This window comes from Zea mays, chromosome 8 (assembly GCF_902167145.1).
Source record: "Zea mays cultivar B73 chromosome 8, Zm-B73-REFERENCE-NAM-5.0, whole genome shotgun sequence".
Taxonomy (NCBI): Eukaryota; Viridiplantae; Streptophyta; class Magnoliopsida; order Poales; family Poaceae; genus Zea; species Zea mays.
In genome coordinates this window covers 133740920-133813008 of record NC_050103.1, presented here as the reverse complement: position 1 = coordinate 133813008, position 72089 = coordinate 133740920, and the positions used below count along the sequence as shown (strand labels likewise).

Here is a 72089-nt window from a genome sequence, read left to right as displayed (position 1 = left end):
AATCTGTTCTGCGCCTGCGCGGACCGTCCGGCCCACAGGCGCGGACTGTCCGGACCGCGGACCGTCCGGCCCTAGGGCCGGACTGTCCGGCCTTCTCATTTTGGTGCCCAACATTCTTCATCATTTCCAGCGCGATAAGACGCAATTCGTCGTGCGACGCCATGTCATCCATAGAATGTGGCAGGTCGTCACACCACGCGGTGAAGTGGTTTTGGACGCGAGTGCACCGGTCGTTATCATTGCTCCAACCCATCACATCTACCTTGAATCTTCTTCGCCAGTCGAACTTCCATCGGCGGGCGAGATAGTCTTTGGTCTTTCTCCCGTGGCTATGGTGGTACCGGGGCCTTCCGCTCCTTTCTTCTAAGTGATCCGAGCCCACACCGAGGTGGATGATGTGGACATTGTAGTCCGATCACCAAGGGTGTTGCATCGGTTGGCTGGGTCACAGGTGCCTGGGCCTAGCCGATGCGAGTGTGATCCTTTGTGGGGTACAGACTGGTTGAGGTCTTCATGCTTTAGAGTTCATCATAGTAGTCCTTGCTAAGGTTATGTGGGGCGAGCCTGCGTCCGCGATAGGATCCATCGGAGGATATTGCTCCTCGGCTGGATCCGCGATGCGGTGCAGAACTCCCTTCTGGTCTGCGATGCAGGAGACGGATCCAGAGTGGAAAACCTCCCCGGTGTTGAAGGTGATTGTGGTGTTGAAGACGACTACCATGGAGTCGTTGTGAATCTATGTCGCGCCTCCTACCTGGGTTGCCAGCTATCGGTGTTTATGTTCTGACTCACACTACGGGGTAACCCACATAGTGATTTTGGGGAGGACGGCACCGTTGATTGTGACTTGATGATACGTGCAACTCTGGAACACAAGGCAATTATACGGGTTTAGGCTGCTTGAATGCGTAATACCCTATGTCATGTTTGGTGCTGAGTATTAAATTTGTGGGTAGAGTACAAATTACAGTTGAGTTGCGGGTGGTGATGGATGAGATCTCCTATCAATCTAGTGGTGGCATGGTTGCGATGAGAGGAATGTCCAGAGAGAGTTTTTTAGGGGTTCCCCCTCAGCCTTATATAACTAGCTAGGGAGACATGCCTTTACAGATCATAACAGCTTGTCTAATCATATTTGAGTCTATCTACGTTCGCTTCTATTCGCACGTTGATTCTTGCAGAGTCTAGTCACCTGAATTATCCTCCACGTATCTCGGCGTCCTATTGTGTGCAAAGTATGCCTTCAGCGATCCTTTCTTTGACGGGTACGCACAGACAGCTGCCTTGCGCCACATTTCTTCGGGATTGCCTCTAACTCTGAGCGTCATCTTCTTTGGTGAAATCTGTTCTACCTAGATGCGACCCAATAGTATGCCCGGCTGGCCGACTTATCATGGGCTCACCAGCAGCCCATGGGCCATATCCATGGTGTGAGGACCCAGGGGATATCTATCTCCCACACACTGAGGACCATGACATAAGGACATGACTTGAAGCCATTGATGTAATTCCTATAGCTTATGGTTCAAGTCATAAGGCACAAGTAAGCTTATGGTCACAAGAACAAGTAGAAGTTTCAAAGGCAGAACCTAGAAGGGCTCAAAGAGCTAAGTTTACTTTGATTGGAAGTTTGGGTCACTCCTGTGTTTGGAAAAATTCTTAGTAACCATTGGAAGTTGTTGGAACTCAAAATATGGCTAGAGTGATCAAATTATGTGACTTGGAGTTTTGGAGTCCAACATTGAGCTCAAGCAAGGCCAAAAAGAACATCATGATGAAAAAGGTTAAGTATGACAAGTTTGAGCATTTGAATATATTGCATACACCTTTTAAAATGTTATTGTCACTTTGGTTTGCACTCTAACTTGGTTTCTAGTAAAAGTGTCATTATTGGCCTGTGTTTGAGGTGAAACAGGAAAGCTGCGAAGGAGAAGCGAGAAAGTTGTGTACCTATGACTTAGTCAATTGGATTATACTATAATTATGGTTGGCTAAGTCATAGGGAAGTCCTTAAAGTTGCCCAAGTTGATTGGAAGAAGAACCAAAGAAAAAGGATTTAGGATCTACAATCTGGAGCACCGGACCACAACAATGAACTGGTCGATCTTGGGATTTTACCTAAAAATCACCGGACTGCCTACAATAATTGGTCCAGTGGTGCACTGGACCATAGGGTCCAACACTAACTAGCGGGCAACACTCGACTAACAGCTAGCTGACGTGGCACCCAAGCCGGTGGTGCACCGGACTGGTTCGGTGCCACTAAAAGTTGGAAGGTACGAGTCAGGATTCCGGAGGACCCACTATAGAGCTCGGTCCAGTGGTGCACCGAACCGGTGCCCCCTAGATAGTGCAGTTACATGATTTGTAGCAACAACTATTTTAGCTTTTAGGGCTATAAATAGTCCTCCCTACGCCCTCAACCATAATACCAAGGCATCAAGCAAGTAGTATATAAGTGTAGAATAATATTTTTGTCCTTCTATTGTGTGTTTCTCTTGTAGATCGAGTATTTGGCATGTGTTTTAGCCTAAAGAGAAAGGTGTAGTGCTACTATGAGAAAGAGCTAGTGAGCAAGATCTTCAGCAAGATTTGTGTTGCGTTCATCTACTGTTGAGCTACCAAGTTGTGCTAGCCTCGATTTTGCTACACTGCAACCCCATCAATACAATGGAAGTCCAGTTTATCACCTTGGTGATAAACTTGAGCAAACGGAGGAAGGGGATGAAATAGACTTGAAGCCAGGTTGGCTAACTCCAACATGGACTAGGCATACATTTTAGGTTTGGCTGAACCATGGGAAAATCATTGCACGTCCCTACTTATCTATGGTATTAGATTTCTGTGAAGTGTGGGTTCTATTTGAGACAAAGTCTTTATTCCATTGCAATCTACACTTTGAGTAGAATAAGGAAGTTATATTGTGTTAAGATTTTTAAATAACCTATTCACCCCACTCTATACGACATCCAGATCCTTAGTACCACCAAAGGGTAATTTCACTTTCGACGGCTTAAAGGGCTGTCGTCGGACGTTAAGGCAATGTCCGACGGCCACCTATGGCCCTTAGACGTAAGGTAAAATCTGACGGCATATCTGACAGGCATCGGACGTAAACCTTATCTTCGACGTCTGTCAAACGGGCCATCGGGCATAAACCAGTTTTATGTAACGGCGCCTTGGCCACTGTTTTTATGTAAAAGCGTGTGCTCGTGCGTAATTTCAGAAGCATAACCCCTATGTTCTCCATTGCACCATTTTTATGAGTGCAAATAGAGAATATCAGGGTTTTGCTATCGAAATTTTGCTCGAGCTCATGCCTTGTCATAAATAGGGGTCCTATCGGTCACTCTTGGGTGTGTATAGGACATATGCTTTCCTTTAGATATAGGGGCATGATTTCTTCGTAATAATATGTGGTTCATGCATTACTTAACTAAGTTAATGTTTCATATCTATTATGGTGGAGGATCGTCGATAGATGTACGGAGGTTGGAAGAAGAGAGGGAAGAAAGTCGCTTAGAGGAAGGTGAATAGACGAAACCTAAAATTTATCACTTAAAACGTAAACTCAACCCGGTTAGGCACTAGAATGAGAATAAGAACAATGCGACACTAGCAGCCAAGGGGCATAATGCAACTAACGAAGGCCCCAACGGCCGGCCGTCAAATTTCATCGCCTGCATCGATTGGACCTTGAATTCCACCACCACCGATCGATCACATGGCGCACAGGCGCAGCCCTGCACATCACTGATCACAGTAGGAGCAGTCACTCTCAGCGTTGGGCAGCTAGGCAGGCACGCATGTTCAGAGAATGCATGCATGTCTGGCTGGCTCATGTTGTGGCAGGCAGAAAGACAGCTGCAGCCTGCAGGGTGAGCCTCAATCGAGGCATGCAGCTGATGCAGCCATCAGAGACATAGCGCGCGCACATGCACCTCTCTGAATTTGTATACTTTGTTGCATCATGCACGCACGCACCCTCTCTGAATTTTGCTGCTCTGTATTGGTAAGGATGACTGGGAGTAAATGCACAGCGCTGAACTTAGTATATATACATGCGGCTGAGAGGCAAAATAAACTAGCAATTGGTGAAATCAGTAAAAACGGTTTCGTCCAACTTCTCGGTGCAGCAGCTACGGTGTAACTACGTACAACGCAGGTGCGAATCGGCACCAAACAGCCTAAGCTACATGCATGCTCATGCTCTCCCATTCCCAAGGTCCCAGCCTCCGAGGAGAACGAAGACTGTAGAGCTGGAGAAAGAGAGAGAGAGTCCCAGTATGGGCAGTCCGAGCTGCTGACCGGAGCCGCATGGACATGAAGACGACGACGACGCCGGCCTGCTTCAACTCTCTATATATCATATCTATCCCGCTAGAAACTGGGATCTCATCGACGTACGTGCATGGCATCATATCATATGGCTTCAGAGTTTGGAGCGCTAGAGCTCCCAGTTCGACGTACGGGCACTAAACTACTCCGGGTTTCATCTCAAGTCTCATGAGAGTTCGTGTGGGATCTGACATCTGACGACGCGCACTTTGATTACTAATTTCAAGAACATTTTTCGCGCAGATCTTTACTGAAACGGTCAGATCTCAGATGTGATAGTAAGATATATTCTTGTGTTACCATACCATCAGCGGAGTAACTGCATTTTGAGCTCGACCAAGACAAAAGGAGAGGGGAGGAGAAAGGACAGAGATTCTCCTCTCCTGGCCTCCTCATGTGAGAACCAGAGCCAGAGAGGCTAAAAGGCTTGGGACTTGGGAGCCACTGCCCGCTTGTCCGTTAGTTGCTGCTCCCAGTTCAGTAGGCCCTCTCCATACCACAGCGCAGCGTCAGAGATCCCACTACTTCTTGTTTCTAGTCTAGTATAAATAAATGTGCATCCAAGTCACTGATCAGGAGCACCAAGCCAGCTAGCAACTCAAAGGAGGAAGACTAGAAGATATATAGCCTTCTCCTTGTGTGACACTCATAAATAAACTGTTAGCAGCTTGCGAGCACTGCAAGATCTTTCTGCTGGCATCTGAATAGTCAGCTGCTGGCATCTATCCGGGCACCTCTCGACCAGCCAGAGGCAGGTGATTTTCATTTCCCATGCATCTATCCGGTCACTCTGCATAGTAGTGCTCCTCTCTGTCCTTCTCATATCTAACTTACTCTCCATGTATGTGGCTCTCTATTGAATCTATCTGTAAGTTCTCAAGCTATTCCTTACTCCTGACATGTTGTATCTGTCTGGTTTTTTTTTTTTTGGAAACGGGTATTTTTTTTCATTGCCTTTCTGCAGATACCTGATCCCAAACTAGCTGGCCAACATGGCGAACGATGACCCTGTGGACGACGAAAACCCCAGATCCAACACCACTAATAACAGCATCAATGTAAGTGTGTTGATTAGCATCATTCGTTTGAAGAGTGGACGAGTGGACAGATAGATAGGGCAAAGAAATGCAGTCCGTGCATGTATATATATGCAACTTCTTTAAATTTAACATCGATCTTTATTTCTAGGACAAGTTGGCTGAAGTGTTCGACATGGTCTCAGTCCACAAACATCAGTATAAAATGCCGACGTTCGCCTTCCACACCAACAAGACGATCACCGAAGCTTTACATCGGCCTCTACTGCGAGCACAAGCTAGCATGGTCACAACCTCCTAGCCTATATATGAACTGGTGTTATCCCGACTGAACTTTTCTTTTTGTTGACACCTTTCGTCAGGCCTCTCCACCAGAGGTTGACTCGTATGTCTGTTTTCTGGTTTCTCATACCAGAATTAACGTTCTTGACCTTGTAAGGCCTCTTCTTGACCTTGTAAGGCTCTCACTCTGTGTCTGCATCCTTCTCGCATCCCTTGTTTCCTTCTTTCCCACTACATGCAGGATCAGTCCCGATATTGCCGTGTTTGCCAGCCTTCTGCATCCACCTACTTTCTGTTCCCTTCTATCCCTCCTGAGCTAATTGTTGCTCCTATGTAATCCGTGTTTATTATTTCGGTACCATGATGATGAAATTAGTTTTAATTTATTGTAAGACTAGTTCAGTTAATGTTTTCACCCTGTGGATGCTCTGCAATACATGAACATACATATGCAAACACTCATTCATCCATTTATTTTTTATTAAACACCATCAAGTTTTTAAAAAGAGAGACATGTACAGTACAATCACCCAAGGACAATTTTAGCAACTAGCCCCAATACATTTTAGATAATTGAAAAAGGGTCTCTAGCTCAGATGACCTTATCACAACTCAACGCATCGAAGCAAAAGAGTTTTTGAAGACAAAGATAATCGAAGTCCTGATTCTAAATAATGAAAGTCATGCATAGGATGCAAAGAGTTGCATTGTTGTGATCTCTAGAGCCTAGCAAGGCCCAACCATGAGCACTTGTTGACCTTCACACGATTGCAATTGCCAACTAGGCATAGAACCGACTCTAGTGGGTATGTCTGAATATAACCCCCCAAAGATATTTGTGACGATAAACAAAGCAGCCCCTACTTTTGATTTGTGTCTCCTACTTGTTAGTACTCTGTTTTTAGGATAACTGTAATATATAGGATTCCAAAATCATGACCCCTATTTTTATTGGACTCATTTGGTAGTCACATATATTTCATTTATTTTTATTCCCATATTCTATTTTAGGATAATTGTAATATATAGGATGGAGGACATGGAGGCTATGCTCGGGATAAGGGCTAGTAGCGAGACTTAGCCAGGGAAGGACGGTGTCGTGTGGATGGCAAGTTCATGGTAGGATAATCAATTGGAAGGTTGAACTCAAATGGATGGCCACCTAGGAACACCTAAGCGTTGGAGGCGAGGATGATGACAACAAATGCCACATCCCAATGTTCATTCCAACTTGAATTTTTCAATAACATCTCTTTGAAGCTTGCAATCTCACCAATTTCTTCCTGAAAATCTAACTAAAATACTCGATACATTACACTATATGTTTGTCTCACTAGCTTTGTTGTTTGAAGGTTCTTTGTCATTTGTAGTTTGACTCTCAGTGCCCATCTATTTGGTAGGTTTTGGTCATGTTTATTTAGCAGGTCTTGGTCAGGTGAAGCCTTTTTGGACCTTCACCACTATGGAACCCGATGCCTTAGAGTTGGACATGTCTTTGTCTAATAAAGGCCTTTGGACCTTTGTCATTATGTAACTTGATGCTTGAGAGTTAGATAGTTTTCATCGAGCGAAGGTTTTGTACATGCGAACACAAGGTTGACCTGACCCTTGTGGTTCGTGTTGATGATGAGTGATTGTCAATGGGTAGTGTCTTAGGTCGAGTCAAGGACTGACCCATAAGATTATGTATGTGCAACCATGTCGGTCGGCTTCTGGTATGCAAGTGTGGAGCACAGGGATGGTGGTCGATGGCTAAGGTAAAGGTCATGTGGGCTTGTGCTGATGGACAGGGAGCGGTGAAGAACGAGTGATGGGTCTTGGCTCCTGGGACACACACTTGCGCGAGGATGTGGCAAAGCAGTCCATGTTTCTTACGCGATCGAGGACTAGCAGCACACGTGTCTAGGATGTGGAGTACGTGCACGTGGTGCGATACTTATGTCGGTTTAGTGGTTGAGCCTCAAAACCACCCAACACTACAGACATCGAGTTTTTAACTGGGTTTAGCCTCAAACCCGGTGGTGGCAGTTTCGGTGGAAACTGGAGGTAACACATGGCATGATCATGGAGGGTGCATCAAGGCAAAGCAACCTCGTGTGAAGGATATGGCCGTCAGATTGAAAACTCCAGGAGTTGGTCCATTTTGCCCCGGTGGAGTGGATAGGCTCTATGTAAATAGGGGTAGTTTAGGAAATGGAAATAACCCTATATAAATAGAGTGGAGGGCTGGTTAGTTCAAAATCTCTTTCGATGCCATTTGTTTTGATCACTTGTTTTAGAACTCCTAGTTTTCCTCTCTAGGTAGTCACCAGTTTAGCTGGGAGATCCACAACAATTTTGTTCTATCAACTATGCCTATAATCTGCAACGATTAATCCGAGGAAGGGTCGCTAGTTTGGCCCACATGTTTTGGTTGGCTTCAATCTCAGTTTTGTTCCCTTGCTGAATTTTTGAAGTCGTGTGTTCTTGAGTTCTTCCCTTCCCTTCTATTGAGGATTTGTGGAGAACCTTCGAGTTCTTGTGATATGGGTGTTGTTAGGGATTGATTTGTTAGGAGATAGACTCTTTGGATCACTGCGTACTCCCACACAGTGCAGTTCTTGGTCGTGATTTGAGTTCATTCCTCTTTCAGCTCATTTTTAGAAAACCTGAACAACACCCCCATCACTCTCGGTATTTTGAATCCGCGCATGGATTTTTGAGTTGCTCATGTTCAAACTTCACCAGTAGACATATTTCCCTCTGCGCAAACTGTCTATAAAATTTAAGGACATTCTTTAAAGTTTTGCCTCCACGGCACTGCCGGGCAAAGATTTTTTATCCTTTTCTTCTTAAACTTCATGGTTCACCTTTTCTCCCTCGTATCTTGCTGCCTGCAAAATTTGAGAGTGTTCTGGAAAAATTTTGTAGTTCGGCACTGCTGCACCTACGAGCGGCACTACTGCTCGACGTTTTTCTCAGACTTTGACCTAGAACTTTTACTGGACCTTTGGGTTCTCTTTCGAATTTCATGTAAAAGTTTGGGTTCAAATCAAGTCTTTTTGTCCCTATTGAGCTCTGATTGTCCTCTGGAACTTGGTAGGAGCAGTCAATCGATTCATGGTTGATCTGTTCTTTTGTGAAGTGTTTTTGTTGTCCCTGGAGGTTGGATTGGGTCAAGGAATCAAGTAACAAGTACTGTTCTCGCAGTTCTAGAATTTTGTAGTGGCTCTCATTCAACCCTCTCTGGTCACCTCACTGGTCCTTTAGTACATTTGTTAAGCAACTTAGTGTCTGAGAGTTGAACAAGTCTTCATCGTGTGACAAATTTTGGATCTTTGTCGATGGTGGCACCGATGAGTACGATAGAAGAAGTAAGGAAGTCACTAGACAAGTATATTGATGTAATAATATGGGGATGATAATTGATAGCACTATTGAAACACGAAGATAGCGTGATGGTTCAATTTCTTCTACATGCATTTGCAATGGTTGGCGAGGAATTGATGCAAAACTAAATTCATTTGTTGTGTAATCATCCGTGAGGAGTCGAAGACATGATGACACCAATTGTCATTTGATAGTTAGGGATATAGACAAGTGCACCCATTTAAGTTTGGTAAGTGTTGGGGACCTTCGGCGTCCGAAGGTCCTCAAAAACAGGATTTAACAGTATTTCTGTAGTACAATGTGTGAACAGGTACCCTCGGACTAAAGTCGGCATTGCAGTAGACCGGAATAATACGAAGCTTGATACAGAGCCGAAGGTGTTGAGCAGGAAAGCTTCGGCGTAACAGCAAAGAGTGGAACCGACTTAAAGATGAAAAGGCTATTCAGACCTCGATAGACTACTATAGAGTTATTATCAAATGTAAAGGGCATGAATGTAATTTTGTAAGGGCTGTGTCCCGTGTCTATAAATAGGTGAACAGTATCCCCGTACTGTTCACGCTGACTTGGCATTCACTTTTTGCGTCACGCTTGTACTGTCATTTCCTTCCGATTGAAGGTACACTTGTAGTTCAATAATATTTTTGTTTATGCTCAATAATAATAAATGATTGTTCATGTTTTCTTTTACATTCTTTATATTTCATCCTTCGTCATTGTTTGAATTTATGAAGGTATGACCTTCATAACCTTCGTCCGTAAATCATTATATCCTAGGGGAAATAATGCTTCGGAGGACGAAGGGCGTTAACGATTAACATTTTCTATGTTGCCTTGTTCTTAACTCTTAGCACTTGAGAACAAGTCCCCAACATTGGCGCCCACCTCCGGTGAACTCACTTCCATTTCTTGAGTTTTTCAACACCTTCGGCAAGCATCACCTTCGTCATGCCGCCGAAGAAGGCTTCAGCACCAGGGGCTGGCACGCTGCAGCCGCTGGACCCCAATCAAGACGTCCTTTCTCTTAGAGAGGCACGAAACCAGAAGAGGAAGGCTACCAGTCCAACACCTCCGGAGGATGATCTAGATCAGGAGATTCAAAATCTGGAAATCATTCAGCAGCAGGTTCAACGCAAGAAGGAGAAGATGGCCAGGCTAGCTGAACTGCAGAGGCAGATAGATGAAGCCTCTGAAGAAGTTCGTCATCTTGCTCAGGATGAGCAACACCGAAGGCCTCAGCATCAAGACCTTCATCAGGAGGGCTTTCCCAACGAAGATGACTGGTATGACAATTTCCATCATGGGAATTTTGTTTTTGATGATGCTTCTCCCCTGTCCGCTGAGTTACAGGCTACACCTTGGCCTCCGTCCTACAAGCCGCCTCAGCTCCCCGTATTTGATGGCCACTCAGACCCGAAGCAGTTTTTGATGAGCTACGAAGCAACAGTGTCTTCATACGGTGGCAATGCTTCAGTCATGGCCAAATCTTTCGTTATGGCTGTCAGAAGTGTTGCTCAAACCTGGTATTCCTCCCTTCGACCAGGAACGATCACTTCATGGCAGAAGCTGAAGGATTTGTTGTTAACCAGCTTTCAAGGATTTCAGACGAAGCCGGTCACTGCTCAGGCTCTGTTCCAGTGCACTCAGGACCACGAAGAATACCTTCAGGCATATGTCCGAAGGTTCTTGCGTCTGAGGGCACAGGCACCAACGGTGCCCAATGAAATTGTCATCGAGGCCATGATCAAGGGGCTTCGGCCAGGTCCGTCAGCTCAGTACTTCGCCAGGAAGCCTCCTCAAACTTTGGAGAAGCTTCTCCAGAAAATGGATGAATACATTCGGGCCGACAATGATTTTCGCCAAAGAAGGGAGGAGGCTTTCAGGTTTTCTGAAATGACCAGGGGCTTCGGAGGGAGGTTTTACCCGAGGCATGTGAGATCAATTCACAATTCTACACAAAATGATGACAGAGGAAGCCAACAGCAAAGGCCACAATGCTCCTCACAGGCTTCTGGACAACAGCAAAGCTCCTTCCGGCCACCAGCTCCAAGAGGCAGAGGCGCCAGGGGCTTCGGAGGAAGATTTGGCGATCAACCGAGAAGAATCTTTTGCTTATTCTGCGGTGAGAACAAAGGCCATACTACCAGGATGTGCCATGTTACTATACAGAAGCAAAAGGAAATAGCTGAAGCAGCAGCACAACAAGCCCAGCCGAAGCAGGTCATGCATACAGCTTCGTATCATTCGCCCTACATCCCAGAATATGTGGGCAACCATCCTGCAGTCTCTGCTGCTTCGGCGAGTCAGCCTCAAGCTTCCTGGCAACAGCCTCCACCTCCACCTCCGTTGCAACAAGGCCAGCAGCCAGAAGGGAGCCAATATGCTCTGCATCAAAGGGACTTCAGAGAACAGTCCGAAGCTCGCACGGTCAATAGCACTGTGCCAGAATCAAAGCACATCTATTGACAAATATCCTACCTTAATAGCAATATTTTTCATTCAGTTTTATTTTCTGTAATAAAGGACATTGTTTAGGTTTCATGTAATTAGTTTCGTTGATTCCTACAAGAGAAATATGTTTTCTTCACAGGCTTGTGATAATAAAAAGGACCTTCGGACTATCGAAAATTCTTCGAAGCAACAAAAAGTCGTTCTAAGGAACGCAGAGTAAGTTTGACGAAGTCACAAAAAGTCGTTCCGAAGGGAGCGCAGTGTAAGTTTTCTGCTCCAAAGTCGTTCCAAAAGGAATGCAGAGCATACAGCGAAAAGTCAACGCTGATACCGCCTAAGTAAAAGGCGAAGAAGCTCCAAAGACGTTCCTAAGGGAATGCAGAGCTTACAGCGAAAAGTCAACGCTGATACCGCCTAAGTAAAAGGCGAAGAAGCTCCAAAGACGTTCCTAAGGGAATGCAGAGCTTACAGCAAAAAGTCAACGCTGATTCCGCTAAAGTAAAAGGAGAAGAAGCTCCTAAGGGAGGCTTATAGCGAAAAGTCAATGCTGATTCACAAAAAGATTATGTGTTTTATCGCGCAAATATGCGTGTATCTTCGGAATATCACCTTACATAGCATAGCATCATCACATCATCTTTGCATAACATAAGCATCATACATCATACTGCATGTGGCATAAGGAAATATGATATCAATCTTCGGAAAAACGCTTTGAAAAAGGGGCAAATCATGCCAAGTAACAAGGAGAAACAATATTGATCTCTGAAGTATAGCCTTGAAGAATGTTTCTACGAAGCTTCAAAACTTTCCAGGATACTTCGGATATTGTTGTGATAAATGGTAATTCTTCTTCACGAAGCATGAAAAGAAGGGAAGGTGTTTTTTCGCCAAAGACTCAAAAAAGGTACGTATGTAAAGTTTCATGCATCGTAAAGAATCGAACCATAAAGAAAAATAAAACAAATATGTTACATACAGGATTACAAGATATTACACATGTTACATTTAAAATGTTTTTACAATAGCATCTAGTCTTCCCTAAGTACCACTTCTGCAGCTTCGTTCAACAGTCGATCGACAACTTCATCCATAATAGCTTCAGCCATCTTTTTAATCTCATCGTCACCCTTAGGCCGTGCACCCGGAGATACTTCAGTAGGATCTGAGGAAGGACAGGACACGGCTACTTTGCTATTACAAATCATAAACAAATCTTAAAGCCTAAGATTACAACACGATAAAAACTATTAGTTGATACCTAATTGACCTTCGGCCTCTGCGCTCTTTTTAGCAGCCTCAGCTACTTCTCTAGCATCGTGAATACCCTTTTCACTTCTTCGAATAATTTCTCCGGCCATCTCTCGGCCACCATTATCCCAGATATCAGTAAAAAACTTTCCACCAATTATACTAGCTTCGGTCGAAGGATCTTTTGTATCTTCAAAGGACAAAGCAGCTTCGGACTGTGCTAAAATTTTTACATGTTCACAGCCCTCCTTCTCTAAGAGAGTGGCAATCCCTCTGGCGCCAGAGAAGGCACATATATCTCCTCGGCTATTTAAAATTTCTTCAAAGGCTTCGGCTTCGTGGTTAATCCATTTGATGACACCTTCGGGATTGCCTCTTGAAAAGTTTTCCTCACTTGAGAATGCGCCGACCTTGGCAAAGCTAGCCTTTAATTTCTTGACACAATCTATAGATTTATTGTAGCATCTCTTTTTGGACGAACGAAGCTCTTCAACAGTCACTTCTAGGTGATCTGCCCATTGATCGCTGAGTTCACGCTTTGTTTCTTCAAGTATGCGTTCTTCCTTGGCTCTGGCCAGTTGTTTCCGAAGGTCTTCAATTTCGCGTTTCTGAGCTTCAGCTTGAATTTTAAAAGCAGCTTCGTCCTCTTTTATTTTATTTATCAATGAGTATAATATTTTGTCTTTTTCGAGACCTTCGTTCCTCAGTTCAATTACTTCGGAACGAAGGTTGCTCAGGGCTATTGTACACCCTTCGTCTTCAGCATCTTTCTGTGCTCTAAGAGCATTGCTAAGTATCAAGCCCTGCAAAAAGAAATATGTGTGTGTGTCAGTGGGTTTAAACGAACGGAAAAATACAAGGATCTCATATATCGTACCTTTAAGCTATTATAAGCCAGGCTGTCGGCCAGATCGTTCTTCGACAGCACTGAGAGCCCGTCTTCTAAAGTCGGGAATCCGAAGCTCTTGCTCATCTCCCGGCAGACAGAAATTTCCTTGCTGTCGGGAAGACAATACAAGAAGTCTTCTTCTCCACTGCCATTAAATATTAACGCCCCCTTTGGATATTTCAGTTTTTGGGCATAATGCTGGGCCTCTTGTTCTTCTTTTTCTGATAATTTTTTCCCCGAAGCATGACGGAAAATATAATCACGAATTTTGGGGGATGCTTCGGGGGCAACAATACCGGTTTCTTCAACAAAAGTTGGCTTTGTTATTTTTTCTGCCTCACTTTCCAAAGGTTTTCCCTTTACGGGCTCTGAGGGTCCAGCTTCGGCTTCAGCCCCTTGCTCTGGGATTGTAGAACCAGAAGTTTCAACTGTTGTTTCAGGAGTAACAGCAGCCTTCTTCGGAGGTGTGCTCGAAGATTTGATCGTTTCTAGTACATCTAGCACATTAGCCATTCTCTTTCTCTTCGGAGTTATGGCTGGCACTTTTTCATTTTTTGCTGTCCCAATGATTGCTGTAGGACTCAAAACTTCTGATGTTTTGGAGCCCTCAGTTGTTTCCTTTATTTTTTCCATTTTTTCTGTGAATGGCGCTTCGGCCTTCTCTTTCGTTTCTGGTAACAAAATCTTTGATTGCTCCAATTTTGTCTTTGTTGGCACTTCGGCCGTTTCTGCGACTTCTGACAGCAAAGTTGGCTCGGCTGGTTTTTTAGCTTCGGTGGCCGAAGAAGTTTCTCCGGAAAACTCAGGCACCGAAGCTGGTTCAATATAGCGCGGCCGATGCGTGAGAACCTTTATCTTCTTCCTTTTCGGTTCTGGCTCGCTAGGAACAGCTGCAGTTTCTTCTTTTGCAGAGGTTGTGTTTTTTCTTTTCTGTCTTCGGGTGGGATAGCAATAGTCAGGGTAGACAAACCCAATAGCATCAAATACCCGATTCAGCCTCTTCTTTTTTCGGCCTCCGAAGGCTGCTGACATTGCACTATCTTCGGCCTTCGAGTAGGTACCAAGCAGCTCATCACTTAAATTATCAATGCTTTTCAACCACTCATCATCTGGTTCAATAAATTTATCTCCAAACTTAAAAGTGTACTTAAACCTGACAAGTCCACCTTCGTCGGCCTCTTTAATGGTTTCTTGTGGCATTTCCCATTTTTCTGCAAGCGTCCACACCCTGAAAGCGATGTGCTCTTGTACTAAGTCCCTTGTTCCTATAAAAGAACAGACAATGCCGAAGGCTCTCTGGCATTCTTCGGCAGCTTCATTCATTTCAACCTTCGGCCTGCGAAGGCCGAAGCTTTGCCAAATAGGGCGCATAATTATACCCTTGATATCTTCTCGTGCTTTCAGATCATTTTTTACATAGAACCATTCTGTCATCCAGCCGCTGGGCCATCTTTTCCGAAAAGTTGGCACGGGGCAGCTTGAACCAGAACGAGAAACAAAATTGTAGCAGCCAAAGTTATTGTGATACTGTTCCTTACCCCAAGGTATTGTCTCGTATGATAATTCGTGCATATTGCAGAAACTTTTTGCATCAGGCTTCAGACCTTGGCTTCGCACGGCCCACACAAAGATATTCAGCCTTATGATTGCCTCGGGGGTAAGTTGGTGAAGATAGACTTCAAAAATCTTCAGCACCTCCACAACGAAGCTGCTCAAGGGCAATCGCAGCCCAGCCTTCAAAAAGCTTCGGAACACTACGACTTCATTCTCTTCGGGGTGTGGACAAGTCTTCTCCCCATCGTCGGCCCTCACAACGGACAAATCCCGGAAATACCTTCCTCTCATGTTAACAAGATGATTCTCTTTGATAGTTGATTTACCATAAACTGAATGGCTTGGTCGCCAGGGGCGATCTTCGGAGTCTTCGCCACCGCTGTCCACATCATAACTTTCACTGTCACCAGTATCTTCAGACAGCCCTTCCAGAATCTCCTTGGTGATTTTTTCTGTGTTGGTCTTCGACATCGCTATAAGAAATCCTAAGTTCTTCTCTTCATCAAGACTCAGCTTCATCTCAGCAGCAGCCTTCTTAGCAGCTTCAGACATCTTCGGAAACACTAAAAAACTGTTTTCAAAGCCGAAGCTTCAAAGCTGAAAGCTTAGCAAATCACAGCGCACAAGAGCTAAAAATTGAGTGAGCGGGAGTGGTTGGCCAGAAAGCGTGCAAAATGAGTTTGCGGTATGGCCGTATTTATACGCTCGGTGCGTTGAAAGTTGAAAGACCCCACTTGTCATTGAATGTTGCTATTCTAGCAAAGGGAAGGTGTTTTTTCGGACCTTCGGCGTAAAGCCTTCGTCCATATCGCAATCTAAATTTATTATTTCAAACAAATTAATATTGCGAGGGGCTACTGTTGGGGACCTTCGGCGTCCGAAGGTCCTCAAAAACAGGATTTAACAGTATTTCTGTAGTACAATGTGTGAACAGGTACCCTCGGACTAAAGTCGGCATTGCAGTAGACCGGAATAATACGAAGCTTGATACAGAGCCGAAGGTGTTGAGCAGGAAAGCTTCGGCGTAACAGCAAAGAGTGGAACCGACTTAAAGATGAAAAGGCTATTCAGACCTCGATAGACTACTATAGAGTTATTATCAAATGTAAAGGGCATGAATGTAATTTTGTAAGGGCTGTGTCCCGTGTCTATAAATAGGTGAACAGTATCCCCGTACTGTTCACGCTGACTTGGCATTCACTTTTTGCGTCACGCTTGTACTGTCATTTCCTTCCGATTGAAGGTACACTTGTAGTTCAATAATATTTTTGTTTATGCTCAATAATAATAAATGATTGTTCATGTTTTCTTTTACATTCTTTATATTTCATCCTTCGTCATTGTTTGAATTTATGAAGGTATGACCTTCATAACCTTCGTCCGTAAATCATTATATCCTAGGGGAAATAATGCTTCGGAGGACGAAGGGCGTTAACGATTAACATTTTCTATGTTGCCTTGTTCTTAACTCTTAGCACTTGAGAACAAGTCCCCAACAGTAAGGGTTAGGCATCACCACAATATCAACACAGATGGCCTGTTGGGCCCTGCCTAGGTAACTCGAGAGAGAACGCTGAAAGGGACGAGGAAGCCTAAGAGGGGGTGAATTAGGATTTCTATTTCTCATGCTCTAAACTAGGCCAATAATAAATCTCCTAAACTAAAGCTATGTAAATAACTAAACAAGATGTGCAACTAAGGTTTTGTTTAAGTGTTGTTATCTATACCACAAAAGGAGTTTTGCAACTTAAGTTCCAATCCTACGAACTAGCCTATGAGCTAAGCTAACAATGGTAAATCAACAACTTAAGTAAATAACAAATGTGAAAGCTTAAATAGAAATAGAGAATGCAAACTCCCGTATACGCGCTGGTATTTTTATCGAGGTATCTAGAATCGCGCAAGGTTCTAACTAATCCTTGTTGGTGCCCCTACGCAAAGGGAAGCCCACGAGAGGGCCAAGCACCTTGGATAGGTAACTCCATAGAGAGTCGTGGGTTCTCCAAGTGCAAGTGGTGCTCCGCTTCCGGCTTCTCTAGGATGCTCCCCGACGTCTTCAATATTGAGCTTCCGGGCGAAACGCTGCAAGCCTCGTTCTCTCCAGTACACGGTGGTGGCCATAACACAAACACGGTTGGTGTGGTCTCACAAGACTTGCCCCACTCGGCACAAGTTATAATGATTCGCGTAAGAGCCGAGGGGTTTGTGGGTTGTCTAACCTCACTCAATCAACTATGAACTAACCTAGAGCAAGCACACTTAAGCGATCTAACTTAACCTAAGCACTTCGCAAAGCACCTACGCTAATCACTGAGTGATTCTATTACCACTTGGATGTATGGAGCTCAAGAAAATGTGTCTCAACAATCTAGCTATGTTTCTCAGCTATCCACGTCTTCAAGTGGCCGGTCAGGGTGGAATTTGTATCCCCAAAGCCCAAAAGAGTCGTTGCCAGAAAGCTATTGCAGTTGGCAATACACCGGACCTTCCACGTGTACTAGCCGTTGAAAACTAACCATTGGAGCCTCTGCTACCCTATGGTGCATTGAACCATGGTCCTATATGCACTAGACCTTCCATGTGTACTAGCCATTGAAAAAGCCTCTATTGCCTTGTGGCGCACCAGACCTTGGTCCTATGCATCAGACCTCCTGTGTAGAGCACTCATATTTTTAGCATAACTTTTAGCTCCGAACTTCGATTTTGATGATCTTAGAGTTTTTGGAAAGCTAATGAAAAGCTCTACATCCTATAGTTGAAGCCATGTCAGTTTGAGTAGATCAAAAATCGTGACACACTTCTAATTCAGTCACCCCTTTGTCTCAACTTGGTAACTTCACTTCTGTTTGTGGCTTTGCATCCCACTTCTACTTCTTGGTGTATTTGACTCTTAGGGCTGGTAGTAAGGATTATCTAAGGAAGAGACAATGTCATGTGGATGTCAAGTTCATGGTGTGCAATGAATGGGAGGGTTGAACTCAGATGGAGGACCAGCTAGGAACACCTAAGCGCTAGAGGTGGGGATGATGACATCGAATACCACAACCTTACGATCATTCCAACTTGAACTTTTCAAAAACATATCTTTGAAGCTTGGAATCTCACCAATCCCTCCCTGAACCCTAACTCAAATACACTATATGGTTGTCTCACTAGCTTTCTTGGTGAAAGAGGTTTGTCCTTTGTAGTTTTACTCTTGGTTCCCATATATTTGGCAGGTCTTGGTCATGTCTATTTGGTAGGTCTTGGTCAGGTGAAGGCTTTTTGGACCTTCACCATTATGGATCATAATGCCTCAAAGTTGGACAAATCTTTATCTAATAAAGGCCTTTGGACCTTAATCATTATGCAACTCAATGCTTGAGAGTTAGATAGGTTTTTGTGGAGTGAAGGTTGTTGTAAATTTGTTGTTATGCAACTTAATGTTAGAGAGTTGAACAAGTCTTCATCGAGTGACAACTTTTGAATCTTTGTCAATGGTGGCATCAATGAGTATAGTAGAAGAGTTAAGGACGTGAAAAGATAAGTATATTAGTGTTACAGTATGGAGATGATAATTGATAGCACTACTTAACATGAAGGTAGCGTGATGGTTCAATTTCTTCCACGGGCATTTGTATGGTGTGCGAGACAGGAATATAGTAAAGTGCTCTTGTTTAGGTTTCGTAGGGGTTAGGCTTCGCCATGATATCAACACTTATGGTCGGTTGGGCCCTGCCCGGGTAACTCAAGAAAAAAACGCAGCAAAAATGTGGACACCATCAGAAAAACACCGATGTATGGAGGTTTAAGACGCCTAAGCATAATACCCTACATCCTCTTTATGGGTGATTTGTATTACTTGAAAATGGTTAAGTGCCGAGTGAAAAGATGATTGGTGAGAGTCTAGAAAGAGGAGACCTGAAAAGGGACTCAAAGGGGTCCCCTTGCATAGGGGCACCCTCGCCCTTTTATAGTCCAAGGGAGAAGGGGATACAACTGACTAGTGGGGCCATGCTAGCAGCCTCATTCGACCTATTTTAATGTTGTAGATGTTAGTATATGATCATGTTGGAGCGAAGCCTGCACATCATGGATGATCGAAGCATGTGTAGGGTGTGGCGCACATCATCCATGTAGCCACAATATTGTACTGGTGGCACACCAAGAATGTTTTGCTCAAACAGCCAACGAATAGGCATGAAGCAGCTATAGCAGCTATAGTTTGCTCTAATACGTCACATTCGTTGCACATTCTTGGAATAATGTATAGATACATCGTCTTTGTATGTAGTATTTCTTCAGATGCAAGGCTGGATACGAGGCCAGGGCAGATGTGGTGGCTACCACGAGCTGTAAGAAGCTCGTCGTGGACATGCACTACGAGGCACGCATCTATGCCATCGTCACTTACCACGGCTCCATCCTTGGGGAGAAGGTGAGCAAGCAGGGCGCCCAAACCATGTCGTTGACTTGGGACCAATACTTGTAGGTAAATACATAACTTTGATATTCATATTAAATATGCTTAATTTTATCTTCTAATAAGCAGTGTACTTGTTTTTTGTAGATGATTCCTTATTGATGCACCGCGCATCCTAAGTGTTGGGAGAAGATGGTGCAGAGGTGGTGCTGACTCGAGTGGGACAAGGCGCACAATGCTAGCCCGAAATGGCGTCTGATGATGAAAGGTCCCTCCCACCACCAAGGCAGCCGCAGCCTCGGCAAATATGCAGAAGCATGGGTACACGCTCTTTTTTATTTAGGTTTATAACTTTCGATTAGGCATGATTTCTAACCATCTCATTGGTTTTCTCGTAGTCAGCATCACACGGTGGCCAGCCTTGCTCCATCTTCTCGGCGTATGCTATGGCCCACAAGGGCAAGACGACGTCCGATGTCACCTACAATCTGAAGGATGGGCCCGAGGCATATAGCAACCCCTCCATCTATAGCCACCTCAATGAGTACACTGTCATGGCACAAGAGGTCATGGGAAATATTACGATCCGAGGACCGAGGACATCGATGGAGATGTCCTCATGAGGGTTAGAGGAGGCAAGAGGCATGGGTGGTACTGGATTGCTGACGGGGCAATTGACTCGTCCTCCACTCCCACTCTATCTTAGGTGCGAGCAAGAAGCACGAGCATGAGCCCAGCCATACGACCTCGATAGGACAACTCACATCATCTGATATGGCAACTCCAGGTTATTACTTATCTATTCGTCGTTCACTGATTGTTTTCTATATTCTCTTTTCATATCGTAACATTAGGGCAAAATATTACACTCAGCTAGATGATGAGAGGAGGCAACGTGCGGAGATGGAAAAGAGGATGGTGGAGATGTTTTAGTACATGCAGAGCCTTGGCGCCGCATCCGGTTTTGCTCCTCCACATCCGTTGTTCCCTGCAGCTGACCCTACTCAGTTCCATACTCCTACGAGTATCAAAATTTTACTCCTACATGATATATATTCATCTGGTCTCATACATGCAATCCCTTCTCTATGTAGGGACAATTGACGACATCAAACAACCCTCACGCTTCGCCTAGCCCTTCGTCGAACTAATCCAGGTGCCCACTTCGCTGATGACATTATGTTGGTGACATGTTTGAGAAACTTGTTGTGAGATACTTGGTGAGATACTTGTTTGTGAAAATTTTGTGAGATACTTGGTGAGACCTATGTTTCTGAAACTTATTTGATGTGTTGATATTTATGAGATATATGGTGTTGGTGATACATGTGTTGATTCTATGATATATGTGATGTCTATTATATGTATCTTTTGTTTGTTTGGATGGAATAGCAAAAACAAATATAAAAAATAGGTATTCTGGTCACTTTGCTGAGTGTAACACTCGATAAAGAGGTACTTTGTCGAGTGCCATGACCATAACACTCATCAAAAAAGGCACACCTAGAAATCGGTAAAGTTTCTTTGCCGAGTGCTATGGCTGAGGCACTCGGCAAAGAAGCTACCTTTGCTGAGTGCCTCCTAATGCACTCAGCAAAGGGACTATCAAAGGGGCCCACCGGTGCTCCCGTTGTTGAGAGCTAGTCCAGCTGGCAGTTGGCAAAGAGGAAGCCTTTGCCTAGTGCCTCCTTGTGCACTCGGCAAAGGCATTGGCAAAGGGGCCCACGGGGGGCTTCTTTGCCGAGCACTAGTCCAGCAGATACTCAGCAAAGGCTCTGTCACCGTCACTTGGAGCCGTGATGGTGTTGGTTACTTGTTCTCAAATGCTAAGAGTTAAGAACAAGCCAACACAAATGTTAATGGTTAAATACCTTCGTCCTTTGAAGCATTATCTCCCTTAGGAAATAATGATCTTCAGACGAAGGTCATGAAGGACATACCTTCATCATTTCAATATGTAATAATATAAACAGGGTTATATGAAACATAGAAAAACATGAATAAATATATCAAATCATCAGATTACTCATATTACCATTATATAATCATGAACAAACATTAATGATACCAAATTGCATTTGTACCTTCAGCTTGACAGAAGGTAAAGGTCCGAGAGTGACGTGCGAGTGATTACAAGTCAGCGTGAACAGTACGGTGTTACTGTTCATCTATTTATAGGCACGGGATGTAGCCTGGGTAAAATTACATTCATGCCCCTGACATTTATTATTAGCTAAAAGGCAATCTGTCGAGGACTGAGCAGTCTTTTCTTTTTAAGTCGGTTCCATCCTTCACATCATTCTTGTGCTAAGCCAAAGCTTCTCCAATCACAGCTTTGGAGTTGGTCTTTCCTTCTTCTAGATTACGCTTTTCCACACCATGTATGCCTTCGTCTTAAAACCGAAGCTTCCTGTGACAGTATACTATACTGGAAAACATGTTAGTCATGTTTTTGAGGACCTTCGGAAAATGAAGGCCCCCAACAGTAGCCCCTCACAGTGTTAATTTGTTGCTTTAACAAATTCAGACTGCGACGTGAACGAAAGCCTTTAGCTAAAGGTCCGAAAAAACACCTTCCCTTCGCTAGAATAGCGAAAGTCAATGACAAATGGGGCCCGCCAAGTTGCAACATACTGGGCATATAAATAGAAACCCGCAGCGGCAGCATTTGCTGCGTCATTTCAATTGCTTGTGATGTTTTCTCAAGTTCTAAATTTCTTGCTGTCAGATTTCACTTGTTTTACGAGCTTCGGCATTTGTTCGATTTTCCACCAAATGGCTGACGAGAAGAAGGTTGTTGATCCTGCCCTGGCTGGTTTTTTCGAGGCCATGGAAAAAACAAACACAGAGAAGATTACAAACGAAATACTAGCTGATTTATCTGAAGATTCTGACGATAGTGATGACTTTGATGTGGAAAGTGGGGATGAAGATGCCGAAGATCGGCCCTGGCGACCAAGCCACACCATCTTTGGAAAGTCGACCATTAAACAGAGGCAGATTGATGCCATGAAGGGAAGATACTTTCGTGACATGTCTATTGTGAGGGTTGGGGGAGACAGCGCCACCCTCGCACCTGAAGAAGATGAAGTTGTTGTTTACAGAAGCTTTATGAAGGCAGGTCTTCGATTCCCCCTGAGCAGATTTTTGGTTGAAGTTTTGAAGACATTTGAAATCTTCCTTCATCAAATCACTCCCAAAGCTATAATCAGAATGGGTATTTTTGTTTGGGCCGTGAGGAGCTAAGGGCTGGAGCCGAGCGCGAAGTGCTTCTGCAACATGCACGAATTACTGTACGAGACGAAGGCCACTGGTAAAGAGCAATATCACAACAACTTCGGTTGTTATCGCTTCGTTCCTCGCTCCGATGTGAGTTATCCTGTTCCAACCTTTCAAAAAAGGTGGCCTAGAGCCTGGATGGAGGAATGGTTTTATGTTAAGAATGATCTGATTGAAAGAGAAGACATAAAAGGGATTATCCAACGCCCCATCTGGTCTCGCTTCGGCCTTCGAAGGTCGACTACTGCGCTTGACAATGATACCGAAGCATGTCAGAAGGCTTTCAAAAATGTTTGTGCCTTCATTGACACGAGAGACCTAGTTCAAGAGCACATAGCCTACAGGGTATGGCCACTTGTGGATAATTGGGTGATGCCGAAGGAGACTGCGGCTGGGTCCAGCCAAGGTGGATTGGTTTACTTGAAATACACCTTCAGATACAGAGACCAATTTGACGAACCGAATGATGACTGGCTAAAATGTGTTGAGGCGACTAGCGATGAGTTACTTGGAGCATACACAAGAGCCAAAGATGGTGCCTTGACCTTAGCCTTCGGAGGGCGAGGCAAGAAAAGGTTGAACGTAGTTTTTGATGTTATCGGCTTCGTGTATCCAGACTACATTTAGCCCGTGTGAAAGCAGGGGAAGAAACGGAAAACTGCTGCCTCGACCATCTCTGTTGTGCCGAAGGGCAAAACGATTAAGGACCTAACACATCGACCGAGATACATCGAGACGGCCACAGTGCCGAAACTTGGTGAAGGGACATCTTCTACTGCCGAGGCAAGATAGATTGAATTGCCGAAGGTGCATATAGCTGAGCCAGCCGAAGCCAAAGAAGGGGCGGCCAAAAAGTCAGAGCTAGAAAAAGCAATGGTGCTACCAAAAATCTTGAGCCCGTCGACAGAAGAAGAATTGCCGAAGGTTTCAAAGGCTCCCGCAACAACTCCCAAGAGGAGGAGAATGGCCAGCGTGCTAGACGCTGTCATGGAGTCTACGAAGGCATTAACTCCTACCGTTGTGAAGAAGGTTGTTGAAACTGTTAAAGCTCGTGCTGAAACCAAAGCTAGGCCCTCAGTGCCTGCGGAGATAGAGCCTACCGCAATTGAGCAGAAAGTTGAGCAAGGATCTTCAGATACCGGCATGGCCCTGGAGAAGGATGCGCCCAAAAAAGCTAAAACTCCTATTCCCGAAGCATCGTCCGAAGATTTTGACTTTATTATTCGTCATGCTTCAGGAAAAAGACTATCTGAAGAAGAAATTGCAGAAGCTAGACACTATGCCCGGGAACTAAAATACCCGAAGGGGGCCTTGGTGTACAATGGCACAGACAAAGATAACTTCCTTTATTGTCTCCCAGACAATAAGGAAATATCCGCCTGTCGGGAGATGGCTAAGAATATGGGATTTCCGAAGCTTGAAGCTGGCCTCTGTGCCATGTCAAAGAATGACCTTGCAGACAGCCTTGTATACAACAGTCTGAAGGTACGGAAGTGATGAACTTAAAAATAGATTATGTTGTATTTGTATTCTCGTGCTGATCCTATCTTTCTGCAGGGCTTAATTCTTAGCAACGCTTTGAGGGTGCAGAAGAATGTTGAAGATGGAAGCTGCGTGATAGCCCTCGGCAACCTTCGATCAGAAGTTATCAAGCTGAGAAATGAAGCCTTGGAGAAAGATAAAATCCTACTTTCATTGGTGGATAATGTGAAGGAAGCTAAAGCGAAATTTAACGCTCAATCTGAAGCTCATAAAGCCGAAGTTGCTGACCTTCGGAAAAAAAGCTTGCCGAAGCTAATGAAAATTTTGAAGTTGCAAAAGCCAGTCAAGAAATAAGTGAATGGTCGAACACTAGGCTAAAGAAAAATGTTGAGGAGCTTCACAAATCCAAGGAGAGGTGCTTCGAAAAATCCTTGGATTGCGTAAGGAAATTAAAAACTAGCTTTGCCAAGGTGGGTGCTTATTCTTTCGAAGAGAATTTCATTCGAGGTGACCCCGAGGGTGTTATTGATTGGTTAAGCGAGGAAGCCGAAGCTTTTGAAGAGATCCTGAGCGATCGCAGGGACATCTGTGCTTTCACTGGTGCTCGAGGGATTGCGGCAATTCTGGAGAAGGCTGGTTGTGACCATGTTAAAGCCACGGCCCAGGCCGAAGCCGCCTTCTCCATAGATGACACAAGAGATCCCTCGGTCGAGGCTACTGTAGTGGGCGGAAAATTTTACTCCGATGTCTAGGTAAACGGTGGCCGAGAATTGGCCAATGAAATTATAAAGAAGAATGAAAAGGAAACCCATAGAGCTCGAGAAGAAGCAAAACGAGCCGAAGAAGCTGCCGAGCGTGCGAGGCGCATAGGTATTATTCTTGAATTTTAGCTTCGGCGCTTACTTGCTGTCCTCGGACTAACAGTTTGTTTTCTGTAGCTAAACTCTTGCCGCTGCTCGAGCCATACGACCCCAAGCTGATCCCGTTATGAAAGAGGCGCTTGATGTGATGAGTGTTGCTAATTCCATCATCGACGAAGTTGTCGATAAACTGCTGAATGAGGCTGCTGAGAAAATTCTTAGAGAAGACTAAGTTCTTGTTGTGATGATACAATGTAATATTTTATGTATGCAATAATTGTGAAACAATGTAATATTTGTGCGTGAAACGATTGTGAAACAATGTAATATTTGTGTACGTTAATGTAATATATTTCTTTGTGATGCATGAAATTTACACACATACCATTTTTGAGCCTTCGGCGAAAAAACACCTTCCCTTCTTTTCATGCTTCGTAAAGGAAAAAATCCTTTTATAGCAAAGCATGTGATATTGCCAAGACTCCTGATAAGATTGTATTTTCCAAAGGTTTGCTTCGTGCCTCAGCACATTTTTATTCTTGCCGAAGATCTAATTCGTGCTCAACCTTTGCTATTGATGCGATATGATGTAATGCTATGCGGAATGATGCGATGATATGATGCAACATGATGTTTTATGCCGAAGGTACACGCCCACACCAAAACACTCAAGACTCTGCATCCCCTTTGGGACGTCTTTGTAGTCTTTAAGCTCTGCATCCCCTTAGGAACGACTTTGTGAGAGCACCTAGAGGGGGGGTGAATAGGTGATCCTGTAAAATTCAACACTAAATAGCCACAAGCTTGGTTATAAAGATGTTAGTGCAATAGAACCAAGTGGCTATAGAGCGAGCTCTTGCGAATCACAATAATCACAGAGAAAGACAACACAAGAGACACGGTGTTTTATCCCGTGGTTCGGCCAAGTATAACACTTGCCTTCTTCCACGTTGTGGCGTCCCAATGGATGAGGGTTGCAATCAACCCCTTTCAAGTGATCCAATGATCAACTTGAATACCATGATTTTCTTCCTTATAGTTTTCTTCCCGTTTGCGAGGAATCTCCATAAGTTGGAGCCTCTCGCCCTTACAAGATTGTTCACAAAGAAAGCATGGAGTAAGGTTGGGAAGAGCAACGCACACAAGTGAGAAGATGAGCACACAAAAACACGCGCAAGGAGTTTACAACTCAAAAAGTGCTCCAATCTCAAGAACGCTGAATGATTGCGTGAAAGTGAGGACTAGAAGTCTTGGAATGCTTAGAGTGTGCTTGGGTGGCTCCTCCATGTTCCTAGGGGTCCCTTTTATAGCCCCAAGGCAGCTATGAGCCGTTGGAGACCAACAAGGAAGGCTAAGATTGCCTTCTGTCGGATGGCGCACCGGACAGTCCGGTGTGCCACCGGACAGTCACTGTAGACAGTCCGGTGCAGATCTCCTTCCTATTTTGGCGTTGTCGACCATTGCAGATTCGTGGCAGTTGGTGCACCTGACACTGTCCGGTGCACACCGGACAGTCCGGTGCCCCCTGCCGACCGTTGGAGCGGGCCACGCGTCGCCCGCGTATTGCGCGGTCGACCGTTGCACAGTCGACCGTTGGCTCACCGGACAGTCCGGTGCACCACCGAACAGTCTGGTGAATTTTAGTCGTACGTCGCTGATCCTTTTCCCGAGAGTGATGACTTCACCGCAGATGACTCACTGGACAGTCCGGTGCACCACCGGACAGTCCGATGAATTATAGTCGTACGCCGCCGTCGAGTCCCGAGAGCGGCCAGTTCACCTTGGTCTCGCCTAGCACACCGGACACTGTCCGGTGCACCACCGAACATTCCGGTGCACCCAGACTGAGCAGGTGCCAACTCTTTTCCAATTCCTTTTCTCCTGTTTCTAGAACTTAGACAATATATGTTAGGACTCAAAACAGTGTACTAAGTCTAGAAACGTACCTTGTTACATGATTTGCACTTCTTCAATCTCTGGCACATTCAGAACTTAGAGAATGTGTGTTGGGCACTTAATCACCAAAACATTATAGAAATGGCCCAAGGGCACATTTCCCTTTCAATCTCCCCCTTTTTGGTGATTTATGCCAACACTTCACAAAGCAACCAAAATAAGTGCAATATCAATGCAAAAGAGAACCAAATTGTTTTTGACTCTAATTTGGCATATTTGGATCATTCTTTGCCACCACTTGGTTTGTTTTTGCAAATCAAATTCATTTTCCTATCTCTAAGTCAAACTCACTTGTTTGGGCACAAAGAGAGATATTCCAATGGAATAATTGATTGAGTGCCAAAAACTCCCATTTTTCCCATAATCATAAATTCTCCCCCACAAGAGACAGAATTGCGCAATAAGAGCATTTTGGTCAAATCAAAATTCTAACTCTACTATTTTCAAAATTCTCAAGTGGTAGCTGATCCATTTGCTTTGGCCTTAATTTCTCCCCCTCTGGCATTAAGCACCAAAATGGGATCATTTTCGGCCCTTTAACCCCATTACCTCACCAAAAAATGTCAATTAAGAGCAAAAAGCAATTAGAGCATAAAGATGAACTTGGAGGTGAGTACACTAATACCAGAGTGCAGTGGAAGTCTTTGCATGGTCCAAGTTCACCTTTCCCTTTCAATGCACCTTTGAGACTACATCAAGTAACTCAAACACAAGGATTAGTCTCAAAGGGTCAAGTTGTAGCACTTCTCCCCCTAAATATGTGCATCATTCACACATGGACTTGTGAGGTCCGGGGATCCCTTGCACAACTTGAGCACCATAAATAAGCAACAAATTGCATAAATGTAAAAGTAACATGATCAAAGGCATAAAACACATGTATGCTATAGATCAATCCAAGTTACGCGAATCTAAGACATTTAGCTCACTACGCAGCCTGCAAAAGGTTTTCTCATCTAATGGCTTGGTAAAGATATCGGCTAGCTGGTTCTCGGTGCTAATATGGAACACTTCGATATCTTCCTTTTGCTGGTGGTCCCTCAGAACGTGATGCCGAATGTCTATGTGCTTAGTGCGGCTGTGTTCAACAGGATTATCCGCCATACGGATTGCACTCTCATTGTCACATAGGAGTGGGACTTTGCTCAGATTGTAGCCAAAGTCCCGGAGGGTTTGCCTCATCCAAAGTAGTTGCGCGCAGCACTGTCCTGCGGCAACATACTCGGCCTCAGCGGTGGATAGGGCAACGGAGGTTTGTTTCTTTGAACTCCAAGACACCAGGGACCTTCCTAGGAATTGGCACGTCCCTGATGTACTCTTCCTATCAACCTTACATCCAGCATAATCGGAGTCTGAATATACAATTAAGTCAAAGGTAGACCCCTTTGGATACCAGATCCCGAAGCAAGGCGTATCAACTAAATATCTAAGAATCCGCTTAACGGCCACAAGGTGACACTCCCTTAGGTCGGATTGAAATCTAGCACACATGCATACACTAAGCATAATATCCGGTCTACTAGCACATAAATAAAGAAATGTCCCTATCATAGACCGGTATGCCTTTTGATCAACCGACTTACCTCCTTTGTTGAGGTTGACGTGTCTGTCGGTTCCCATTGGTGTCTTCGCGGGCTTGGCATCGTTCATCCCAAACCGCTTGAGAAGATCTTGAGTGTACTTCGTTTGGGAGATGAAGGTGCCGTCCTTGAGTTGCTTCACTTGGAACCCAAGGAAGTAGTTCAACTCGCCCATCATCGACATCTCAAACTTTTGAGTCATCACCCTGCTAAACTCCTCACAAGACTTTTGGTTAGTAGAACCAAATATTATGTCATCGACATAAATTTGGCACACAAAAAGGTCACCGTCACAAGTCTTAGTGAAAAGAGTGGGATCGGCTTTCCCAACCTTAAAAGCATTCGCAATTAAGAAATCTCTAAGGCATTCATACCATGCTCTTGGGGCTTGCTTAAGTCCATAGAGCGCCTTAGAGAGCTTAAAAACATGGTCAGGATACCTGTCATCCTCAAAGCCAGGGGGTTCCTCCACGTACACCTCCTCCTTGATTGGCCCGTTGAGGAAAGTTCTCTTCACATCCATTTGAAACAACCTGAAAGAATGGTGAGCGGCATAGGCTAATAGAATGCGAATAGACTCTAGCCTAGCCACAGGAGCAAAAGTCTCCTCAAAATCCAAACCTGCGACTTGGGCATAACCTTTTGCCACAAGTCGAGCCTTGTTTCTTGTCACCACCCCGTGCTCGTCTTGCTTGTTGCGGAACACCCACTTGGTTCCCACAATGTTTTGCTTTGGACATGGCGCCAGGCTCCAAACTTCATTCCTCTTGAAGTTGTTGAGCTCTTCCTGCATGGCCAACACCCAGTCCGGATCTTGCAAGGCCTCTTCTACCCTAAAAGGCTCAATAGAAGAGACAAACGAGTAATGCTCACAAAAGTTAGCTAATCTTGAGCGAGTAGTTACTCCCTTGCTTATGTCACCCAGAATTTGGTCAACGGGGTGATTCCTTTGAATTGTTGCTCGGACTTGAGTTGGAGGGGCCAGTGGTGCTTCTTCCTCCATCACTTGTTCTTCTTGTGCTCCCCCTTGATCACACGCCTCTTCTTGAGGGACCTATCAATCATCTTGAATTGGGGGATGCACCGTTGTCGAGGAAGAAGGTTGATCTTGCTTTTGATGTTCCTGTGGTCGCACATCACCTATCGCCATCGTGTGTATTGCGTCCATTGGAACATCATTTTCATCTACATCATCGAGATCAACTTGCTCACTTGGAGAGCCATTAGTCTCATCAAATACAATGTCACTAGAGACTTCAACCAAACCCGATGATTTGTTGAAGACTCTATACGCCCTTGTATTTGAGTCATACCCTAGTAAAAACCCTTCTACTGCCTTGGGAGCAAATTTAGAATTTCTACCTTTCTTCACTAGAATGTAACATTTACTCCCAAATACACGAAAGTATGAGACGTTGGGTTTGTTACCGGTAAGAAGTTCATACGAGGTCTTCTTGAGGAGGTGATGAAGATAGAGCCGGTTTATGGTGTGGCAAGCTGTGTTCACAGCTTCCGACCAAAACCGCTCAGGCGTCTTGAATTCACCAAGCATCGTCCTCGCCATGTCGATAAGCGTCCTGTTCTTCCTCTCTACCACACCATTTTGCTGTGGTGTGTAGGGAGCGGAGAACTCGTGCTTGATGCCTTCCTCCTCAAGATAGTCCTCCACTTGTAGATTCTTGAACTCGGACCCGTTGTCGCTTCTTATCTTTTTCACCTTGAGCTCAAATTCGTTTTGAGCCCTCCTTAGAAAGTGCTTAAGGGTCCCTTGGGTTTCTGATTTATCCTGCAAAAAGAACACCCAAGTGAAGCGAGAAAAATCATCAACAATAACAAGACCATACTTACTTCCCCCGATGCTAAGGTAGGCGACGGGTCCAAAAAGGTCCATGTGGAGAAGCTCCAGTGGTCTTGATGTTGTCATCACATTCTTGTTGTGATGAGCGCTTCCCACCTGTTTCCCTACCTAGCAAGCTGCATAAGGTCTATCTTTCTCGAAACAAACATTTGTTAGTCCTAACACATGTTCTCCCTTTAGAAGTTTGTGAAGGTTCTTCATCCCAACATGTGTTAGACGGCGATGCCACAGCCAGCCCATATTAGTCTTAGCTATTAAGCATGCATCTAGATTGGCCTCCTCTTTTGAAAAATCCACTAAGTAGAGTTTGCCGTCTAATACACCCTTAAAAGCTAGTGAACCATCACTCCTTCTAAAGACAGACACATCTACATTGGTAAATAGACAATTATAACCCATGTTACATAATTGACTTACAGACAATAAGTTGTACCGAGCGATTCAACTAAGAACACATTTGAGATAGAATGCTCGGATGAAATAGCTAGTTTCCCAGTCCTTTAACCTTGCCTTGGTTCCCATCTCCAAAGATGATCGAATCTTGGGAATCCTTGTTCTTGACGTAGGAAGTGAACATCTTCTTCTCCCCCGTCATGTGGTTTGTGTATCCGCTGTCGATAATCCAGCTTGAGCCCCCAGATGTATAAACCTGCAAGGCAAATTAGGCTTGGGTTTTAGGTACCCAACTCTTGTTGGGTCCTACAAGGTTAGTCACAATAGCTTTTGGTACCCAAATGCAAGCCTTGTCTCCTTTGCATTTGGATCCCAATTTTCTAGCAACCACTTTTTCATTTTTACATGAAAGTACAAACGTAGTGTTGCAAGCATGAAAGACAGTAGTATGTTTATTACACATTTTCCTAGGAGCATGAGACACAAAATTTCTCCTAGGCCTACCATTACTATGCACGAAAGTAGAGCTAGAAGCAAACATAGCATGTGAATTAAACGCATCATAACTCCTATTATAATAAGCATTTCTAGAAAATTTCCTATCATTATAAATGAAAGCATGATTCCTTTTATTACTATTTGCCATAGGGGCCTTCCCTTTCTCCTTGTTGGGAATGGGAGCCTTTTGGCTTGTTAAGTTCTTGGTTTCCTTTTGAAAACCAAGTCCATCCTTAATAGAGGGGTGTCTACCCACGGTGTAGGCATCCCTAGCAAATTTTAATTGATCAAAATTAATTTTCCAAGTCTTAAGTTGAGCATTAAGACTTGCCACCTCACCATTTAATTTGGTAATAGACATAAGGTGTTCATCACAAGCATCAACATCAAAATCCTTACATCTATTACAAATACTAACATGCTCTACACATGAACTAGATTTATTTGCTTCTTCTAACTTAGCATTTAAATCATCATTAACACTCTTTAAACTAGACACAGTTTCATGACAAGCAGATAATTCAGAAGACAGCATTTCATTCCTTTTAATCTCTAAAGCAAGAGATTTTTGCACACTAACAAATTTATCATGCTCCTCATATAAAATATCTTCTTGCTTTTCTAACAATCTATCCTTTTCATTTAGAGCATCAATCAACTCATTGATTTTATCTACTTTAGCTCTATCTAAACCTTTGAACAAGCTTGAGTAATCTACTTCATCATCACTAGAAGTAGTGTATTAAGGGGTATCACGAACACTTACCTTCTTCTCCTTGGCCATGAGGCAAGTGTGTCGTTCGTTGGGGAAGAGAGAGGACTTGTTGAAGGCCGAGGCAGCGAGTCCTTCGTCGTCGGAGTCGGAAGAAGAGCAGTCTGAGTCCCATTCCTTTCCGAGGTGTGCCTCGCCCTTTGCCTTCCTGTAGTTCTTTTTCTTCTCCTTCTTTCCACTCTTTTCTTGTTCCTGGTCATTAGCATTATCGGGACAATTTGCTATAAAGTGACCAGTCTTACCGCACTTGAAGCAGGAGCGCTTTCCCCTTGTTTTGTTCTTGTTGGGGTACTCCTTGCGTCCTTGTAAAGCCCAAAATCTGGTAGAAAAAAATATCATGAAATAATAAAATAGAGAGAATATATGATAGTATGGTGAGAATTTTTGGAAGACCTTTAATCTATTAGGATTCTCCCTCCTCATATTCAAACAATAATATTAAATTAGTTAAGAAACTAATAAATAGTTAAAGAAAAGGTTGATCCCTTACTCAAGAGTGTGTTGTGATATAATTTTATGAAAAATATAAATTTGACCTCAACCCATAAATGAAAAAAATGAGGAAAGAAATCTTAACAAGGTCATTTACTACTGCCATAATTAAATGATAGGGAGAAAAATAAATAATAAAGAAAAGAATAAATATTGTTATCATAAATAGTAAAGCTTAGATTCACATGTGTGTGTCAATTTGGATACTTGGAAATTTTAAAAGTTCAAACATGAATTTGAAATGGAGTTGGAATTTGAAATAGCATAGAAAAGAATGAACAAAAAAAAGAAAAGAAAGAATTCGGGTGCCATTGAATTGCTTCTGGCCCAAACTGGCCCAAATCCGTGACCTCGGCCCACCTTCGTTTCTACCGCATCGCTCGCTTTGACTCGCTGGTGTGTGGGTCCCCGTGGCCAGAAACTGCGTGCGTCCGCGTATCGATCTCGCATCGCCCACACGCGCGCTCACCGGTGTCACTGCCGCATCGGGCCCGCAGGTCAGCCTTTCGTTCTCTCGCAAGCGCGCGCTACGCGTATTACCACCCGCACTGCCACGCGGTCCCCACCGGTCAGCCTTGGGTCGGAGTCTTCTTCTTCCCCGCGTGACTCGCTCATCCGCACACCGGTCAGCCATACATGCCCTCGCCCGGCCGGACTCTCATGCGCGCGCTCGCCTGTGGACCCGTTGCCCACCTTGCCACGGACCACGCATCGTCTGACCGTCTCCTCCCCGCGCGCGCTCGAAATCTACGGAACTCGGAGTGCATGCGCCAATCGCGGAGGTAGTTGCGGGCGCCATGGACGAACTCCCCGGGGCTATAAAGCCATAGGCCTAGGACCGGTTCTCCTCTATTCCTCGTAACCCACCACCATTGCCGTAGAACCAGGTGGATTACGCCGTCGTCATCACGCACGGGTGGTCCGCCGCGGTAGAAACCCACACACCGCCCACAATCGGAACTCACGGCTGGTTGTAGAGCTTCGCTAGAACGCAGGGAAGCTGCTCAGTTTTTCTGCGGGCGAAGCTTGGAGCCGGGGCTCTGCCAATCGCTCGTCGGCGTCTGGCTTCTATCACCGGGCCGCGCCACATCGCGAGACGTGTTCTACTGGCAGAGTTCCTCCCCGGTAAGCTTTCAATCGGGTTCGCCTCCTCCTTCCCTTTAGAACGGTATAGGATTCGCTAGGTTTGATCCGGTTGGTGGCCGGATTGGTCGAATTCCGGCGAGGTCTCGGCCTCGGATCGGCGGCGCCGTGATAGTGCTGCGTTGGGGCGCTGTTGGTAGAAGTGGGCTTGCGAACCATACGTCTCGCGTTGGACGGCTTAGATTTGGATTGGCGGTACCCTTTCGGTAGTTGTGATCCTAGCCGTCGATCTAGAACCCAAGGGCTCCCGATAGGTCCAGGCGTGGTGTAGTTTGGGCCGTGGGATCGGGATCCCGTGGCTGAGGTTGGATCCCGGTTCACTAAAGTGCTAGGTTTAATCTTGACCGTGGGTGCACGATCCAGCGGCCCTGGTGGGCGGATACCCTTTCAATCAGACGGATTTTCAAATACAACCCTGAGTTCTTCATAAATAAACTCACGGTCCTCGTAGCTGGGCTCTAGGTCTTAGGAGGTTTTTCACCAGAGCCCCTGCACTTCACAGATTTTGGCGCCCGATCCAGAAAAGGATTAAAATAGGGAAATAAATATAGGAATTGGTTTTTAATATAAAAATAATCCTAGAAACTTGGAAAATTCATATTTAATCCATTTTAAGTCCAAATTGATCCATTCCAATTTCTATAATTTTGTAATATTATTGTTTATCATTTTGTGTCACTATTTTTACATAAAAGCCATATTAAAATTGACTGCCTAATTAATCTTGTACCAAGCACATAGAATCTTTAGAAATCCATAACTTAAAATCAATAACTCCAAAAATTAATAATTCATGTTCCTGTGATCTTATTTCAATATGTAGATTATTAATATGTATTTTGCATATATGTTTGGTGTAATGTTAATTTTGCCTATACATTGTTTGTTTGTATTGCTACGTTTAGCAGTGAGGACACGTGTCATCTAAAAAGCAAGTTGGTACCTGGAATCTCAAGTCCCAGGAAAGTTGTGCCCTTGATCACTTCTTTTTACCCACTCATGTTCTAATTAATCATAATGATCTGCATAGGTTAATTTTGATGGGACCCAATAGGTTACCCTAGTTTGTCTATCTTTATACCTTGTTTACCACTGAACTTTTTGGGTAGTACTTGCTAGTGCTTTATGTGGTTTTGGGTATGAAGATACATTATTCATGATCACACTTTTATTATCTGTTTATTATTACTGTTCATGATAAGATCATTATGTTAATTGGAACATGGACACTACAAAAAAAAAACCCTATAGCAACGTATTTATGCGTTGCTAGAAGTCCAAATAAGTGTTGCTGAGCCTAATACCAACGCATAATTATGTGTTGCCTATATTGCCGTTGCTAGGTACTATTGCAACGTTTACATATACGTTGGTAAGCCATAACTATAAGTGTTGCTATGCTGCAACGGATATTTAGTCCCTACTCCAACAGTTACATGCGTTTGTACTGGCAATGACGAGTAGGTTAAGGCAACATTTTGATTGGATTTATGGTAACACATATATGTGTTGCAAGGTGGTTGAAGCATATAGCAATGGTAACATTTGTAATGGATTTGTGGCAGCACATACATGTGTTGCAAAGAATTAATCGTTTATTAATAAAATGATTATACAACAACATTTGCCAATAGTAAACGAGAAATAATTTTGATAATCATAGGCATAAACATGACAATAATGGACAAATAATTTTGCATTTAAATAAAATAATAGTCACGATTCAGCATAGCAGAACTTAAAATAATCACCGCTTGATGCGTGTTCAAGTATTTTTGGGACAAAGATATAAACAACATATGACTCATATCCTAAACAAATCTGAAATTCATCGTAGTGATCCACGCCATCCGGTTTGAAATAAGTAGTCTTTGGATTCTGTAGAAATCTTGCAGCTTCGAAACTGAAAAGACAATAATATAAGTTAGTGATCAACAACATTAATGTTTCATGATGTTCTATATTGTACCCGTGCATAAATTTAAATGGAGGTAGCCAATTATACACAAGAATCAAGTTAACAACAATATCTTTGTTGTTGGACATCCCTGCGATATTAATTACCCCTGACGAAACAACCTAAGAACGAACTGGATGTGCTACTGAATGTGTATAGACTAGAACAATACTGTACTCAACTCCAAACCACTCCCTCTCCCCAAAACCGATCTGCACTGAATTGCGTGTCTTGGTGATGCATGGATAATTGATGTTCCTTCTCCTCCTGTTCCTCCTCTTACTCCACCTATTCCCACATCTTAGGGGACAAAGGCAGCTTCAAATCTTCCTGAGTCAAAACATGCAACTGAGGAGCCAATACCTTGCTACATTTCAATGCATGTCCTGGTTCATACTTCTCCCAAAAGCAAAACACAAGCCATGCACTCTTTCAGTTCTCTCCTTACTACATCCCCTATTCTCTGCCACTCCTCTTACCATAGTCCCGTTGCTGACTCCCATCTTTGCTGGCAACACCCCTTTGTGGAATTTGCCTTTTCCTTTGTGATCAACAATCTCTTGTTAAACCTGGGCTAGCACCTCAAACCTATCCACTGTATGAGGTAATTGTGCCATAATAGGACCTTGCAACTCACTTCTCAACCCCTTCAAAAACTGAGTAACAAAAAATATCTCATCTAGTTCTGGATTGTGGATAGCAGTACCATATCTCAACTCCTGAAACTCCTGTATATATTCATCCAATTCTCATGTCTGCTTAATATTCATCATCTTTCTCAAGGCCTTAGGATAAACATCAGCCCCAAACTTCTCCATCACTGCTTTGGCCAGACCTCTCCAGTCTCCTAATCCACCCTTCCGTCTGTACACCTGTAGCCAGCGTGCTGTAGTGCCTTCCATGTTCATGGATGCAGCTACCACCTTCATCGCCTCAGGGACATGATATAACCCAAAATAATCCTCACACTTCACCACCCAAATAGATGGGGCCTGCATCTAGACAACCAACCAAATTAGAACACTGATCTGCATCGATCTGCACTGAATTGCACTGATGTTGAAGTACCGTTACACATTGGACAAGCCTATTTAACATTGCGTCGAGCCAAACCAGAAATGTGCCTCTTCTCTAACCATCCCCACCCAAACTATGATATTTTCATGAAGAAGTTTCAGTAGCTTGAAATGAAATATAGCTCATATGCAACATTGAACTGAAATTGATGAACAATAAGATAGCATTTCAGAAAAACAATTGTGGTGGACTCATGTTGATGATGCAAAAATAATTGAGCACCATGTGTTATACTATCATATATAGGAACATCGTAAACTTCTTAGGGGTCCAAGAGTCTAAAACAATAAACCACAATGAGGGGATTACAGTGAACTTACATCATGATATCATCCTGAACTGAGTTGAAGCGTCGTGATGTTGAAATGAGCATATATCAGTTTTTGTCGTCTTCAATCTGCACGGATAATCATAATACTGAAATTGATAGTAGTAGTTCGGAGTAGTAATGACTAGTTAAGTAAGAGGGTAGTTCATACACAACACGAAGGCCATGCTATAAGATTGTTGCCGACATCACCAATAACCTCCATGTTGTCGTATGGTCGAATCAAAGGCTCAATAGGCAGTATTACAAGTCTAACACGCACCATCCAAAATTCTCTGCCTAACTTAACACCTCCAACTTTATGATTTGGGTCTCGACCAAGTACTGTGCCTAAGGCAACAGTCTTGGTTGGACATCTCCAGCTTTTTAAGAACACTTGTGCTCCAGTCTAGTAAACATGCTCAAGTGTATCAGTAAATACTTATGTAATGTGGGCACAATAATGGTAAGAAAATTTTGATTTTACCAATATTGACTCATCTGTTGGTCGGTCACCTGGAGTACCCTGATTTATGGACAACAATATCGAATTAGTAAAGTGGATTTAAGAATATGAATGTACACAAATTTTTGAGTCACCTTTTGTTTCATGCACCATAACCTATAACTAATACATATTAGTAATGAAAACAATTCGATATACTTAGCAAGAAAGTTGATTTTCACTGTCACCTTTGATGTGGTAGCACACTTGGTTTTATCAAAGGTAGTTGCAGATTGCATATCTTTCCTTTTTACCTGTCATTACATCACAATGAGTATTCAATATTTTAATATTTTTGGATGATTACGAAATAGTTAATTTTGTACATATTATTAACTTCAATTTAGTTATGCAACACCCTAGTGTACTGCCAATTAAAATGCATCTCCATTCAAGAATGAGTAGTATGTGAGATACTACTACTTACTAATGAACAATGAATACAATACATGGGTCATGTGTAGAAGTACCTGGTTCTTAGATGCTTCTTCATTTAAGGAAGTAGAAGTTGGTTCCTTGGTCATACTCTGTATGTGCGAGACATCAATGTAAAGATAAGCAATCATGATTATGTATGTTGAATAAATTTATTGCATTCCCACCTTCGATGAATTAGCGAGCTTAGTATTATCGAAGGTAATGTCTCTTTCCAACTCAAATTGCCTTGTCTGCCAATATATTAAATTGAAAAATGAATATAATAAAACATCACTTTGTAGGGCGTATATATTCCATGTATTGAAATTTTGCTGTAGCTGACCTTATGGGTAGTGGGTAGTCTATCAGTTCGTTGTAATTTACCTTGCCTAGTATCAGCCACCTTAATCTTCTTTAATTCAATACATATTATTAATGTTTGCATTATACCATGAAATCTAGAAAGATGAGTTATGAGGTAGCAGAGGACCTTATGGATAGTAGAAGTTTTTCTGAATGTTTGTTGCAAATCCTCGTACTCCTTTGCCTCTTGCTCTCTCTTTATGAAATACAGATTAGTAGTTTAGCAAAAAAATTATAGGGGTATTGAGTAGCGCTACTTTTTGCTGGGGCTGTAGCTATGGCTGCTGTTGTACATTGTAAAATAACTATGTTGTGTTGTAGAAAAAGCCATAGCGCAGCCACAACAATCGGAAGCGAACAAGGCAATGTAATGCAATCATACCTGAGAGTAAGTTTTTTCATTGTCCATCCTGAATTCTTGATTTTGTGGCTCAACATATACACGCTGATGAAAAATAACTACAAGATGAAGTAGTAGGTACTAAAATGTAAGAAAGTGCGGATGTGTAAATTCCATACAGATGCCTACTTTACGTTTTGAAGACGTTGGAAATTGATTCGCTGGAAGATCGTCGAAACATCCCTGTCATAGCAAACAAATAACCAAATGGATTAGATGTTACACATAGACCTACTGTATGAACTGATTGTGAAATGGAGTTCAATAATTTTACATGTACACTTTGATGCTGTTCGAAGAGTACACTCTTTTGTTGCAATTCTTGTATAGTAGCATCTTGCTTGTGTACATGGTTTACGAGTTTTTCCATCTGAAGTTTCAAAGAGAGGACATCTTCACTTGCTGTTGGGTCCAAAGATGTTACATGTAGCTGATTAAGACGTCTTGATGTTGTCCCATCTAACACTTTGTTCGGGTTTGGAACAAGACCAAGGCCATGCACATGACCAGGCTTCTCTTCTCCTAATATCTTGTTTAGTGCATCTCCATTCCATGCAATCTTTCCTTGGCTAGTGTCTGCAAATTCTGGATGCTCTGCTAACAGTTCCTGCAAATCATTCTTTTAAAAGGATTAAATTATTCAGCATGTCACAAGTACATAAAAATTTTGAACCAGTAAATATTTGTAGAAAATTGTACCACATGTGGATTTGTGTTCTTGGTAGGGTTCGCTTTGTGTGTGTGGATATATAAAATAGCCCTGTGAGGGTATTTCTTCTCAGGATCTTTTTCCCTCTGTTGGACATGTAAGGTAATAAAGATTAGTGACAGAAATATGGTTGTAAAAAGCATGTTCTTCACAAGTGTAGTTGCAACAGAAGTACCAAATCCTCTCTAGTCCGAGCGAAACTCTTTGTGCCGGCTGTATGGGTAGTCTTTTTTTTTCCACAGTTATTCGTATTCGCCATGCTTATATCCTACCATAAAATGATTACATAGATAATGTAATCGCAACTGACAAGTTGCACAAGATAACTGATTAATGTAAAGGTAGCCATGAACATTTGCTTTTGTGGTCACCCAATGATTCACAAGTGCAATCCACTGATCCGCAATTACCCCAGGTGGAACGTTGTTGTAATTAGCTTCCAAACCCTTATGTGCATCATAATATATGGATTTTAAGTTAGATTTATGTTGCCTCCATCTCTCTCCAATGGTTTTTAGTACCCATTTTTCCATACGAGCAGGATAAAGGAATCTCCTCTGCATACAGTATATAAAGACAATGGTAAAATTACCCTATGTATCATCTTCTAGATAATTACTGCAATAAATGTGTCATACCTTTACTTGCTTAAGTATATCCTCCTTATTTTTCTGCTCATTAGTCAATCTCTCTTTCTTACCTATCAAAAGCCTCCAATCCTTGTAGCTTAAGCTACACAAGTTTCCATTCCTGGCTACCATGCCAAGGAATTTTCCCATGATTCCTGCCTCTTCTCCAATTGGCTGGTCAAGTTCATTACATTGTACTACAATCCTATGCCCTCTAGGAATGTTCCAGACCTGTAATAGTTTTGTCTTACCCCGCCTTTTCACCTCCACATTTGTCTCTATCCGGGGTCAACATGCAAAAATAATGGAACAAATGGTTACAAATGGATGATTACGACTATTCTTAAAAAGTACGTTATCTTATTTCAGTACCTTCGTCTTCAACCTCAATGTCTGCATCCATATCAGTTGGGTTCTTTGAATTAGGCTCCATTTCAGAAACCTCACCACTTTGATCATGTCCACCTACGGCAAACGATTCTTCTTCCATCTCGGTATCTGATTCATGTGCAAGAGTTTTCTGTAATTTTTTTTGCCCTACATGGTCCTCTGATAGATACTCCTCATTGCTTTCAACGGTCTGCTTCCTCCTTCCTCTTGGCATCTCCACTACACAATGACATAAATTATCAGAGTTCTTGTGCTAGTGCTACTGCATTATTTGTGGACTAGCATACCGACTAATGACAAATACTAATATAACTCAGGTAGCAACTGTCGAGTAACTAGTATGCACTGATTTTTTCTAACATCAGCAGCAAGGGATTAGAAGTGGATCATAGGAGCCAAGGGATTATGAACATCAACATCATGGGATTAGTAGTGGTCAGTGGGGTTATTCAATATGAGTGGGATTATGAACATCAGCAGCCAAGGGATCATAGGAGTTGCTCCATATACCAAACAGTTTATCACACATTGACTGGATCTGGAGGGGGGCTGGCAGCCGACGGCGACGGCATACCTAGGTCCTGTAGGGCGTAGGGAGGACTGAGGAGGGAGGAGGGGGCCCGGCGGGCGGCGGCGTACCTGGAGCCTGGAGGGCAGTCGGCGTCGTCTGGCGCGATGGTGGCTCCTGGCGCGATGGCGGCTGGCTGGGCGCGATAGCTGGAGCGCGGGATGGCTGGCGCCTGGCGGATGGGTGAGGAAGATGAAGAGGAGAGGAGCCCGCTTGAGGTTATCTAGTTGAAGATGGAAACTGCACGATGATTACGGAGCCTCGTGAGATTTGCTTTAGCAGTAAAAAAATGGAGGGAAATACTTTTGGAGACAGAGGTAAAATGGAGGGAAATACTTATTAGATGTAATTAAAAAGAAAGCTTTGCCAAATCTAACTTCCATACATTGATAAATCATGGGTCATAAATAAAAATAATTTTTAACTATATGTATTAAAAAATCATGGGTCTAAAAGTTCAATGCGAAACAAATGCAACCTGATTCTAGGACATCTCGATTGAGGACACAAGTCGGAGATATGGTCAAAGTTTATACGAACCGATCTAAAAAATTACAAAGATGTAAAAATGTTGATTATAATGTTTTTCAATTGGTTATGAAATATTTACAAATATAATAAATTTTATAATGTTTTTAAATTGATTCTCCCAAAAGACCATGGCCGTCCATCTGATCGCTTGTTCTGAATCCTCCGTCAATCGTTCTATGTTCTCTCTCCCATCCTCACATCGTCGCCGCCTCGTACTGCACCCCCATCCCCTTCTCTCTCGTAGACTCACGAGGCCGTAGTCCACCCCCTGTCGTGGTGGGAGATGTTCGACCTACTGTCATCCCTGTTGTCCATGTCCTCGACCCCGTCAACGACACCCGTGAACTCCACGACATCCTCTGGCGCTTGGGTGGAACTCCAATTCTTGTACCCCTGCCCTGCCCGCACAAATCGTCTATATATGAAAGCGGGTTTAAAACAGGCTCTATCACGTTGTCTACGTCATCTTATTTAATATTCATCGTCCGATCCTATAGCAACGGTAGGCGTAAACGTGTCTCTCCACTAGGGATGGCAATGGATGTCTTTTATCCGCGTACCCGCGGATAAAAAACCCGTTGGGCACGGTTTTGGGTACGAGTCTGTACCCATGGATGCTGATACGGGTAGCACTTGATATCCGTGGATATTTTTAAAACGGATACGAAAAATCAATATCCATACCCAAATATCCGAATATCCGTTAAAATTACACCCGTCCCACAGGCCCACGGGCCACATCGCCACAGCCCACAAGGCCACAAGCGTTCTCTAGGCTTCCAGCAATCCAACGAAGCCCTCGCTCGACCAGTCGCGGATAGCGGGTAACGGGTACGGGTTCGGATATCGGATATAAGTCGCGGATATGGATGTCCAGAGACACTATCCGCGGATATTTTACCCGTTGCCATCCCTACTCTCCACCTGCAGCTGGCGTACGCATCCGCTGCTCCTGGAAGCTTCGCATTACGGCTGTTAGAGTTTCTTGCGTTTCAATCCCCCCTCATCGAGTATTTTGGATCTCAGGTATCCCGATCTCGCGGCTTCGTAAAAGTGGTATCCCGAAGGTGCCAATTAGATTCCTGTTATTATAACAATCTATCTTTTGTAGTTTTGGTATTGTTCTCGTCTTAACCCGGCATACACAGCTATCTACAGGTAACGGGTCGCAGTGATCTCGCGTGTGGACAAATATGCCCCTTGTGTTACGATGAAGAGCTCAAGTCAGTTTGTTTGAAACGGATCGGACTTCCTTTCCCCTCGTCTTGTTCTGTTGCTTTCCCGGCCCCGTTGAAATGTAGTCGCAGATCTGGTTCCTTCTTTTGAAACTTCACATGCAAACCTTCGTAGATCTGGTTCCTTCTGTTCTAGGTCGCTAGCTTAGCTTGAACTGCTAGTTATGTTATTTGCGAGTCCACTCCAGACATACTGGTAGCTGCTAGCACATTAGTATTCAGAACATACAAGTATTCAATATTACCTGTTATATTTCTTCTTTCTATTTGCTGGCAACAACACAAGTGGAAATTATATTTGCTGGCTATATTTCTTCTTTCTATTTGCTGGCAACAACACAAGTGGAAATTATATTTGCTGGCTATATTTCTTCTTTCTATTTGCTGGCAACAACACAAGTGGAAATTATATTTGCTGGCAACAACACAAGCTCTGATTCATACTGTAATGTATAAACACATGCACATCTGACTCCACCTCGCACAGACATGCACACACCACAGAGAGCGAGTCTGAAAAAAACATGAAAGTTCGACTCCACACACAACATTTGCAGCCCTATATATAATTGTCTAGTACTAAGACTGATTCCACACACAACATTCCACACACAACATTACACCTTCCAAGAACGCAGGTACAACAGGTCTAATAACTGTTTATCCAGCCAGGAGTGGAGCTTTGTTGCACATTCTCTAGAAGGGCTTGGAGGGCAGGTTCGTGTTGGCCAGGAAGTTAGCTGCAAGAGCAAATCCAGTGCCCGCACTCACATTCTTGACATACTCTTGCCTCGCCGGGTGGTCCTCCTGAGGGCGGTTTAATGGGGTCCAGAGTGGTTCCCCAATGAAAAGCCTCATGAGCTGCACATGTAAAAACAACATAACTTAAAATTAAGGAATGTAATTAAAATAGCTGATCTTTGTAATGTTCTGAAAAAAATAGAGCCTATCAAATTTCTTAATTTAAAACAAAAACATAATTGCCACATACAGTACACACTTGATCTGCAATTATTTCTACCAACTGAACTTATTTGGCCTTCAGGGAGTCAGCACCATATATTTTTTTGCTTCATGTCTCATCCTGCTATAGCGATGTGCAAGACCACGAGCATCTTCCAGGGGACCACTTCTGTTGCTGAAAACAGGATCACAGTGTAGGTTTTGTATAGGGAACTAGTGAAGCACCATGCAATTTTTGAAAGTAAACTCATTCTTTTACAGCTTGTTCTGTCTGTCTCTTTCGGCTTAGTCAGTGTGAATGCATGTCCTTGTGTTTCAGGAACTGATTTTTCAATGGTACGACGATCTGCAAGCATATGAATTGTTTCTCTGAAAAAAACAAAGATATAGGCTAAATTGATGTATCAATGGTTTCTATCCCTTTGTCCGAACTTCTCGCGGCAATGTTGAAATGGCAAGTAGCCTAAGAGAGAGAAATGCTCATGCCACATGATGATCCTGGATTTTTTCTTTCCTGCACCTATCCGTGGTAATTCCTTAAAGAACAGAGTAGAGCGAAAATCTGAAGATCTTCAGAATTAACGACATACTGAAGTTCAAGTCTCACATGGTGTGCTGAAAGCACCTACTACTATATGTTTCCTTCTTTTTTGTTTGGATGTCCTGATTACATGTGTTTTTTTTTGCATAACAAGTCGATTCAAGTAGTCTAGATAGCATCCACACTAATGATGTATCTGACAGAATGGTCTTTCTCGGTTTCTCCCATATATTTGGACGTACCTTTGTCCAGCCTCAATCAAGTCTGAACGGCCGTCCCGTGCAGCCTCAAACTGAATATTGACAGCATGCCAAAGTTGATCCACTGATGATATGATGCATCAACCAGAAAATTATGCATATGGTGATCAGTTCCAATATTCCATACACAAGCTACGGGTATTATATGAACCGCGAAGCAAAAGGTAAAGCAGAAACAGAATGATATGCTTGGTAACTTGGATTATTAGTATCAGAAAGTTACCGCTAAAGAGAGTATCAACATTTTGGTTTTCATGAGACTAAGACAGACTTGTGCAAATTTTACTCAAACAAAAAGGCTCCCAACACCTTGGATATTTTAGAGTGTCACCACGCCTCAGTTGTCAATGGGAACTTTCAATACAAATTCAGATCTAGAAATTTCCCAATCCCCATAACACCTATATTTCCTGCCTGCGAACCAGACAACCAATCAAGAGCTTTCAAAAAACCCTTACACAAGAATTGCACAAGTAATCTCCAACTAAACATGCCTTATGTGGGAAAGTAACTCATAGATCAGTCAGCACTTACCTGAGAAGATAAAATTCTGTTGAAATCTTCATACTCTTTCTCAATATTTCTCAAAGCACCTCCGTATAGTGATGCTGCTTTTCTAAGGGCTTCGTCGCTTGCATTATTTTCGCTTCCATATCTATAGCAGTCCTCAGAAAATTTTGTTCCTATGGCTCTACTATGTGAGAAAATGTAAAAAAACATAAAAAACTAACAATGTTTGTTTCCAATAGACACCAAACCTTCAGCTGCTCTAACTATGTCCTTCTGGAAATCCTGTTAGAGTGGATACATCACATAAATGTAACAACTGCCATCATCTGCAAAACAGGCCATCTATGTTGCTTAATTACATAATAAAGTTTCTGTAATTAAGTGCCAACCCAAAAGATACTAAGCCTTTTCATGAACAGCACAAAGTGATACTGCTTCTTTTCAAATGATTTCAGCATGGATGAGATTGGATATGGTACAAAGGAAATCATCTATTATGAAAATCAGTACAAGAACTTCAGAACAGCAGTACACAGAACTACAAATATTAAGTTTGCAAATAAGTACACAGAACTTCAGAACAGCAGTACACAAAACAGCAGTACACAGAACTTACAGAACAACCTCCTTTTCTGCTGCTTCCTTTTCTGTTGCGTCCTTTTTAGCAGCCTCAAATGCTGTTTTTCGTGCTTCAGCTGCTAATTTTGCAGCTTCCTTCTGTCTAGCCTGCATCATAGTTTTTTTTTTCGAACACGCAGGAGAGCTGCGTATCATTGTATTAAGAAGAAGGGTCTAAAAATTAGACCAATTACAAACACAACAGAAAAAGAAATATAAAGAAAAAGAAAAAGAAAAAGGAGAAGAAAGAAAGCAAACTAGACCAACCTACCCCCACAATCTAAACTTAACCAACCAACACCCTTCCCTAGTGAGGTTAACTACTGAACTCACTCCTAGATCCCTACATGACACCTGGAATGGGAGCTGTAATAAGGGCAAGATGTTTGGCCCCCGCAAAATTCCAAATAATAATTTCTTCTTCAGCTCTTCTGATAGCACCCTCCATGCTAGGTGTAGCTCTATCAAAAACACATCCATTTCTGTGGTTCCAGAGAGTCCAAAGCCCAAGGGTAATCAAAGAATTGAATCCCTTTTTAGCAATCCCCTGTAACTGCTCACTGCTTCTGCTCCACCACTCCATCATTTTAGTTTCTCCCATCACAGGAGTAAAGGCAGATAAGTTGACCTGTCCCAGCAGCTGAAACCAAAAACTCCTAGCAAAAACACACCCCACCAAAATGTGATCTATGGTTTCTTGCTCTTGGTCACACAGGACACATTTGTCAGGATGGCTAAGACCTCTCTTCTGCAAACGATCTGCTGTCCAGCACCTTCCAAGATCAGCAAGCCATAAAAAGAATTTACACTTGGGAGGGGACCAGGTTTTCCAAATTAGTTCCCAATACTTAGCCATGGTCGACCCGATGAAGAGGCCATTGTAAGCTGCTTTCGCTGAATAAATTCCATCATTAGCGAACCTGAAAATATGTTTGTCCTCCCTGTCTGAATGAAGCTGGACACTTTGAAGTTCATCCCAGAGATCTAGGAGATCGGCAAAGACACCTACTGTCAAGGCCCCTTTAATATCAGTTAGCCATCTCCTGTCTGTCAAGGCCTCAAGCACAGTTCTGCTGTTCCTAATTCTCTTTGGTACCGCTGCAAGCAGTCGAGGAGCAATATCTTCAATATTCTTTCCGTGGACCCAACGATCCAGCCAAAATAAGGTTGAGGACCCATTTCCAATTTCAGTGAGCAGGGCGGTGCAAAAAAAGGCCTTTATTTTGTTGGATATCTGCATGGGCAATGAGGACCAAGGCTTATCCGGATCCGTTTTGCGCAGCCACAACCATCTCATTCTTAAGGCCCATCCTAGTTCTTTAAGACTAGAAATCCCAAGTCCACCAATTTCAAGAGGTCTACAAACTCTTCCCCAAGCCACTAAACAATGTCCTCCTCTGACCTCTTTCCTCCCACGCTAGAGAAATCCTTTTCTGATCTTGTCGATAGCTTTGAGCGAGCCTGTGGGAATGTCAACTGCCATGACTAGATATATAAGCATGCCAGTCATCACGTACTGAACCTGCACTCTTCTACCTGCCCGTGTCATGAGGTCCGCTTTCCACCCAGAAAGTTGATCAGCCACTTTGTCAATAATGGGCTGCAGCTGATTATTGGACAGCTTTTTTAAGGACAAAGGTAGACCAAGATATTTGCATGGGAAAGACGAAAGTTCACAAGGAAGCCAATCATTGAGGATGTCCAGCTCATCCTGCCCACAACGGATTGGATACACACTGCTTTTCTGAATATTAGTTTTTAATCCTGAAGCTTCTCCAAACAAATTCAGAATACCTAGGACAGTATGAATTTCACTCTCCCTTGGGTGGAAAAAAAGAACCGCGTCATCAGCATATAGCGAAATTCTGTGGTGCAGTGGTTTGGAAGAGAGAGGCTCAAGCTGCCCCTCCTCATCAGCTTTGGCCACAATGCAACCAAGGATGTCCATCACTAAAATAAAAAGCATAGGGGAGAGGGGATCCCCTTGCCGCAGCCCTCTCTTGTGGGGGATGGTGTTCCCCGGAACTCCATTGAGTAAAACCTGTGTGGAGGAAGTTGCTAAAAGGCCACTTAAGATATCCCTCCAAATCTGCCCGAAACCCAATCTCTGAAGTACTTCAAGCAAAAAAGGCCAAGAAACAGAATCGAAGGCTTTAGTGATGTCAAGCTTCAAAAGAACCCTCGGTTGGCCTTGCTGGTGAAGCAATCTGGCAGTCTGCTGAACCAGCATGAAGTTGTCTTGGATGAAACGGCCCTTGATGAAGGCGCTCTGCCTAAGAGAAACAAGATCATGCAGTCGTTGGGACAATCTGTTGGCCATCAACTTGGTGACAAGTTTAGCAATGCTGTGTACCAGACTGATAGGTCGAAAGTCTTTTACTTCCTCAGCCCCCTCCTTCTTAGGGATAAGAGTAACAAATGCAGTGTTAAGTCTTCCAAACTGCTGGAATTTTCTGCACCAAATTGCAGCAATAACAGCCATCACATCCGTCTTGATAATTGGCCAACAAACTTTATAAAATCTGCCTGTGTAACCATCAGGCCCCGGAGCCTTATCAGAAGGTAGTTGCATTATGGATTCCAGAACCTCATTTTCATCAATCTGCGCATCTAAATCAGTCAGGTCATGAGAAGGTAGACCCAGGTAATCCAAATCAACAGTCAAGGATCTGTCCGCCTTGCAGCCCAAAAGTTTGAAATAAAACTCATCTACTGCTCTAGCCTTCTCGCCGTGATCAGTGAAAGTGTTCATCCCTGACACAATCTTGGCAACAAAGTTCTTCCTTTGCCTGTGCCTAGCATGCATATGGAAAAGCTTAGAGTTGGCATCGCCCTCCTTTATCCAACTGATTCTGGACCGTAGGCGGGCAATAGTGCGTTTGAGGGAGGCAAGGGCTAAGGAGTGTTTTTTAAGCCCTCTCAAGAGCCAAACCTCCAAAGGAGACAGGAGCCAAGAGTCTTGGGCAATCTCCAGCTGATGAAGAATTTCTCTAGCAAGTGCCAACTGGGAGGACACATGGCCTACCTTCTTAGCACTCCATCTCTGCAGAGCCTTGGCAGTTGATTTCAATTTCAGTTCGAATGTCAGGAAAGGGCAACTTCTTTCATTAACCGAATTCCAGGCTTCCAGAACTACCTCTTGGAACCCTTCCAATTTTGGCCAAAAGGATTCGAAATGAAATCGACGCTTGCCAGAACACATACTGTTAAGTCCAAGAATCAGTGGGCAATGATCTGAGTCCTCTGAAGCAGCACTTTGAAGGAGATGGTTAGGGAACAACGCTTCCCAATCAGTAGTGCAGAGAACTCTATCCAGTCGGACCAGTGTTGGTGAAGATTGATGATTGGACCAGGTATATTTGCGACCAATTAGGGGAGTATCAATCAGACCAACATCATTGATAAATTTTCTGAAGCGACCCATCATAGATCTATTAATATTATCATTATTCTTGTCTTCAACCTTGTAGATGAGATTAAAGTCTCCCACTATTACCCAAGGCTCAGAGCAGATGCTTCTGAAATGCCTTAACTCTTGAAGAAAAAGGATCTTTTCAGAATTACTTTGAGGTCCATAGACACAAGTCAGCCACCAAGACTGCCCATTATTTCTCTGGAATTGCAAGGAGATACTATAAGAATCCACTCTGTTCAGCCCTGTCACCTTTATATGCTTTTTCCAGGAAATCAGAATTCCCCCCCTAGCACCCTCGGACGGCAGCATTACATACTGATCAAAATCTGTTCCCAAAATAGCCAGCACCTTTCCTCTGTTAATTTCCTGCATTTTTGTTTCCTGAAGACAGATAACGTCTGCGCCACAAGCATCAATGCAAGTTCTAACAGAACATTGCCTAGATGTAGAATTGAGACCCCTTACATTCCAGCTCAAGATTTTTTTTGGATCCATTACAAACCTCTTACATCAGCGACCTCTACAGGACAACTCAACAGGCACTAATGCCAACACTAATGCTGCCCACCTTGAGATCATCTGGTACCACCCATCCAAAAAAGGACGCCAGCGCTTCAATATGTGAAATAGGAAGTTCAGTGGAGAATACTTTCAGATAGTCTTCTTTGGCTTGCTGGGTGACTGCCCCAGGATCCCCAATTACTTTCAAGGCCTGCATAACTTTCTTTGTGGTTCTTGAGGATAAATCCATGTTGTCAAATTCAACTCCCACGCCAGCAATTCGACGGCTGCGGCGTGGGATAATTTCTGCAACTTGGGCATTTTTAGACGTCATAAAAGGGGGATCTTCTGGTGTTGCAAGGAGGCCTGAAATCTTTTTGGAGAGCTTGCTAAGGAATTGTTTGTTCTTGAGCTGCGTACTGCCTGTTTGGGTCTCTTGCGAAGTTGACTGACTACCATCAGTAGTAACAGCTAGGCTGACCTCTCGCACCGTGGACACTGTATTTTCATCAGTATCAATCCTCAGTACAGAAGCGATTGGCCCACTCCCTTCTTCATTCATATTTCCAGACTTGTCCCTACTGTTGAACCTTTTTCGTGAGTATACCATCAGCTTTTTGGATGATTGAAGGCCCCTAATATGTAGCATCCCTGGCTGTTCAATGCCAGTAGTGCAGTGAATGGATTGGTGTAGCAAATTCCCGGTTGAGGACTTCCTTCCGCTGTCCGCAGCCACATGATCGCCCAGAGTCAAGGTCGTCCTCTCAGTCTCAGAAATGCACATTTGATGGGTGAGGTCCGTCGTAGCCCAATCCACCGGTTCAGCCACAAGATCATCCTGGCGTGCTTCACCCGTAAATCCCAAAGGCCCAGTAGCTTGGGGCGAATCAGTCCGGTCCCCCTCCAGCGGCCCAGCAGCTAAATGGTACTGGGGCGAGGCTGACCTCAACTGATTCAGCGACCCAACAGCTAGTGGCACCTTGGTTCTTTCTTCATCATTAAAGGAGGCAGCTCGGACCCCAAGGTCGTGTGCCTCATTAGCCAACTGTCTACACTGCTTCCATGAAGGGGAAGGCGACTCCTGGGATCTCTCCACCGATATGAAGGAGCCGGCCCGAGCATCGAGCTGTGCGTTATTTAATTGGGCAACGCAAGCATCAATGGACGGCTGGCCGCATATCCGCCTGGAAGGACCCAAGGCGCCACATATCTGCCTGGAAGGACCCGAGGCGCCACAGACCAGCTGCATTCCCATCTCATCTCCCCAGGTCGAGCAATCTTCAAGGGGCCGCATTGAATGTTGTGCATTAAGTCCCGAAGAGGCGCCTAAGCCCATCCTTTCAGCTTCCTCAACCAAACACAGCGCCCTACTCCTTCCAGACACAAACTGGGCGCCTATCCGAAGGTGAACAGATTCCCTAGGTGGCTGAGGTGGAAGGCGGCGCTGCTGGGAGTCAGCTGGATCACTGTCATTTCCTTCATCAAACTGACCATCGTCAGAGGAAGGGGATAGAGTTTCAGTGCTATTGGTCATCTGAAAGGGCACCGATGACACTGTCATGGAAATGTTGTATGTCAAACATCGTTTCTTCTGCTCATCACTGCCCGGCTCGACGATATGAAGTTCCATTTCTGAATGCAGATATTTTGGGTCAAAACACCAGGCGCGTAGCAGAAATGCTGTTCCTGAATCCCTTAACAATTCCAAAACCCAGCACGAATCCTGTAGTAACATTTTTGCCGTGGAGATATCCCAAGCATGAGCTGGAATTCCTCGAATCTCAATATCAACCAGTGCCGCCATAGACGTCGTCGAGGCATGAGAGAATCTTGTCCATCTTTTAAAATTGAGAGAAAATCCAGGGCCTCTGAAAGGTCGTCCTTCGTTAAGAATTTGGGTCGCTGTGTGTTCATCAGGCAGGAATAGTAGGAAATCTTCCGGCGTGGCCTGCTGGATAGACATATCATCAGGGTTGATGCTGAAACTTCGCGCCAATTCCTCAATCACCTCATCCCCGCGAACCATCGGCCTGGTGCCAACCACCGAAACAAACAAGGCTCTCCGAAGAGCAGCTTCCTTTCTTGCCAAATCAGTGGAAAACTCCAATACGCAGGAAGGTTTCCGCGGCAAGGCGCTCTGGACAGCAACAGGGGGATTGGGATGCGGCTGACTTGGGCCCGACTGCAGTCCCGAGCTGCCTTTCCCGCGTTTAGAACGTCTTCTCTTCTTCTTCATACGTCCAACAGGCAGAAGCATGCCACCCTGTGCTTCTTTTTCCACTAATGGGGAGTTCACTGGAGGGGAAAGCCTTCGCCAGACTGGGGCCTTGCGCTGAATGACTGGACGATCCATCACCGTTGGGCCAGAATTGTCCACTCCAGACAAACGCAGCCACACCGGAGTACGATCTCCACCAGAGCCCAGCCGCTGCCACACTGTCTTTCGCCCAGCTTCCGGCAAGGGGCACCTTGCCGCTTGATGGCCAAACTTGAAGCAGCGATAGCACCTCGTAGGACGTCGGCAGGAAGCTACCAGGTGGGAGGTAGAAAGGCACTTGTAGCACTTCCCTCGGAGATCCACTATGGATCCTCGACGAGGAAGGTGGCGCCTCCTATGCTCAACCACCTGCCAGCCATCCTCCTTTCGACGTCGACTTTCAGCAGAAGACCCTTGCACCTCTGACTGGTCACCAGCTTTCGTCTTCAAGTGGGGAAGAGGGGGAGCAGGGGCGTTACCACCATGACCAGAAGGTTGAAGGAGAGCTTCTTTATAGGAATGATAAGCAGAGGAGGATCCTCCCGATGAGTCACCATCAATAACGTCATCACACCATCTCTGGGACTTAGAACGTCCTGCCTCCTGGGGGATCGGGCGACTGGCCTGACTGGGGGCAATCTCCGAGGGGGTGGGGGCCGAAGAGTTGGTCGACGGGTCCGGAGTGGATTCCGGCGAGAGGCTGGTGGAGGTGTGAGGGGGAGAGGGAGAGGGGCTGGGGGAGGGAGAGGGGCTGGGAGCGGGAGAGCTCATCACGTCAAAGCTGTCTGTGATAGCCTGCATCATAGTTGATGACCTTTGTTATTAGTTACAATAGCCTTTAAGGGATAAAGCAGGTCCAGAAAAGGGCTTATCAGATTTTCTCAACACCTGCTCGTGGGTAGCTGATGTAGTCAGATTTAGAACTAATTTGACATCTTAATGGCCACATAGTCAAGTCATGAACCATAAACGTGGAGATCTGTGAAGGCAAGGTAAATTTAGTACATGAACTATAATATGTGAAGGTTTGTAATGACTGCTACCTCTTATAATTTAGGAGGTAGAGGTTTTTAAATAATGGTGCAGTACTAAATTTATCTTGCCTTCACACATCTCTACTACATCCTTCACAGATCTCTACTCCTCCCTGATCTTTGAGATCAACAGCGTATGGCCGAAAGCATCCCAGCAGATTTCCCTTGCCAATATCTGAGTGCACAAAAATAAAGATATTAGCAAGAATAGTAGAAAGCTATTTCACCACTGCTAACAAAAAAACACTCACCTTTGACATTATTACAACTGGAGTAACTTATCGATCTAGGCTCTGCACAACAAACCATAAACACTTCACACTGCAACCCAGTTTCTTTTGGCTAATTTAGCTGATAGGGTCTAGTTTGTGTATGTCAATTCAGTCTTCTGTTTTCAGTCCATTTGTCCATTCAAATTTCTGTTTTCACTCTACTGTTTTCGGTCCATTTGGACAGAAGCTAGGCACTCTAGAAAACAGAAGACATCATTTCAGCTTTTGGACAGCCACATCATCCCTGGTGTCCATGTTGATTTCCATTGACATTATTACTCATTTTCTTCATCTGAATTGGGACAAGTATATATTGTTGCTGCATCTACAGTAATTCCTTCCTGATCTCGCCGAGTCCATGATTTTTTGTTATATGCATTATTAAATAGTTCTGCCACAGTACTGACATGATAGTGGTCACATTCTACATCATTCCATTCATCTCCCATGTCAAATACATCTCTAGGCTTCATCTTCATAACAACTGACCATCCTTCATTAATATGGTCATTTATGTAGAAAACTTGATCAACTTGATTGGCAAATACAAATGGGTCATCCTCAACCTTGTCACCTTTATGAATTTGATGAGAAAAATTAACTAGGTTTAACCCATATTTATCTGTTTGCACTCCTTTACCTCTAGTCACATCGACCCATTCACATTTGAACAAAACCACTGAAAATCTACTGTAATAATCGACCTCAATTATATCAATTATCCTTCCATAGTACATAATATCTCCAAGAATAGGGTTACTATCAGCCACAGAAGAATAACTTGATGTCTTTGCATTAACAACAACGCCGCTATTCTGAGTTGCCTTGTCATACCTTTTGGATCTAAATCTGAAACCACGAATGTTATATGATCTATGACGTTTTGCTGAATCTAGGGGCCCTCGAGCTAACCATCTAATGTCTTCATTGATGGTATCACTTCCATTTGTTTCCTCCAGGTGCAGGATCTGTGTATCGTAAGAAAAACATAGTTTAAATACTTATAATTATAACCATTGCGATACTAAAATCCTATCCACATACTTACATGTTCTGTAAACCAATGAGGGAATTCTTTATTCTGTAGTTGTTCAATTGCTTTTGGAGTTAGGCGACGTTGGCGTCTTTTCCTTTTCAAATGACTTGCATGCTCCCTACTTAGTATTTAACACAAAATTACAATAAAAATATGGAATAAATCAAACATTAAGTATAGTATCTTACTTGAGGTAAGGAATCGTAGCTTCACAATTAAAAAGTACATATCTATGCACTTGCAATTTCTCAACCTCAGATAAAATGAAATTTGATGATTTTCCTAAAGCTTTCCCAGTAGGAGGAAACAAAGAAGAAGCATGTCCAAACAAGCTGGAAGCAAACTCATCTATTGTATCATCATTCCTTGATGGTTTGTTATGTTTAGTCGAGAAACCATCGATGTACCTAGAACAAAACACCATGCATTCATCTGCCAAAAATGAATTTGCAATACAAGCTTCTGGATAAGTTTTATTACGAACATATGACTTTAGCTTTCCTAAGTACCTACAACACAAACAAAATAACTAAATTATTAGATTGAACAACCAAATTATTTGTATAACGAATATTGTTACCATAGCTCATTAGTACCTCTCAATATAATACATCCATCGATAATTGACTGGTCCAGCAATCTTACATTCAGCCACAAGATGAACTATTAAATGAACCATCACCGTGAAAAAACCAGGAGGAAAAACCATCTCCATTTTGCATAGAGTAATAATAATAGATTTTTCCAAATGGTCCAACTCATCGACACGGAGAACTTTTGAACATATCCCTCGAAAAAATGCAGACAACTCAAACAGTAGTGCTGTAATATCATCTGGAAGAATCCCCCTGGAAGCAATAGGCATAAGTTGTTGCATCATGACATGACAATCATGAGTTTTTAGACCAACAATTTTCCCTTCCGCAACATTAACACATGTCGCTATATTCCTACAATACCCATCAGGAACTGTTATTCCTCGAAGTACTTTACAGAATGCTTGCCTCTCACTTTTATTCATAGCATATCTTGCTGGTGGCAAATACCATTTGCCGGAAGGTTTCTCTTGGGGGTGCAGGTCTTGTCTAATGTTCATGTCTTGTAAATCTAGACGAGATTTGAGATTATCCTTTGTCTTTCCATCTAAATTGAACAGTGTACCATGTAGATTATCAAAAACATTCTTCTCAATATGCATCACATCAAGATTGTATCTCAGAATATTATGATCCCAATATGGCAATGTGAACAGGCTACTTACAGACTTGTAAGTTTTAGAATTCTTAAAATCCCCTAGTGAAATTATGTTAGGCAAAATCGAACGATCATAATAGGTCATAGGAGCTGATCTTAGCTCTGTTGTTCCATCAAATGAATCTGCATCAAAACGATAAGGATGGTCTTCATCAAGCCATTGACGGTGTCCCATAAAAGATGACTTACGACCGTGCTTTAGACGTTTGGTCCATGCATTGTCACCACATGGCGGGCAAGCAAATTCACCATGAACCATATGTGATGAGAGCATTCCTAAACCTGGCAAGTCACTTGTTGTCATTAAAACAGCCCCTCGCAAATTAAATAGTTCATCTCTCGATGCGTCATATGTGGACATGCCATTCTGAAATATATCTTTCAGGTCCTCCAATAGTGGTTCCAAGAACACATGAATTCTGTCTCCAGGACTTTTAGGACCAGGAATCAATAAGGACAACATAAGATTATGATCTTTCATGCATAACCATGGAGGTAGGTTATATACTGTTAAAACTACTGGCCAACAACTATGAGTACTGCTCAACATCCCAAATGGATTAAACCCATCTGTAGCCAACCCAAAACGAATATTGCGAGAGTCTGATGCAAAAAATGGGAACTTTTCATCGAACCTGGTCCATACGGGTGCATCTGCTGGATGACGTAATGCACCATCCTTTATGCGCTCTTCATCATGCCACCTTATGAGAGGTGCTATATCCTTGCACATAAACAATCTTTTTAGCCTATCTTTAATAGGAAAGTATCGCAAAACTTTGCAAGGACTAGCTTTCCTTCTTTGTTTCTTTATTAAAACCGACTCAGGTTGCATACCCTTCCACCGTGAGGCCTTACAGGTAGAGCAGAAATCATCATCTTTTTTTCCCTTCCAAAATAGTTGGCAATTATTTGGACAAGCATGAATGTCCTCATACCCTAATCCAAATTTTGAAATAATTTTTTTGGCTTCATAAAAATTCTTGGGGAGTTGTTGTCCATTTGGAATAGCCATACGAAGAATGTCAAGAAGATCACCAAAAGATTTATCCGTCCATTTGTTCATTGATTTTATATTAAATAGAAGCACCAATAAAGTCAGAATTGTCAACTCACATCCTGTCCATAGCAGCTTATTGGATTCCTCAATCATCTTATAAAACTTTGCTGCATCCAAACAGGACCCTTTCGTAGGAGCATTGCCATCAACCATAAGTGTGTCATCATACATGTGTTGTATTGTATCATGAATCATTTGCGTCATATTAACTTGTCTTTCGTTACTACAACTATTTTGACCCATATTATTATTTCCATGCCCAGAAGTATCTCCATGAAAATCCCATTGGTCATAATTCTCAAGTATCCCATTGCACACCAAATGCTCAAACATAACATCACTTGGCTGCACAGTAGTGTGCACGCATGACTTACAAGGGCAATAATTCTTGCTTCCTTCAGGTTTATCTTTGAATGCAAATTCTAAGAAGCCTTTTACACCGGCTACATATTGAGCCGAGCCTTTAGCACATTGCAAAAGAAGCTTCACCACCTCTAAATCCATTATGAAACTATAAAAAATACTGATGTTAATTCTACTATAAAAAATCTAAAACTTATTTCTCAATTGTATTAGTATATTGATTTCTAGATGTCTACAAGTAACACAATAATAGCTCAAAATTATATTTACCCAGCTAGTCTATACATAATCAAATATCATGTTTTAGATATGTTCAGAAAATTTTCCATACCTTACTCTTCTGATTGTTAGAAAGTCGATAAATAATGGTACTAGTTCAACCTTTCGTGCACTCCCTAAGAAACTGAGACCCGGCTACTGCGCATCCCTAGTGTTCGTCGATCGGAGGCAACAAGAAGAGGAAATCAAGAAACGTACCGGATGATGATTGGCTTCTCCCCCTCTGCCTTATGCCGTTGTGCTGCTAGGAACTATGCAGGGAACTATCCAGAATATCCACGCCACCAGGGAATTTGATGAAGGGAAGAGGAGCTATGGCTCACAGAGACGAAGAGAAGAGATGAGCGAGGGCGCACAGAGACAAAGGGAATAGCGACGGCGCACTGACCTCCCTAAGATCTGCGACGGCACACAGGACCTTTGCCTGACTCTATGACAACGGGGAAGAAACCACAAGCGGCGAGGAATCCAATGGGGAGACGAGCAGAGCGGGAAGAAGGAAGATCTCAGGTGGAACCCTAGCGTACCTCCGGTGTTGGACCTGGATCCACCGCGTTCCAAAGATAGAATAAGTAAATTATAAACACTTTCCTATCACAACTCGTCAATAGCTCATTTGGTTACTAAAGCACAGATTATGGTATGCCCATAGGTTAGGTTGCAGGATCAAATACCAGGGTATACTATTTTGTTTTTTTCAATATCAGTTTTCTATAAATTTTTACGGTGTACATAAAACAGTTGCGTAAATTTGTACAGTATGTATAATTACAATAGTAATTTTCTACAGTAGTTATACTTACAATACTGTATGGATTACCTTGCAACATATATAAATCATGCCTATGATGGCTACAAATCTAATCACTTAATGGTTTAATTGCAACATACCAATAACTACACCGATGATATTTGCAACACATAATAAATGTTGATCTATGCTCGTTAGCAACACATAACACTTGCAACACATAATATGTGTTGCTTTGTGCTCCTAAGCAACACATAACACTTGCAACACATAATAAGTGTTGTTATATGCTTCCTTGCAACATATAAAACCATGCGTTGCTAGACATGCGTAGCTACTGGGTTGTTCTGTTGTAGTGGGAGCGACCACCTGGGAAAACAGTGCTACCACAAGGGTTTAATGGGACGCCCTTAGCCGATTAATTAGGAAAGCTAGTGGAAGACTACCTTACCCGAAAGGGGCAAGGGCAGTAGGGGAGTGGTCAGTGTAGGGAGGCCCTTGGGATGATTTTGCTGCGATGGCGGTCATGCGAGGGGTCCCTGCATTGGAGCTTCCTATAAACTGTAGCGGGTTTTCTGAAGCTAGTGGAACTTTGTAAAGGCCTCGTAGTGTTACCCTGCCTCGCCTCCTCGGTAGAGGTGTATGGGAAGTCGCGATCCCTTGGCAGATGGGTAACATGACTTGTGGGTAAAGATGCGCAACCTCTGCAGAGTGTAAAACTGGTATACTAGCCGTGCTCACGGTCATGAGCAGCTCGGACCCTCACATGATTAATTTATGGAACTAAATTCAATTTGTCATATACATTGCATCGCAGGTGATGTTGTTACTTTTGTTCTACTACTTAATTGGGTTGGTATTTACTTATACTTAGTAACTGCTAATAAAATTTTGACCAACTTTAAAAGCAATGCTCAGCTTCAACCATCCTTTTTGGTAAGCCTTACACTTCACGTGAGCTCCCATCTTTGGCGAGTTCATGCACATTATTCCCCACAACTTGTTGAGCTATGAACGTATGTGAGCTCACTCTTGCTGTCTCACACCCCCCCACAGGTCAAGAACAGGTACCACAGGATGAGGCGCATGGAGGATGCTGTGACGAGTTCGTGAGAGGTCTAGGCCGTCATCTCCCAGTCAACTTTGGTTGCTGGACCGTTGTCTCCTTATAATGTAATTATTTATTTATTTTGTATAGAACTCCTATTATATAGTAAAGATGTGACATTCGATCCTGTGCCATGATTCATCATATGTGTGAGACTTGGTCCCAGCACACCTGGTGATTATGTTCGCGCCTGGGTCTTGGTGCCCCGAAACCCGGGTGTGACAGAAGTGGTATCAGAGGAATGTTGACTGTAGGATGAAACCTAGACAGAAATGGATAACCCTTACTTACTTACCTTTGCTACTCTGATTCTCTCTAAACTTTTCTTAATCTTTTCTCATCTATTTCCGCTTTACTCTGATTATTCTTACATTTTCTCTCTAAAGACAAATGTGGATTTCACACTTTGAAATCCTGGGCCGAAAGTGACCTTTAGGAATAGGAGACCTAATATTAGGAACAAAAACAAAACTATTTTTATAGGTATCTATATGCTTGAATGCTTGTTCTTATGATACTGGTCTGATTTGGATCTTTGATTGAGTGTGATGGGTTGTGGAGCAATGTCCACAATTGCATCTACATGTACACCTAGACATAAGGGAAAATAATTACAAAATAGACAACACAGAATATTCCCTATTAAAAAATGGATCTATTAAAATAGATATATTTATAAGATAAACTAGATAAACTAAGAATATTCCCCACTAGAGTATATCAAATAGATCTGTCTTATCTTAAAAGATCCTCATTTATCTTAATAGATTCATCGTATCATATAAGATTATCTCTTATCGTACTAGATCCACCTCATCTTAAAAGATTCTTCTTGCCTTAATAAATTCATCCTATCTTGAAGAGATTCTATCTTATCATAACATATCTAACTAATCTCAAAAGATTCTAACATATCTTAATAATACATATTCTACCCTGTTAGACCTATCTAACCTAAACTAGTCTAATCTAGTCATATCCAATCTAATCTAGATCTTATCTTACCTAATGTGATCTGATCTAGTGTGGTCTAATGTAATCTAACCCAATGTAGTCCACTTAAACAGATTAGTGACACTAGTAGAAGAAATTAGACCCTACTAGCCATGTATTAACTTAACTTAGCACATTGGATCAACTCAACCATGAGCTAATCCAACCCATAGAGTCATGATGAAAGGTATAATCTATCTGTCCCCACTTAACAAAACTTTTAACCTACACCATATAGACTATCTCATCTTAACAAAATTCTATCCTACCTTGGATATTCACCTTATACGACTAGTTATCCCAAGCTTGGTATAAAATAAAGATTAAGTCGTGCCCAAGAATCCTCAGATCAACCATTTATTGGCCTGTTCGTTTGCCTGCCAAATAATTTTCCTTACAAAAAAATATATAACTATATTCCCATATGCTTCTAACTTTCATGGTCAATACCAGGAAAGGAAAGATTATCACGCAACAACAAACAGAAATGAATCCTCCAAATCCTCTACCTGTTGAAATCGATCAAGTGGTTGCTGCCCAAAGACTGGTGATACAACAATTGACAGACCTAGTGACCGAGATGCAAAATCAGATAAGACAAGGACGCGAGGAAATACGTCAGGTCCGCCAAGAAATAAGCCAAGCGCGGTTGGAGAGACAACGACAACAACAACCTCCACCACCACCACCAGCTCCACCAAGCTACATAAACATATATATAAATTACTACTATTTATAAGATCCAGATGTTACTTTAGTTAGTGGATGATATGATATTATTTTAGAAGGAATAATAAGGTCTAATCGACCCCATGTCTTGCTAATGAAGTATGCCTCATGCTGAGATTTTGTTTGCGTATATGTGTTGAGTATACACCCATTCGTTACAAATCTCGAGGACGAGATTTCTCTTAAGGGGGGTAGGATTTGTAAAGCCCAAAATCTGGTAGAAAAAAATATCATGAAATAATAAAATAGAGAGAATATATGATAGTATGGTGAGAATTTTTGGAAGACCTTTAATCTATTAGGATTCTCCCTCCTCATATTCAAACAATAATATTAAATTAGTTAAGAAACTAATAAATAGTTAAAGAAAAGGCTGATCCCTTACTCAAGAGTGTGTTGTGATATAATTTTATGAAAAATATAAATTTGACCTCAACCCATAAATGAAAAAAATGAGGAAAGAAATCTTAACAAGGTCATTTACTACTGCCATAATTAAATGATAGGGAGAAAAATAAATAATAAAGAAAAGAATAAATATTGTTATCATAAATAGTAAAGCTTAGATTCACATGTGTGTGTCAATTTGGATACTTGGAAATTTTAAAAGTTCAAACATGAATTTGAAATGGAGTTGGAATTTGAAATAGCATAGAAAAGAATGAACAAAAAAAGAAAAGAAAGAATTCGGGTGCCATTGAATTGCTTCTGGCCCAAACTGGCCCAAATCCGTGACCTCGACCCACCTTCGTTTCTACCGCGCCGCTCGCTTTGACTCGCTGGTGTGTGGGTCCCCGTGGCCAGAAACTGCGTGCGTCCGTGTATCGATCTCGCGTCGCCCACGCGCGCGCTCACCGGTGTCACTACCGCATCGGGCCCGCAGGTCAGCCTTTCGTTCTCTCGCAAGCGCGCGCTACGCGTATTACCACCCGCACTGCCACGCGGTCCCCACCGGTCAGCCTCGGGTCGGAGTCTTCTTCTTCCCCCGCGCGACTCGCTCATCCGCACACCGGCCGCCGGGAAATCCGTGGATCGTTGCGCCAGCCGTACATGCCCTCGCCTGGCCAGACTCTCATGCGCGCGCTCGCCTGTGGACCCGTTGCCCACCTTGCCACGGACCACGCATCGTCTGACCGTCTCCTCCCCGCGCGCGCTCGAAATCTGCGGAGCTCGGAGTGCATGCGCCAATCGCGGAGGTAGTTGTGGGCGCCATGGACGGACTCACCGGGGCTATAAAGCCATAGGCCTAGGACCGATTCTCCTCTATTCCTCGTAACCCACCACCATTGCCGTAGAACCGAGTGGATTATGCCGTCGTCATCACGCACGGGTGGTCCGCCGCGGTAGAAACCCACACACCGCCCACAATCGGAGCTCACGGCTGGTTGTAGAGCTTCGCTAGAACGCAGGGAAGCTGCTCAGTTTTTCTGCGGGCGAAGCTTGGAGCCGGGGCTCTACCAATCGCTCATCGGCGTCTGGCTTCTATCACCGGGCCGTGCCACATCGCGAGATGTGTTCTACTGGCAGAGTTCCTCCCCGGTAAGCTTTCAATCGGGTTCGCCTCCTCCTTCCCTTTAGAACGGTATAGGATTCGCTAGGTTTGATCCGGTTGGTGGCCGGATTGGTCGAATTCCGGCAAGGTCTCAGCCTCGGATCGGTGGCGCCGCGATAGTGCTACGTTGGGGCGCTGTTGGTAGAAGTGGGCTTGCGAACCGTACGTCTCGCGATGGACGGCTTAGATTTGGATTGGCGGTACCCTTTTGGTAGTTGTGATCCTAGCCGTCGATCTAGAACCCAAGGGCTCCCGATAGGTCCAGGTGTGGTGTAGTTTGGGCCGTGGGATCGGGATCCCGTGGCTGAGGTTGGATCCCGGTTCATTAAAGTGCTAGGTTTAATCTTGACCGTGGGAGCACGATCCAGCGGCCCTGGTGGCCGGATACCCTTTCAATCAGACGGATTTTCAAATACAACCCTGAGTTCTTCATAAATAAACTCGCGGTCCTCGTAGCTGGGCTCTGGGTCTTAGGAGGTTTTTCACTAGAGCCCCTGCACTTCACATATTTTGGCGCCCGATCCAGAAAAGGATTAAAATAGGGAAATAAATATAGGAATTGGTTTTTAATATAAAAATAATCCTAGAAACTTGGAAAATTCATATTTAATCCATTTTAAGTCCAAATTGATCCATTCCAATTTCTATAATTTTGTAATATTATTGTTTATCATTTTGTGTCACTGTTTTGACATAAAAGCCATATTAAAATTGACAGCCTAATTAATCTTGTACCAAGCACATAGAATCTTTAGAAATCCATAACTTAAAATCTATAACTCCAAAAATGAATAATTCATGTTCCTGTGATCTTGTTTCAATATGTAGATTATTAATATGTATTTTGCATATATGTTTGGTGTAATGTTAATTTTGCCTATACACTGTTTGTTTGTATTGCTACGTTTAGCAGTGAGGACACGTGTCATCTGAAAAGCAAGTTGGTACCTGGAATCTTAAGTACCAGGCAAGTTGTGCCCTTGATCACTTCTTTTTACCCACTCATGTTCTAATTAATCATAATGATCTGCATAGGTTAATTTTGATGGGACCCAATAGGTTACCCTAGTTTGTCTATCTTTATACCTTGTTTACCACTGAACTTTTTGGGTAGTACTTGCTAGTGCTTTATGTGGTTTTGGGTATGAAGATACATTATTCATGATCACACTTTTATTATCTGTTTATTATTACTGTTCATGATAAGATCATTATGTTAATTGGAACATGGAGCGACCACCCGGGAAAACAGTGCTACCACAAGGGTTTAATGGGACGCCCTTGGCCGATTAATTAGGAAAGCTAGTGGAAGACTACCTTACCCGAAAGGGGCAAGGGCAGTAGGGGAGTGGTCAGTGTAGGGAGGCCCTTGGGATGATTTTGCTGTGATGGCGGTCATGCGAGGGGTCCCTGCATTGGAGCTTCCTATAAACTGTAGCGGGTTTTCTGAAGCTAGTGGAACGTTGTAAAGGCCTCGTAGTGTTACCCTGCCTCGCCTCCTCGGTAGAGGTGTATGGGATCGCGATCCCTTGGCAGATGGGTAACATGACTTATGGGTAAAGATGCGCAACCTCTGCAGAGTGTAAAACTGGTATACTAGCCGTGCTCACGGTCATGAGCAGCTCGGACCCTCACATGATTAATTTATGGAACTAAATTCAATTTGTCATATGCATTGCATCGCAGGTGATGTTGTTACTTTTGTTCTACTACTTAATTGGGTTGGTATTTACTTGTACTTAGTAACTGCTAATAAAATTTTGACCAACTTTAAAAGCAATGCTCAGCTTCAACCATCCTTTTTGGTAAGCCTTACACTTCACGTGAGCTCCCACCTTTGGCGAGTTCATGCACATTATTCCCCACAACTTGTTGAGCTATGAACGTATGTGAGCTCACTCTTGCTGTCTCACACCCCCCACAGGTCAAGAACAGGTACCACAGGATGAGGCGCATGGAGGATGTTGTGACGAGTTCGTGAGAGGTCTATGCCGTCATCTCCCAGTCAACTTTGGTTGCTGGACCGTTGTCTCCTTATAATGTAATTATTTATTTATTTTGTATAGAACTCCTATTATATAGTAAAGATGTGACATTCGATCCTGTGCCATGATTCATCATATGTGTGAGACTTGGTCCCAGCACACCTAGTGATTATGTTCGCGCCCGGGTCTTGGTGCCTCGAAACCCGGGTGTGACAGTCCTTTAAGAGCGATCTTGAAGCGCTTGATGATGAGGGCCATTTCATCCTCGTTGAGCCTGGCAGCCTCTACTTGTGCCACCTTGCTAGGTAGCGCCTCCTTGCTACTTGTTGCCTTGAGCGCAACGGGCTGCGGCTCGTAGATAGACATTCGGTCGTTTAATGCATCATCAACATACCTTGCCTCCTTGACCATCATGCGCCCGCTTACAAATTTTCCGAGTATCTCCTCGGGCGTCATCTTTGTGTACCTGGGATTTTCACGGATGAGGTTCACAAGATGAGGGTCAATAACAGTAAAAGACCTGAGCATAAGTTGGACGATGTCGTGGTCCGTCCATCTTGTGCTTCCATAGCTCCTAATCTTGTTGACCAGGGTCTTGAGCCTGTTGTACGTTTGTGTTGGTCCTCTCCCCTGATCATCGCGAACCTTCCCAGCTCGCCTTTCACCAACTCCATTTTGGTGATCATGGTGGCGTCGTTTCCCTCATGTGATATTTTGAGGGTGTCCCAGATTTGCTTGGCGTTGTCCAAGCCGCTCACCTTGTTGTACTCGTTCCTGCACAAGGATGCTAGCAAAACAGTGGTAGCTTGTGCATTCTTATGAATTTGCTCATTGATAAACATAGGGTTATCGGTACTGTCGAAATGCATTCCATTTTTAACTATCTCCCATATACTAGGATGGAGAGAAAATAAGTGACTACGCATTTTGTGACTCCAAAAAGCATAGTCCTCTCCATCAAAGTGTGGAGGTTTACCAAGAGGAATTGAAAGCAAATGAGCATTGGAATTAAAAGGAATAGGAGAATAATCAAATGAATAATTTGATTTAGCCAATTTCTTTTTCTCGTCGACTTCGTCTCTTGGTGAAGAAGAAGATTCGTCGCTGTCGTAGTAGACGATCTTCTTGATGCACCTCTTCTTAATCTTGTCCTTCTTGTGACTCGAGCCAGAGTCAGTGGGCTTGTCATCTCTTGGCTCGTTGAAGATGGACTCCTCCTTATCATTGACCACCATCCCCTTTCCCTTAGGATCCATCTCTTCGGGCGATTAGTCCCTTACATGAAGAGAACGACTCTGATACCAATTGAGAGCACCTAGAGGGGGGTTAATAGGTGATCCTGTAAAATTCAACACTAAATAGCCACAAGCTTGGTTATAAAGATGTTAGTGCAATAGAACCAAGTGGCTATAGAGCGAGCTCTTGCGAATCACAATAATCACAGAGAAAGACAACACAAGAGACACAGTATTTTATCCCGTGGTTCGGCCAAGTATAACACTTGCCTACTTCTACGTTGTGGCGTCCCAATGGATGAGGGTTGCAATCAACCCCTTTCAAGTGATCCAAAGATCAACTTGAATACCACGGTTTTCTTCCTTATAGTTTTCTTCCCGTTTGCGAGCAATCTCCACAAGTTGGAGCCTCTCGCCCTTACAAGATTGTTCACAAAGAAAGCATGGAGTAAGGTTGGGAAGAGCAACGCACACTAGAATTAAATCCACACCGCAAACACGCACACAAGTGAGAAGATGAGCACACAAAAACACACACAAGGAGTTTACAACTCGAAAAGTGCTCCAATCTCAAGAACGATGAACGATTGCATGAAAGTGAGGACTAGAAGTCTTGGAATGCTTAGAGTGTGCTTGGGTGACTCCTCCATGCGCCTAGGGGTCCCTTTTATAGCCCCAAGGCAGCTAGGAGCCGTTGGAGACCAACAAGAAAGGCTAAGATTGCCTTCTGTCGGGTGGCGCACCAGACAGTCCGGTGCGCCACCGGACAGTCACTGTAGACAGTCCGGTGCGTATCTCCTTCTATTTTGGCGATGTCGACCGTTGCAGATTCGTGGCAGTTGGCGCATCGGACACTGTCCGGTGCACACCGGACAGTCTGGTGCCCCCTGCCGACCGTTGGAGCGGGCCACGCGTCGCCCGCGGATTGCGCGGTCGACCGTTGCACAGTCAACCATTGGCTTACCGGACAGTCCGGTGCACCACCGGATAGTCCGGTGAATTTTAGCCGTACGCCGCTGATCCTTTTCCCGAGAGTGACGACTTCGCCGCGGACGACTCACCGGATAGTCCGGTGCACCACTGGACAGTCCGGTGAATTATAGCCGTACGCCGCCGTTGAGTCCCGAGAGTGGCCAGTTCACCTTGGACTCGCCTGACGCACCGGACACTGTCCGGTGCACCACCGGACAGTTCGGTGCACCCAGACCGAGCAGGAGCCAACTCTTTTCCAATTCCTTTTCTCCTGTTTCTAGCACTTAGACAATATATGTTAGTACTCAAAACAATGTACTAAGTCTAGAAACGTACCTTGTTACATGATTTGCACTTCTTCAATCTCTGGCACATTCAAAACTTAGAGAATGTGTGTTGGGCACTTAATCACCAAAACATTATAGAAATGGCCCAAGGGCACATTTCCCTTTCACTTTGGAGCTTCTTCACCTTATATTTCGGCGGTATTTAAGCTCTGCATCCCCTTAGGAACGACTTTGGAGCTTCTTCACCTTCTATTTCGGTGGTATTTTGGCTCTGCATTCTCTTAGGAACGACTTTTGAGCTTTGGAACTTACTCTGCGCGCCCTTAGGAACGGCTTTTGTAGCTTCGGAACTTACTCTACGCTCCCTTAGGAATGACTTTTTGTAGCTTTGGAATTTTGTTCTACGCTCCCTTAAGAACGACTTTTGTAGCTTCAAAATTTTGTAGGAAGCAATTCGGTCTGGTTCGAGCACTATTATTACATGAAAACAGAATTCAGTCCTTTGTGACTTATTTTTCATACAAGACATAACAAGAGAAAAGATAAAGATACACCAAAGGGAGGATATTCTTTAGTAAATGTGCTTGGATTCAGGCACAATACTATTGACTGTGCGAGCTTCAGATTCCTCCTAGAAGTCGCGCTGCTGTTGCGCGTGTTGGTGCCCTTCTGGCTGTTGGCCACAGATCAGGGTAGGTGGAAGTGGTGGTGGTGGTAGCTGGGCCCAGGAAGCTTGAGAGTGGCTTACCGAAGCGACAGAGGCCATAGGCTGTTGATTACCTATGTATTCTGGGACATAAAGAGAATAACATGAAGCAGTATGTAGGACCTGCTTTGGCTGATTCTGCCGTGTCTCAGCTTCAGCAATCTCTTTTTGCTTCTGAATTGTGATTTGACATGTTCTTGTGGTGTGGCCCTTGTCTTCACCGCAGAATAAGCAATACAGTCTTCTGGGCTGATCTCCGTACCTTCCTCCAAAGCCTCTGCCGCCTCTGCCCCTTGGGGCTAGTGGCCTAAAGGAGTTTTGTTGTGACCCCAAAGACTTGGAGCTGTGTTGAATTCCTTTGTCATCACTTGGGTTGGAATTATGGATTGATCTGACGTGTCTGGGGTGAATTCTTCCTCTGAAGCCCCTGGTCATCTTAGAAAACCCGTACGCTTCTTCCCTTCTTTAGCGGAAATTATTATCAGCCCAGATATACTCATCCATCTTCTGAAGAAGCTTCTCCAGGGTTTGTGGGGGGTTTCCTGGCAAAATACTGAGCCATAGGTCCTGGCCGAAGCCCTTTGATCATGGCATCAATGACAATTTCATTGGGCATTGTAGGCTCTTGTGCTCTTAGACGCAGGAACCTTTGGACATACGTCTGAAGGTACTCCTCATGGTCCTGCGTGCACTGAAACAAAGCCTGAGTAGTGATTGGCTTTGTCTGAAAGCCTTGGAAGCTAGTGATTAGCATATCCTTGAGCTTCTGCCATGATGTGATTGTCCCTGGCCGAAGAGAAGAGTACCATGTCTGGGCCACGCTTCGTACTACCATGACGAAGGATTTCACCCTGACTGTAGTATTGCCTCCATATGAAGATATGGTTGCTTCATAGCTCATCAAAAACTATTTAGGATCTGAGTGTCCATCATACATAGGAAGCTGAGGTGGCTTGTATGATGGGGGCCATGGAGTAGCCTACAACTCTGCTACCAAAGGAGAAGCATCATCAAAAGCAAAATTGCCATGATGAAAGTCATCATACCATTCATCGTTGTTGAATGAACTCTCTTGACGAAGCTCCCTGTGTTGGGGCCTTCGGTCCTGGTCATCTTGAGTAAGATGACGCATTTCCTCAGCAGCTTCGTCAATCTTCTTCTGTAAATCGGCCAGACAGGCCATCTTCTACTTCTTCCTTTGTACTTGCTGGTGAATGATTTCTAGGTCCCTGATCTCCTGGTCTAGCTCCTCCTCCTGAAGTGTTGGGCTAGTAGCCTTTCTCTTCTGGTTCCTGGCTTCGCGCAGCGTCTCCTGATTAACGTCCAGTGGCTGCAATGCAGCCCCTAGCGCTGCTGTCTTCTTCGGCGGCATGACGAAGGTCGATGCTTGTCGAAGGTGGTCAAATGAGTTCACCGAAGGTGGGCGCCAATGTTGGTTACTTGTTCTTAAATGCTAAGAGTTAAGAACAAGCCAACACAAATGTTAATGGTTAAAGACCTTCGTCCTTCGAAGCATTATCTCCCTTAGGATATAATGATCTTCATACGAAGGTTATGAAGGACATACCTTCATCATTTCAATATGTAATAATATAAATAGGGTTATATGAAACATAGAAAAAACATGAATAACTATATCAAATCATCAGATTATTTATATTACCATTATATAATCATGAACAAATATTAATGATATCAAATTACATTTGTACCTTCGGCTTGACAGAAGGTAAAGGTCCGAGAGTGACATGCGAGTGATTATAAGTCAGAGTGAACAGTACGGTGTTACTGTTCATCTATTTATAGGCATAGGACGCAGCCTAGGTAAAATTACATTCATGCCCCTGACATTTATTATTAGCTAAAAGGCAATCCGTCGAGGACTGAGCAGTCTTTTCCTTTTAAGTCGGTTCCATCCTTCATCATCATTCTTGTGCTAAGCCAAAGCTTCTCCAATCATAGCTTCGGAGTTGGTCTTTCCTTCTTCCAGATTACGCTTTTCCACACCATGTATGCCTTCGTCTTAAACCTGAAGCTTCCTGTGACAGTATACTATACTGGAAAACATGTTAGTCGTGTTTTTGAGGACCTTCGGACAATGAAGGCCCCAACAGACGGTGACTTTTCTTTACTGAGTACCAGGTGGCACTCGGCAAAGCCTTTGCCGAGTGCCCGACAAAAGATACTCGGCAAAGTAGTTGTTGTCGATGTACAGTTCCCAAGACTTCTTTGGCGAGAGTCACACTCGGCAAAGACTTCGCCGAGTTTTTTCTAGGCTTTGCGGAGAGCCTGAAGCACTTGGCAAAGCAGTTGTGTCCAGTAGTGTCATAACTCATTTAATGACTTATAAAGAAGACCAAAATACCTTTCGCCAGTCTCTCGTCACTATCCTATTCCCATGGCAATGAAAATAAATAAGGGGCATCCAGTGAAATCAATATAATTTAGTCACTTTTAGTCACCTCTTGAGGGGAATCGATATAAATCAGTTCAGCCTCTCCTTTAACCTATTGTTTGGCAATTTAGGGAGTAAATGAGACTAAAATGTAGGGAATATTAGTACCAAAAACCAAACATGCTAAAGGAACCAAACATGCCCTAATTCTTTTCCATTGCTGCCAACTTTCTGGTTTTAAAAGTAGAATGCAGACTAACTTCGTTTATCATTACGAAGAGTGGCAACATCTATGCTAGTAACTTTATTAAGGTCTCCTTTGATTCCTTTAGTCATCATTCTAAACTTTAGGGATTAAAATTTAGTCCCTAAAATATCATGTTTGGTTGTATGGACTAAAACTGACTAAAGAGCATTAGATATTGGCTATAAAGACAATATTATTCATATTGAGTGTACCTTACCTAGTTCCAGGGAGAGACAGTGAGGAGCAACTCAAGGACAAATATTGTAAAAGTGCAAGTTTAGTCACTTTATCCTATGATGACTAAAGGAGTAACACTACGTCAAAACTATGGCTTTAGTGACGCGTAAAAAGACGTCACTAACATAACCACATTAGTGATGTATTTTTATGAACCAGTGTCACTAATAGGACCACATTAGTGACGTGTTTTTATATACCAGTGTCACTAGCAAAACTACCCAAGAAAAAAGTCAATCCCTAATAGACAACCTTGCATGGCTCATGAGGTTCAAACTCAAGATCTCTCGATGATGTATGACATTGTATACCACTACACCACCAACTCATTTGTGTCTATATAATGTTTTCCTTTTCCACATATTACAACAAATTGAGTGTAAATTGATTATTTGAGACACTAAATGAATTCAAATGAAAAATTGGCAAATACAAAGTTGTATAACTTTTAGAGACTTACAACTTTTATTTTGATAGTTTCATCATCTGAGGTTGTTTACAAAATTTTATTTTCAAATTTGAAAACTTTAAACTTATTTTTCTATGACAAGATCATTTCAAATCAAAAAGTTGTCAAATACAAAGTTTCATAACTTTTCAAGACCTACAACTTTTATTTTGGTTATTTTTCCATCTGAGGCAATTTAAAAATTTCGAATTTTAACTGTCCCACGAAGGTTGTGCCAGTGACATGTTAATATGTACATATCACTAATGTGTATGTATTAGTGACATTGATTTAAATACACATCACTAAACAGATCTGGTGTCTGAAGTCAGTGACATGTTTATATATACACATCACTAATGTATATGTATTAGCGATATTGATTTAAATATATGTCACTAAACTGATCACAGTAGAGACACATAAAATAAATGATGTCACTCAGTTATTATTATTTTTTGCTAATGATACATTTTTATAATAGATGTCACAAAGATAATTTTGTTAGTAACGTATTTTTTAAAAAAATATATGTCACTATCACAAATTAGTGATGTGTCACCTTTGAGCGATTTTGATGTAGCGTAAAGTTCAGGGGGACTTCTTTAATTAGTTGTTCTAGTTAGTAGTTTGGTGAGTAAAAGTGTCTAGATTAGTCACAAAACATTAGGGGTTGAGAACCAAAGTGGACGTAACTAGCCGTGAGACCGTGTCTAGCAATTTACGTATAGTTCACTAAAACATTGATTTTGCATTGTTCTGCATTGTAGGCTGCACTGTTTGTATAGTAAATTTAAATATAGATATGAGGATGGGTAAGATGCTAGAGACAGTCTAAAAAATGTTGTCGCGTTTGGACCGATAATCGGACAGCCAGAATCGGCCAGCACGCAGCAATGGAAACCTTTGTTTCCTCTAGACCTATCACATTTTGATGCTTGGCCGGCCGGCCGACCTCATCCTGTCGCCGACGTCACCCTGCTGACCGCCAATGAACGAAGCATGCATGTGCTGGGTGGTGAATGGAAGTGGGCGGTGGTTGGCGCTGCACACGTGCAGCGAGGTTTTCTTGTGCCCAACTGCTGTGTGCTCGAGTGCCTGTGTGGT

The 72089-nt window shown here is 43.3% G+C and overlaps 2 long non-coding RNA genes across 2 annotated transcripts; one reads left to right on the top strand and one right to left on the bottom strand.

Annotated features, from left to right (window-relative positions):
* The first annotated feature begins 4791 nt into the window (after positions 1-4791).
* Positions 4792-6060, top strand: LOC100275736 (uncharacterized). Its single transcript, NR_144295.1, has 3 exons — positions 4792-5093; positions 5303-5396; positions 5527-6060. It is a non-coding gene; the product is annotated as an uncharacterized lncRNA (long non-coding RNA).
* A 29662-nt stretch (positions 6061-35722) lies between these two features.
* LOC103635921 (uncharacterized) lies at positions 35723-37984 on the bottom strand. Its single transcript, XR_002264259.1, has 5 exons — positions 37921-37984; positions 37715-37753; positions 37400-37636; positions 37241-37317; positions 35723-35789 (listed from the first exon to the last, which is right to left on the bottom strand). It is a non-coding gene; the product is annotated as an uncharacterized lncRNA (long non-coding RNA).
* Between the last annotated feature and the right edge of the window lie 34105 nt (positions 37985-72089).